Source organism: Homalodisca vitripennis, chromosome 4 (genome assembly GCF_021130785.1).
Source record: "Homalodisca vitripennis isolate AUS2020 chromosome 4, UT_GWSS_2.1, whole genome shotgun sequence".
Taxonomy (NCBI): Eukaryota; Metazoa; Arthropoda; class Insecta; order Hemiptera; family Cicadellidae; genus Homalodisca; species Homalodisca vitripennis.
Genome location: NC_060210.1, coordinates 66,121,244 through 66,193,332, shown reverse-complemented (window position 1 = coordinate 66,193,332; position 72,089 = coordinate 66,121,244). Strand labels below are relative to the sequence as shown.

The 72,089-nt window shown below is 33.1% G+C and overlaps 2 protein-coding genes across 2 annotated transcripts; both read left to right on the top strand.

Moving 5' to 3' along the window:
- Window positions 1-28,438: 28,438 nt before the first annotated feature.
- On the top strand, window positions 28,439-51,308 carry LOC124361050 (adhesive plaque matrix protein-like). Its single transcript, XM_046815087.1, has 2 exons — window positions 28,439-28,508; window positions 50,374-51,308. Exons 1-2 carry the CDS (start codon window positions 28,439-28,441, stop codon window positions 51,306-51,308), a joined length of 1,005 nt encoding a protein of 334 aa, XP_046671043.1.
- Window positions 51,309-54,379: 3,071 nt separating this feature from the next.
- Window positions 54,380-63,754, top strand: LOC124359433 (dopamine receptor 1-like). Its single transcript, XM_046812173.1, has 4 exons — window positions 54,380-54,586; window positions 61,471-61,565; window positions 61,707-62,016; window positions 62,814-63,754. The coding sequence occupies exons 2-4, from the start codon at window positions 61,535-61,537 to the stop codon at window positions 63,475-63,477; spliced, it is 1,005 nt and encodes a 334-aa protein (XP_046668129.1). The 5' UTR covers window positions 54,380-54,586; window positions 61,471-61,534; the 3' UTR covers window positions 63,478-63,754.
- Window positions 63,755-72,089: the final 8,335 nt, after the last annotated feature.

Genomic DNA, 72,089 nt, shown 5'->3' with positions numbered 1-72,089 from the left:
GCGGAACTTAGTTTTGAGGAGGCTCCATGAATGTAATGTGCTTTCTAGTACCAGTGTGTTAAACCTACTGGGAGAAGCTCCTTTAGGGATTTAACACATCGGTACTAAAAAACATCTTAGCAGTATTGTAGGATTTCGCAATTCTGTCTTGAGAATGATCCATACAAAGTCCAAGAGCATTACTATCATGTAAAAGATAAGTTTCAAAGTTTTGGGTATCTCTATATAAACAAGGATTACCAAGAGGAAATGATACCGACGTACAGGGGGTACCATAAATGCCATATTTTTATAAATAAAAATGAATCTCACAAAGTGTTGCTAAAAGTTGATCTCAAGAACGGCTGGACCAATTTGACTAGTTCTTTTTGTAAAATATGAGTTGAAATCCGAGGAATGTGAGAAGGATAAGAAAATTTACTTTACATTTTGGAATTCGAAAAAATTGTAGTATTTATGTTTTATTGCAAAAATGTAACTGAAATTAAACCGCTGCTGACTTTCATGTGAAGTTCGGCAAATATGCTGATACATCTGTTTACATTTAAATTTAATAAAAAGTTAATTGTACAGTGCTTGATCAGTAGAGTAATGCAGATATCAAATACAAAGTTAATATCTACTACCCTTTACACAAGAATGCACCAGTAAAGAATTTTAAACATCTAATGCACTGTAAATATTATTTGAAGCCGGTTATAAAACCAACGTTAATGAACAAAGCTGTAAATGTGTTCACGCACGGTACTCCATACAGGTAGGCTTCCTTGACATTGTGTTTTCGTTTTAACAGTGGCTTTAGCAAAAATTGAAAAATTAAAAGTAACATGCTTCAACGATCCATTTATTCCTAGACAACAGCAAAAAATTAACATGACTTTACAAGGCAAAACCTTATAAACAATTATTTTGGAAAGGTGCATGAACTTAATAACAATTTCCTTTTCTACTGCAAGTAGATAGAAATGACGAGGTGAAGGGTAAAGGGTAAGGATCCCTTTGGCCATAGTAGGCTTCTCAGTGCTACTTATTTATGAACATTTTCTTCATCGAGAAACTAGTGACATGACAAGGATAAAAGTAAACTCTTTTTAATTGAAGTAGGTATCGAAGACCTATGTATTTGTGTTTTTGATCGGAGCAACATACAAATTTAAAGTAAAATTAGTTCGAAATAAAAATGCTCCTACAAGTGGAAAACCTAATATAAGGGTCAGGTAGAGGAATTTATCGCTTAAAATATTGTTATTATTATTATCCAATTTTATCTATTAGGTGTATTTCTTGAACACTGCTGATTGGTAACACTTTTTCAGGACTTTGGAATGTCTCCTAAGTAGCTTATCCACGATTCAAGTAAAGTTGCTCATTATCAGTAAAGTTTTAGTTCTTGTGCAATCTACCTGAATGCTTCCAGTTTGTCTGCTGTTGACGCACGCGCACTCATGCGACCGTTTTGCTTTAAGGCAGATTCTAACACTCCGGTGAACACACTTAGAGCTTATTTTGTGATCTAAGCAGGGCATTTAGTGTGGTCGATTACCAAATTCTGCTTAGCAAGCTTGAAAAATATGAAAGGTATTACATTGAATTGGTCTTCTTCTTATTTATTATTTAATTTGTCAAGTTCAATTTAACAATTCTCTATAGTCAAGACAGGAGTACCTCAGGGCTCAGAGTTGGGACCTCTTTCATTCCTTCTTTATGTAAATGATTTTCCTGATTTGCTTACCAAACGAACATAACAAGCTTCTCTTATTATATCCTTTTGTCAGATAATACATGTCTGTCCATTATGTTCTGGGTTCTGACCGACTAATCAATGAATCTTATTAATTCATTAGCTGCAAATAAACTTCATATCAATCTGGGAAAAACCCCAACTCATGCCATTTCATTCACAAATCATACAAAACCTTCCACACCATTTTCTTCTGCCCAATCACTCTTTAAATAGTACCCTTCTTCTAAGTTCTGGGGTGTCCACTTATAGTAAAGCCTTAAATGGTGCTCCTTACATAAATTACCTTTGTAAGCTGCATTCGCCCATTTTTGCCCTCAGGTGCCTATCTTCATTTGCCTCCAGGGTGGTGGGTTGTTTTAAGTCACAAAAAAACCTTATCAATTCAGCCTCTCTTTTTTACTTTGCTGCAAAATTATTTAATTATCTTCCTCAGTCCACTACAAATCATAACAGGTTGAAATCATTTATGCTTATTTAAAGGACGACTTGTATAGTGTGTACCTGGAGGAACTTTTTATAGTCAACAGGTGACCCTCAATGAGATCCTGTATGGTGCAGCAGGTCCAATCGCTTTCTTAAGTTGCTTATTGTTGTTATTTTTTTCTCGCTTTTTCTAAATGTGTTGTATGATATATGTGATTATACTATTTTAGGTAAGGTTAATAGTCTTAAGTTTGTTATTGATAATCGTATTAATCTAATTTAATGAGTTAATTGAATTAACGTACAAAAGAAATTAATATTTGGCTGGGAAGAATCAATCACTTACTGAATTTAAAATTACACAATCTTTTTACAAACAATAGACTTATAGCCCTAAGCACATCTTTTACGTCAACAAAAAATTCTAAACTAAATGTTCTTAGAAAGATAATTCTGTTTATCTTGACGATCTTATATCGTGGGTTTGACCATGAAATGTTGCTACACCTATGTGCTACATAGAAAGTAGGTGCAAACCTTTGTATTGTTTTAATCGAGGAGACTCCGTGGATTTTACGTATGATATGTATACACTAGCAACGTTTCAGACTCTCTATTTAATAAAGATTACCCCACAGATGCTAAGGGAATTTCATTTTTTTATATCATATTTCTGAGTGGTAGTCCTCTGAAAAGGTTTTAACATGACGTGGAATAACGAGATTAAATGAGTTGCAATAATAGGGTTTTCTTCAATGGTCATTGCTTGGCGCTAAGATGATAGGGTAAATTTTGATATTCATAATTAGTTTATCTGTAAATATCATATGCGATTTTTATGGAGAGTATTGAGCGCAATGGAGCATTGAGATGTGAGATTTCTCTCACTTGCTACTATTTAACACAATAATAATATGAAATGTATAATTGTCATATTAACTAAGATATCTGGATTACATTATATTGTAATGTATCTATAATATCTGTAATTACACGTGATTGTCAACACACTACAACATTTATGCCTTTGGTTGGATTAATTAATTGTTTTCATAAATTGAAACTTTAAAATAACACATATACTACACTAATTGTAGAAACTTCAAGAAGTAATCAGATACTTAATCATACTTTACTAAAATATTTTCCTAATAAATTGTCCCTAGCTACATTATTTTTAACAAATAAGGAAAATGTGAACTATATAGTGGAATTGCCGAATTTCAGGGATGTTTAAGCAAAATTCAACTGTTTTGGCACATAAACTTTCCAGCACGCCATTGCCCAAGTCAGGACCAACAGAGAGAATTGATAGTCTCCATTTCGCACTCTCTTTATCTCCGCTCACACTCTACACCATTTCTCTCTTGGTTCGTACTTTCTATAAACGTACGTATTTAGGGTCTCATGGAATAAGGGAGAGGGAGCGTCTTTATGTAATGTCGAATCCAGACTACTATGTCTACGTGTATATAAGATGTTTATAAAATAGATTTCTTGTCACTTTGGAGAATTTACAATTTTTTTTTGTATGGCTAATTTAAATTTGCTATGAAACGGTAAATAATTATTCATAGTAAATACAATTTTATACTGAAGCATAGTATTTTGTAAGGTGATTGCTATTTTATAGACTTTAAATAACGTACTCAAACTCACTTTCAACACTACAATAAAAGTTACATTATGTTGCATACGAAAGCAACTTAATTTAATTGATTAATGAAGAGTTCAATATCTCGTCCACGCTGCGCTGCATGTCCATAGCTCATAACTACACGTTAGTGTTTTTTATGTACATGTATAATATATTCTATTTTAGACCATTCTTTGTGTTTTTATATCCCCTTTTTATGTAGCACCTGAAATACAAAATGAAAACACAATAGCAACCAGGTAAGTTATAGCGTTTTAATAAAATATCAGAATCCATACCAATAAAATTGGTAGTAAATAAGTAACATATGGCATCCAATCACTAGCGCAACTGTTGGGATGTGGTTTCGAAACAAGGTACAATATTTTTGTTTACCTTAAATTAATGGTTCCTACTCGCCCACACGAACATATTAACTGACAGGAGTATTCTAGATAAAATGGACCTACGATATGTTTGGTTCTACGTTGTTTGAAAAAGGCGGAATATTAGTGAGGATTATGTCGAAGTATTACAATCATTAACGGGTTTTACTAAGCTTAACCATACATATTATCATGGAGGTTAATGTATGGATATTAAGTTAGTATTTATTAGATTGAGCATTCAATGAATCTCCACAAAATCTCAAGAACGGTGATATAATATTATCAAACTGAAAGCTATGTATGTATAAATGAAATTTCATGAGAAATTTACATTCTTTAGGCCAAATCGTTCTCCAGATACTCTGCTGAGATTTAGACTTTGCTAACGTCCAGCCAAATTCCATAGGAGGACATTCACCATCGTCAAACTTGATCTTTCCTATTTAGCAAATCCCGTTTAGTTCTATTTTTAGATATTCTGCGCAAAACACAGTCATTCTGACACACAGACAGGCGTACATGAGATGAATTGTGCTAGCCTTCTTTGTGAAATTAAAATATACCAAATTGCTATGCTGTAGGTCTAGAGACATCGTACAGACAGGCCTAAGTGATAGGCTTCGGCAATGCACTAGTATACACGCTGATGTTGCTAGTTACCTAGAACTCCACAACTTAGTCAGAACCAAACATTAGAAACACTATAAGAAATGTTTATGCGAAATATTATCTGATATATCCTGTGAATGACAGCAATTTAGTAGTAGTGCTGGACAAAGTTTTAGGAGAGCCTAAACTAAGTAGAATAATGTTAATCGTATACATAAAACAACGATCACGAGAACATTTTTATATTAAATGAAGGCTACTACATTAAAGCACACCTCATTTTTCAGCCTCTAAAGTTTCAACCATGTATGACTTCTAGTACAATATGCAACTACATTTTAGTACTGATAGATAAAACAGGTTTCCAAACTAAAGGGAGGCCTATCGTTAAATATATAGACCATACACAGTTTATATAAAAAAAATTAAAATAACTATGAAAATTGAAAAACTGTAGTAAAATGCACACTAATATAGTTGGACATTGACACTCTGAGCCAGTTATTATTGCTTTAACTGTTATACCAGAATTTTTAGCCTTAACATTCACATAATTGTTATATTACATACAAAGATTCGCTCCCACTAAATTCTATCACGTACTGCAATAATACGTGATTAGAGGAACAACTGATGTAATGTCAATTACTAACGGACAACTGTAGCAAATTGGTCACAAAGGACCCGGATATTGCCAATGGAGTCTGTATATTCGATGTTACTAGAGAGATAATATGGAACGAATTACAAAGTTTTTTCTCGCATGAAGATAACTGGAATTGTCATTTTCTGTTAAAAAATTTGTTAAATATTATGATTTTTGTAAATAATAAAAAGTTATTATTTAGGCAGTTTTAACACGAATTAAATCCTTAATTCTAGTAAAATATCTTAGTACATCACAGAAATGAGTAGAATACTACTTATAATGTAAATTAAAATTACAATTTCATTATACTTCAGTGAGTACATTCAAGTGACTAAAAGAGTATATACCTGTACTTATTACAGGTTGTGTTAGGATGGATAACTTCCAAAACTCCACTAACTTAGTTACTTAGTGAATGAAGGAGAGTGGCTGACGAATACATAAATTTAGTGGCTGGCTACTATTATATATTGTGCCGTCAAGGATATATAAAATACAAAACCTTGTTTCCTGATAAGAGAATGGCAAGGGTCAGGAGTGTATATAATATAATGGATACCGATAGTGACATTGTGGGTAAATAAAATTCAAAACCCTTTACTTTCGTTTTCTGAGTAATTGATGAGTGATTGATTGTCATCAGGAGTGTATATTATTTAATGGACAATATCTGTTACAAATTTATTTAATGGGCATGTTAAATGAATTTTATGGTAAAATATGTTACTATTTGTGGGTAAAGTAATATATACATACCTCCACTAACCTATGGTTTAAAGGTTTTTATTGGCGACGGATGATTTAAAAGGATGGTAGGATTTCGGACATGAGTCATCGTTATACAAAAAGTAGAACACTACAGTTTCGAAGACTGGAATCTATCCTCTTCCTCAGATGTAAACATGTCTTAAGACGTTAAAAAACAAAAAGATTCGGGAATGAACTGCCGCCCAAAAAATGATTAAGTAATACCTGCCTAGGTATCATCACCAAGTCAAAACTGGTCATTGCTTCAGCTTCGTTTGTTATGATGTGACATGTTTGTGATCTTAGTGCAGGTAAATTGCTTGGTTCATTCTCTTCAGTCTGAACTTCATACTGCTCGTCAGGAATCACTTAATAATTATTATAACTTTGGGTAGCAGCCCATTGACGTGTTTGTGATCTTAGTGCAGGTAAATTGCTTGGTTCATTCTCTTCAGTCTGAACTTCATACTGCTCGTCAGGAATCACTTAATAATTATTATAACTTTGGGTAGCAGCCCATTGACGTGTTTGTGATCTTAGTGCAGGTAAATTGCTTGGTTCATTCTCTTCAGTCTGAACTTCATACTGCTCGTCAGTAATCACTTAATAATTATTATAACTTTGGGTAGCAGCCCATTGACGTGTTTGTGATCTTAGTGCAGGTAAATTGCTTGGTTCATTCTCTTCAGTCTGAACTTCATACTGCTCGTCAGGAATCACTTAATAATTATTATAACTTTGGGTAGCAGCCCATTGCTGCGTTTCTTTAGCCTTTTAATGTCTCTGAAATTGAAATCCTTGAAACATAACTTTATAATTTTTTTGTAACATGTAATAACCGCAAATGTCCAAAACTCCATTACTTCTTTGTCCATTAACGAATCATTACACCACCTTCGTTACCTGATGAGTAAACACAGTGACCAGGATTGTTAAACTAACATATGTTACAAGTTGTCTTGGAAGGGCTCTGTACAAAAGTTTACCTCCATCTTAAATTATCAGTGAATGAGCTTGTACAGGGGTGTACATAAATTTAATGGACCTCTAAGTAAGGAAGGTGTATCACACTAAACTCCAGCACCTCTGTACCAGTTCAGTTATTTTGGTGACAAGGATGGTACATTAGTGTAATGGACAACATCTATTTTGGGATGTTCTTAAGATTAACAAGTAACCAATAACTGTAATTTCGTTAAAATTATATGTTTATATTATTACGATAATTAGTATATAATAGTCGCAGGACAGTTAACTATTCACTGTCTGAAGTACTAAAATATAAATCTTCACAACGGTTGGTATTTTTATAACATTCGAAACTAAATCAAACTAAATCTTGTAATTCATTCTTTTATATACGTAACATTTATAAATTTCTTAAAACATTCGTATGCCCAATGAAAAATATATTTTTTGTTTTATTTTGTATGGAAGGATGACATTTTTTCCAACCCTCCTGTTGTTTTTAAAGACATTAGGCATACCTATTTTTTTCATTTGCCACGTTTCAGTGATACAAAAACCATGGTTAACACTATGTATCGTGATCTTCAATCTGATTTCTTCTTAACACATAACACTACAATCTAGATACAAATAAATAATACATACCAGAGCGTAGTGCATTATTCGTTAATCTCAACAAGCATGTTGGTGTCAACTCTATGTACATTTATTCTAAAACATAAACTTAATAAAAACAAAATACACATAGGTCACAATAGTTATGCACTTACCGACTAACCAAATATAATTGACCAGAGGCCAATAGTAAATGGCAGAAATAAAATTTTGGCAGAAAGGGAGGACACGGAAGTAGGCCTTTTTTATTATTGGTTCATTCTAATGAACCTCTTAAAACCACACCGTGACTCCGCATCAAATTATTACAAATCTCTGAAATTTTTGATTTAGGTTTCCTTGTTATTTTTTTAGGCTTTACATCCACAGTGGCCTAATTTTTATTGGATGTTAACTGATCTGCTGGTCTGCAAAAAAAATGTATGGAGCCTCTATTAATTTCCTTTTAAACAAGTGAGTTTCCCGATGTTCTATGTTGGCTTCATCCCTATTCCTTCCATGGTCTTTAGACTCTCAATGGTGTACAATCTTCGAATTTTCTGTTAGCCACTTTTTTCTGTATTCTTTGTGTTCCTTTATCCTTTCGTTTAATGGTCGTTTTATCTCACCTGTGTATTCCTTATTGCAACTTCGCCATCCAGACATACAGAGAAGATTTTTTTACATCCCCTCGTTTGAATGATCAGAGATATGATATCGTGAGACGATAAGCTGATAACGATACTGAATGATAGGCTTCAATGACGCTAAACCAAATTCTATGCTTCGATATGCACAATCACAGAAATCACTCTTATATATGTAGTAAGACATTTTATGTAAAATTTATCGTCTACATATGAAATTCTTCTCGAGATATTGTTCCACAAGACATTCATATTTTCTTCACTGAGTTAAATTTCGTAGCAGTGATAAAATAATAAATGTTTCAGTGAGCTATAGAGAGTATGACAACGTAAATGTGTGCTAAAATCAAATTATTTCACAAACCTGTAAGATCGATTATTTTCACTTTATGTTCTTTCTTTCAACTCAATGAATAAAAATGGCACATGTTAAAAAACCATATGATTATAATATTTTTCTTTATAAATTCATTTATTCTGTTATTTTCTCGTTGCCATCACAGTTAACCATAAGACCAATTTAAAAATATTCGCTAACGATCGGCCTCGTGCTGTATATATAGAAATGAAACGGAATGCTAACTTTATTTATAGGTTGTTTTGTTTTATATATCATGCGGACGGACAGGCAGAAGGAAATTACATTTATCCAGCCCCTCGAGTGAGTCTTCGCCAACGCTCAACAAATAAATCATTCTAGCCTCAAAGGTAATATTTTTGTATTTTTTAACTCCAACGAAGCCAAATCAATCAATTACTATCAATAATCAATAACCAAAACAATATCCCTCGAGAGGACGTCACTATTGCTGTTGATTAACAACGTTCATTGAGGTATTTAGTCGACTGGAAAATACACAATGGAGTCACTTTGGAATGCAGTACCGATCTGTCATCTGTATAACTTCTCCTATACCTCCAGATCTTGGTAAGATAATGACAGTTTGTTATAAATGTACCTCGTGGTTTCGAGCTCTTCGTGATATTACATCAATTATATGTGGGTTCAGTACGTTAATATTCCTAATCCATTATCCAACATAATGTCAACTTGTTGGGGATTTCAAAACTACATGAACAATTATAATTTGCTTCTGTTTAGAAACATATTTAAACGTAGTCTGCATAAACTAACACAAAACTATGGTTAATTAATGATAATTTTTCGTTTTTTATTATAATTCTTCTATTAATTTATTCTAGTTAAAGGTCTCTATAAAATGTAATTTTAAATATGGTACATGAAGATTCATGCAAAATTTTAATTCAACGTGGGAGAAATTTATATCATAAGTGCCCTTGAAATTTGAAAATATAAATTTAACTTTCTCAATGGCTTTAGCCGAAGCCCGATTTCTAGCGTATCAGGAAGTTCCTGATTTTTCTATTAGTAAATTTGGAGTCACTTGGCTGAGCATTAGTGAGCATTGGTCTTTTAAATAACCATAATATCAACAAGAAAATATCTGAATAAATAAATGTTTAAATAAACTGAGTGCAATCATATGGCAATTTAAAATGCGGCATAGTGACACATGTGCCTAACTATAAGAATGGAATGATATATAAACTTGAAATTTCGGATGCAACCTCAGATAGGCAAGTTTCGCGGCACGTGGTGACATTATGCAGAATAGCGAGCGTTTAAATATATTAAAGAATCTAGGAAGTATGCGGTTAGTTTATTAATCCATCTGATCCTCATGGAATGTGGTTACTCCATCTGTGGAAAACTCTGCTCTGTAATTATGAAACAAATTAAGAACAGATTGGTTACACTGAATTATATATACTTTTGAATAAAATTTTTCCTAGAATAACGAGAAATAATCATTTTATCGCTATTATTAAATAAGTTCAAAGTGTGACATGACTTTGTGGACACACTGTGCATGTACAATGGATTCATACAGTTACTCTCCAATGTTTATATTGGAATATCTGACTAGCTAAAGTACACAATGTTAATACTTAGTTCCATGTGAGTATGTTGGGTCAGGATAATTGTTGCCAATTATGATATCATATTGATTATACTTGATGCAGATAAATATAGATTGCTGAGGCTAAAATTGTTAAATAGGGATACCTTAATATCTAAAGTACAAAACGTTTATACTTAGTCCCATGTTAGTATGGTTAATAGTAGCATTAAAATTTATATTCTAAAGAAACTGATTAATGGTTTTTTTGTTATTTGGTTATTTTTAAGAAATGTTTACTTCTTAATTAGTTACAGAATTCGTAAATGAATAGATATATAACAGTAAATAATACTGAGATCTAAAATTACTTATTCGATTTGTCTAACTATTACTATTTTCATACCGCTACGATTTTTATACACTTTCCTTATTTGTATACAGTTATAAACACTGCAAAAATTTTACTTTTTTAATTTAAGTTTATATTTTAGTTTTGTTTGTTCACAATGAATTTAGCTGTACATCGGTGAAATATTTTTAACATTTTAAAAAATAATGAATTCCAAATTAATTTAATTTATTTCTGTATTGCACTACCCTTCAAACACTACAGTTTTATAACATTATAAACGTATAGTAAATTAAATTAAAGTTTCTATCTGCACTCACTTAAAGGTACAGAGTAGAAAGTAAAGGTAAAGGAGAAAGACAATACCGCATTACAACCGTATAGTTTACTTGTGTGTATTAAAGTATTAAATCGCAGTTGCTTCCATTAACAAATGTGTCAAGTAATTGATGTCAATTTAATACGTTTACAATAATAGAAAATCCTTGACACGCATTTATTACTGTTCCAGACACATTCTGTGGTTTAAGGAAACTCATTGTTGTGTTTAATTAAGTTATCGCTTGCCATCATGTGCAGGATAATAATTATAATGAATATATAGGTTGACCCTCAGAGCATAATGTAGCCAACCAATAATGAGCTCAACACAATGCAGGTAGTTGCTAGATAGTTGATTTATAGGAAGGCTTAATTAGTGCTCTAAGCTGCTAGTGGTGTTTGTATTGGATACAACAATAACTAGAACTATACACTTTTATGTCCGCGCACACGCGCGTGTTTGTATGAATGGTGGTGGCACATTAAATTATCATAATGGCGTTATTGAAACAATAGTGACATGTTATTAAGCAACACTTTAATGGAATGTAATTTGTAAAACATTTTCTGGATAGTTCCGATTTGTAAATTATAGTCACGATATGATTTCTGCAAAATCTGCAAAACTGCAACTATATACTCTTCCAAGCCTTTACATTTTAGAGACAACTTATTTACTTTATTTTGTATGTTTAAATGTACCATGATAAGTGATCGAGACATATATGCGCACGAAACAAGAAACAGAAATATTTACCGAATTGACAGACACAGGACTGTGATTTACGAACACTTACCTTCACAGACAGGAATTCGTTTTGTCGACAAGTTGCCGGAATCAATTAAAAATGCCTCGACGCCCAAGGTGTTAAAAGCGCGATTGAAACGCTTTTTAGCGTTTTATAGTGCTGACGAGTTTATAGCATACGACTGGATGCCTGCACAATCAATATACAGACAACCGGCACTGTAAGTGGAAAATTGGAAAGAATGAATGTGGTGTGAGTGAGTATTGTAAGTTTGACTGTAGTTTTAATGTGGTGTGGGCGTTTTAAAAATTATCAAATTCCATATAGTACTTTTACAATTGCTATACATTTTGTTATGTTCTAGTAAAATAAAACTTTTGATTTGATTTAATTAAGAAACTATTTTTTGTATTGTCACAATTTTATTTCTTATATAATTTTCAATACTTTATATGAATAAATATTGTCTTACTTCTAACTATGAATCGTATAATCTTATCTAAGTAAGTATATATCAAAGTGAACACTTAGTTAAATATACATAAATTGAGTCGCGTAACTAAGGAAGGGGGTTTAAGAGTGGTAGAATCCTCTCTCAAAAGCCCTAATAAAACAAGACGAAACTACATATGAAAGTAATCCATCTTATTTTATATACTCAGCTATATGTTTTATTTTTAATTAGGCCAACTAATTTAAATTTAGATTTAGTCAGGCTTATTCCATTCTCCTGGTGAGGTGTATTCATCAATCAGACTCAACCCCCAAACCCAAAGCCAAGTCCTCGCAGTGCAACTGGCACAAATAATATATATCTTGATATTACGAGACGAGCGCTAGCAGTGAATCTCGTGGCCACTGAGAGATGAAAGTAGCGATCTGTGAATTTATATCCACACTATAGAAAATTGTATACTCTGAAGTCTCCATCTTTGTATGTTACAAAGGATGTTCGAGGATTAGCATCAACCTTCATCGAATGTAAACATGGAATCACCAATCGACGCGACGTCCAAATACAGTAAGTCAGTTTCGAGATTAGTATAGTTGACCAACATCAAACAGTACATAGATTTTATTAGTTATGTAAAAAACCATAGATGTTTTATGTGCTTGACCATGTATAGTTGAAAACAACCAACGATCCTAAACCGTCTGATAAAGGACCTTAACAGGTAAGCATTCTTATATGATTCGGACTAAAGATTAAGATAACTATAATTGGTATCAAACACATCAAATAAATATCGTTAAGAGGATTAATTACATTAAATACATATTATAAACAGAAGATACAAATTCATAAACGTTGGGAGTATATGGACTTTTTGAATTAATCGTTTGTTTTTTTTTTTTTTATTAATAACTAATTGGGTGTATTATAGATACAAGTTTATCAAGCTATTAATTAATTATATACGTGAAATGAGAAAATATACTTTTACGATTTTTCCTTGGAAGGAAAATATGGTTTATTTCACAAAGCATTAATTTTATTTAGTAGCGTCTCATAGGTGAGATGTTGGGTAAAAATATATCAGTGAGATGTTTATAAAATAATAATAATAAGGCGTCTACTGATTTTAGAAATTTCCTGAACGTATCATACTTCTCAGTAAGACTATGCCACAAGAACTTATTTACTTTCAATATATAAATATTATTAAAAAAGTATTATACTGCAGCTAAGAAATTATTTTAAAATATAGATGAAAATTTTTATGTTGGGAAACTTGACTTGAGAATTTTTCTTTTCTCTAAACACTCTGACAGCCTCTATGTTTCCATTTATCGGATTATTTGTCAATACAAACTAACAACTACCACTTGATCAAATTCTCATTAAACTCTCCATGTATATGTAACTATTTAATAACTATTGGAGTTATCTTTTAGTTGCAGTTTTATAATTTATAAGCCCTTAGAAACACAATAATCTTAAAAATATTTTTGTCATAGCGTTTATCATTAACGAGTTATAACAAGTTTCATGTCAAATTTAAGTACAAAATGTGTAACTACTACAGTAAAGCCCAAGGAGACAAGTCGATTGTACTAAGTTTCATTATGAAGGTTTAGCTTTAAAATTACTCCCTCATTTAATGTTATTCATTATATTTTTAAATGTTTTTAAATTTTATCGCATTTACATTTATTAATATATTTTTTCAATAACAATGCGTTTTTTATTATAAAAGCGTATTTTTTGCAAAGAGTCCCCTTACAATTATAAATTAATGTAAACTCATTCTAGTTCATTTTATTTTCGGTAACGCTGTGCATTTAAAATTCTACCGTGAGGCTAGGAAAGCTCGTTGTTTTTTGTAAAGCTGTTCTTAGTAAAACTTCCAAATGAAGAGTTATTAAATAGTATTATGTAATTCAGGTATGTATAAAATAAAAGTTTCAAAAGTTTGATTTAAAATTCTAGATAAAGTACTACCGATAGGCTAGCAAAGCTCGTGGTTTTTTTTATAAAGCTAGTCTTAGTAAAACTTCAAAATGAAGAGTTATTAAATGTTATTAGGTAATTCAGGTATTTATAAATAAAATTTTTAAAAGTTTTTTTTATAAAATTCCAGGTAATATGTGTATTAAATTATATTTAAACAAATTTTATCGGAAGGACGCTTAAGGTTTTAATCTCTAAAACTTAGGCATCGAAGTTAGAACTTAACGGATAATACCAAATCATAAAATATAATCATCGTAAAAGACAAAGGATCAAAGCATATTCTATCTGAAATAAAGCAAGATAAAAGCTGAAAGGAAGAGTGCAGAGTCAACACAGAAAAATACGGTGTTAAAAAGATACGTACCAATTAATCACTCAGAACCGAGACAAACGTCACAGGAAGTTCTGTCTTTAACTCATGTTTTCAGCAGGCGGGACGTAGAAACAAAACAGAATCTTTCCTGAAAGAATTTAAGATAAAGCCTGAAAATAAGAATGCAGTGTCAACACAGATAAAGACTGTATTGAATGGATACATCTCACTTCCTCACCCCGAACAGAGAAAAACATCACAGATTCTGCTTTTAACTGATATGTTTGCAGCAAGCGAAAGGTTTAACAGATATGTTTTTAGAAAGCCGCACGTAATAACAAAGTAGAATCTTTCCTGAAACATTGTAAGATAAAAGCTCAAAGGAAGAGTGCAGTGTCAACACAGATAAAGACGGTGTTAAATGGATACATGCCACTTCCTCACTCCAAATACAGACAAACATCACAGGAATTTCTGCCTTTAACAGATATGTTTTTATAAAGCCGCACGCAATAAAAAAGTAGAATCTTTCCTGAAAAATTGAAAGATAAAGGCTAAAAGGAAGAGTGCAGTGTCAACACAGATAAAGACGGTGTTAAATGAATACATGCCACTTCCTCACTCCGAACAGAGGCAAAGCTCACAGGAAGTTCTACCTTTAACAGATATGTTTTTAGAAAGCCGCACGCAATAAAAATGTAGAATCTTTCCTGAAACATTGTAAGATAAAGGCTAAAAGGAAGAGTGCAGTGTCAACACAGATAAAGACGGTGTTAAATGGATACATGCCACTTCCTCACTCCGAACAGAGGCAAAGCTCACAGGAAGTTCTACCTTTAACAGATATGTTTTTAGAAAGCCGCACGTAATAACAAAGTAGAATCTTTCCTGAAACATTGTAAGATAATAGCTAAAAGGAAGAATGCAGTGTCAACACAGATAAAGACGGTGTTAAATGAATACATGCCACTTCCTCACTCCGAACAGAGACAAAGCTCACAGGAAGTTCTGCCTTTAACAGATATGTTTTTAGAAAGCCGCACGTAATAAAAAAGTAGAATCTTTCCTGAAACATTGTAAGATAATAGCTAAAAGGAAGAATGCAGTGTCAACACAGATAAAGACGGTGTTAAATGGATACATGCCACTTCCTCACTCCGAACAGAGACAAACATCACAGGAAGTTCTGCCTTTAACAGATATGTTTTTATAAAGCCACACGCAATAAAAAAGTATAATCTTTCCTGAAACATTGTAAGATAAAGGCTAAAAGGAAGAGTGCAGTGTCAACACAGATAAAGACGGTGTTAAATGGATACATGACACTTCCTCACTCCAAACACAGACTGAAACTATTCAATTTTAGTAAAATTGAATTTAAATCACTTTATTTTTTTAACTTTCATGTGCAGTGTTACTAAAATAATATAAAGTTCTTGAAACGAACTTCTTTCACTCAAAATTGTCCAATTCGATATTTCTACTAAAAATTGGAAATTTGATATTTTTACAATTACAATATTTATTAAGTGGTATGTATGTGAATCGATATAAACTAACTTTATCCAATTCCAAACAAAAATTAAGCGTTGCAATTTATTAAATTTTAATTAGTATTTAACAGGTAATAGACAAAGTACTTAGTGATATAAGCTGCGTAAAACTGCTGCATTTAACGAACCGAATTTTAGAAATAGCGTACATGTATCAAGTGTATGCCAGTACGTGTAGATTTAAGACTGAAAATGTAAAATTGCATTTACGCCACATCACCTACAATATCCAGTAGTTACTTACATCTTCTCCCAACAGTTACTGAAATAGCACCGCTCGGAGAGGCAATAATGTTCTGCTCATATGGTTTGTTAAGGGAATCCATTTACTGGTGCAGGAACACGGCCGGATATTTAGTCAAGTTTCTGTGAGATAGGCGAAGAAATCATTTGATTTCTAGACCAAACCGTCTGCAATTTTGTTGCAGCAATATAAGTCGATTCCTGCAAATCGTAATTGCAAGTTAATCCACTAACGCCTTATATGCTTAACCTCATAAGCACTTTGTTAATAACTAATTTGTACTTGAGGATTCGGATACACTTGATTTATTTATATAAATGTTTAATATCTTTTATAGATCGATAAGCGACATTTATTTTCCAATTATTACAGTAGCGTTTGGTATATATAAATAATTATGTTTAAAAAAAACCATAAATGTATATTTTCTTGTATTTTAATCATAATAACATACAATTTAGAGTTTGTAGCGCATACATAACGGTATCTGTTAAATTCTATGTGTGTGTGCGCGCGCGCAACAATATTAAGATATTATATCAATAATTTGTTCTTTCTGTTTTCTTTGTTTGTTACATTATGTTACTTGACACTTTAATTTTATAAATCACCGATTGATGAAAGATACTTTAGTAACAATTATATTTAATAGTGTTTTAAGGCAACCAGAAGTTTGTACTGCTGCTGAAATATGGTGTCGTACAAGCGTGTATAACCACACAAAGTGAGCAAACTTCTCCTCAAAGGACCACCAAGCTTCGTTAATCTCTTGAGCTAGAGCTACTCAGCTACAGTTCACTTTATTTAACCAAGTACTGTTGATTCATTGTGTGTTTGCCTTCAAAATCTCCTGCTTTAGTTTGTAAATGTCACAGAACTGAGATATTCATATTTTACTAACGTATTCAACTATTAACCTGCTTTGTTTAATCGTTTACTTGCTGTAGTTAGAACAATATTTCGGCTTTAAACTGTGATTGTATTTTTTATTTGGTACAAACAAAATACTATCCACTTACAATTTTGTTTTAATTTATCACCGAAGCATTTTTTGCGTGACTATAAATTGTATTCATATAAAAATGATTACATTTAAGTGGAATAAGGTTCCCTAATATATTTTTAAAGTTATATATACAGCGGGTTCCAGCATCAACTTGTTTTCAACAGATTTAGTGCCAATTATCAGGGACGTAGGCATTTCCAGAGCAATCTTAGATTCCAACTAAAGAAATACTCTAATCTTTTCTTACGTATGCCTCCTAAAACAGGTTCTAACTATGACTCAGTATTAAGTAATTTTGTGACTGTAATATGTCCTAAATATGTTTTTCACTATAAGAGTGCTGTTGTAATACTTCAAAATGCTCGAGCTTTGTTAGGATATAGAATTACAAATCTATAAATAAACATTAAAAATAATTCTTACAAAACGGAGGATCACGAGATGGCTTACAGGAAAAAGCTGAGAGATAAAACGATTCCAGTTTTTGTGCATGTTTCATCAGTCACAGCTTGCGATAAGAATTTAGAGGAAACCTGTCAGAACACTTATGTCATTTATATGTGTTGTTTATCCTGACAGGTTTTCTGTTTCTTAGCTACCTTAAATATCCGTCTTCATGTGATTCACATTATAATGCTGTTGGCATAATAGTAACGTATATTGTGTAAAATACTTCCATAAACTAAATATAGAAGAAAAACACTTACATAAGTCTTTTCAGAAGGAAACTAATATGCATTGAGACAAAAATTTCCTATTACACTAGTTTAAAGCTACTTTAAAAGCGAATTTTTCATATGCAAACTATTATAAATGGTTTCCATCTTATCTGTGACACTTTTAAATCTCAAAAGATTTAGTTTTCATTAACCATCAAAAATATAAATTAAAATTGGTTAATTTTATACTATTTTCCAATATGGTACCCAACTATAACATTTCTTATTGGACACTATAACTTTTGTCGTGACAACGTCTTAAATTAGGTTGCGGCTCGGAGTCACTCATGAAAAAGTGTAACGCCCGGTAACGTTACGATGCCCGTCCAGTGGGTCCGCCGCACGGGATCCGCACGGGATAAAGCAGATAACTGTGGGTCCGCCGCACGGGATAAAGCAGATAACTATGTTTATTCGTGAAAATGTGGAGTGCTTAGATTCGTCATTTACAACAACTACAACAATAAAGGTAAATAATTGTACACTGATATTTCATTATCGTAAACTATGATTGATTGATTAATTGTTAGATTGACACAAAAGTTGAGAAACTGAGTTTATAGGTTATGTCATACTATTAACAAATGTTGATAGTGTTAAGTAAATTATTAGTTTAAATCACTCTGCAATCAATCGTAATTCAGTCGATTGAGAAGAAACAGCGCGTATTGCTAGTCAAACATTTAAAATAACAAATTATAACCTCTAACCTGTCATAACAGTGCGACCAAACAAACGAACTAAACCGACCAATCACCACGCGCGAAGTTAGAATTTAACTGTGTTTAGCAAGAATTTCAAATTCCAATTTTAGTAAATGTTTTATTCAACTTTACCATTTACAATAACAAATTTTAATTAATTTCAAATTATGTACAATGTTTTAGTAAACAAAATATATTTCTATAGTTAAAATTTGTGCAATTCTTATTTTCATTCAATTCCTTGTTCCTATTGTGCAATTTAATAATATTCATATCAATAAATATTCTACCGAGAAAAAGACGTTGTCACGTAAAATCTTCGCCCGTAAAACCGACTTTACAGGCAACCATAATGTTTTTATTTAAAGATTTTTTAATTGTTTCATTCTTGATTTTATTACATTGACCATTTAAAAGAAATAATGGTCCAATGACTTTTACACAAAAACATAAAGTGCATCACAGTAAAAGGGGTTTTACATGCAAAAATAAAACGTGGAATGGTGTTGTTGTTAAGTGAACTATGAGTACTGTAGCTTTTGCTACATAGGAAAATTATAATTTAATCACTAAATATTTATGGGAGAAAGTATATATATATATATATATATATATATATATATATATATATATATATATATATATATATATAAAACAATATTTTATAATTTAAGTAGTTTTGTCAAAATATAGGTAAAACTAATAAAATATTTCCTCAAGAAAGTGCCCGTGGATATAGGAATGGTAGAGTAACAAAACGGTTTTTCTGGAAGTCGACTTTCATGACGGGATTGCAATAATGCATGTTCAGTTAACAATTAATTTTTCCAGCCTTATGAGTAGATAGGCGGAGGCCAATTAAGGGCGTAGATAAGCTAGTTGGTTAGGGGTGGGGTTGGCATAAAAACATCTGACACGCGCATCTCAGTGTTTTTGAGTGTTATTTACAGATTTAATTGTTTGTTATTTTTCGGTCTTAATTTCTTCTACAATTCTGTGCGAAATTTTGCATCAGCAACTCTTTTATAGTCGAATTAAGATTGTCATATGTGAAATTTGTTGTCAACTAATGTTACCTGTCTTTTACATGGATTATTGTATTATTGTGATAAAAGGGGAATTAAAAAGATTGGGAAATCACTAAATAATGAAGAGTTTTCAAGAGAGTTCATGTTGTTGCAAGTATTGCTCAAGTAAAGTTTTCAATTTTAATATTGATGTTTAGGCCTACCATATAATTAACCTGAACAAGAATTGTAGAATCGTGCAAGAAACAACAAAATGGAAGTCACATTTTTTAACTACGACAAAAATATATGTACCAGTAACAAATTCTGAACCAATTTTAAGATTACACGCGTGTTGTGAAATATACAGGGTCTTATTAAAGTATCTATTACGTCTTGATAATTTATACAGTTCGATTTTAAAATGAAACTGGATACACCAAACATGGTATAAGATATAGAAAAACAATCACTCAATGGACAAACTTAAGTATCAAACGACTGATAATTGTGCTGTATGATTAAAAAATCGTTTTGTTCAATCAGCGACCTTCTCAGAGGGTTTGCTTGTGAAGAGTCGGTGAAAATTTAGGAGTTTCATTATGGGGCCGAATACAATTTTATTCTAAAGGACTCATATTGACATATGTAACATTATTTAAAAATAAAATCAATTATGTTCATTTTCAATTTAATTGCAACTTATTGTAAGTATAACTAAGTGTAAAAGAATTGGCTTAATTATATGTATTCCAATTTCCTTTGAGTAATCCAGCTCGTAATATTGTTGGCCCCCAACATGCCCCGGGACCACATGTTACCTGTTAGATCACTGCTGTTCGTTCCAACTGACGAGATTATTATCAACAAAATCAGGCGGCTTTCACCGTAATTGTGCGCCATTATATGGAATGTGACCAGATACATCATGAATCATTGTTGGCCACCAAAATACCTCGGGACCACATGTTACCTGTCAGATCACTGCTGTTCGTTCCAACTGACGAGATTATTATCAACAAAATCAGGCGGCTTTCACCGTAATTGTGCGCCATTATATGGAATGTGACCAGATACATCATGAATCATTGTTGGCCACCAAAATACCTCGGGACCACATGTTACCTGTCAGATCACTTCTGTTCGTTCCAACTGACGAGATTATTATCAACAAAATCAGGCGGCTTTCACCGTAATTGTGCGCCATTATATGGAATGTGACCAGATACATCATGAATCATTGTTGGCCACCAAAATACCTCGGGACCACATGTTACCTGTCAGATCGCTCGGTCCAACTGACGACACTATTATCAACAAAATCGGGCGCCTTTCACTGTAATTGTGCGCCATTATCTGGAAGTGACCAGATACATCACGAAACATTGTTGGCCACCAACATGTCCCGGGACCCCATGTTACCTGTCAGATCGCTGTTGGTCGGTCCAACTGACGAGATTATTATCAACAAAATCAGGCGGTTTTCATCGTATTTGTGCGCCATTGTCTGGAATGTGACCAGATACATCATGAAACATTGTTGGCCACCAAAATACCTCGGGAACACGTGTTACCTGTCATATCGGTGTTGATTGGCCCACTGACGAGATTATTATTAACAAAATCAGGCGGTTTTCACCGTAATTGTGTCCCATTGTCTGAAATATGACCAGATACATCACGAAACATTGTTGGCCACCAAAATACCACGGGACCACATGTTACCTGTCATATTGTTGTTGGAGTCGGGCGCTACCGTAGAGTATAAATTATTACACGCTATCACACGAGTTTGCCCAAGAGATTACATTACTCGACCCCAGGATTCTTCAGTTGCCAGAAACTCCTAAGTCGGGATGTTTCCAAAGCTTTCAGACTGCAAAAACTCACAAATGTTGGTATTTTATAGATGACAGAAATTTAAAGGATTAAAAACCTCCATAGAACAGAAGGTGATCTTGTTACCTAAAAATTGGAAGAACTCAGAATAGACGTTTGGTGCTTATTGATTTTTAATTAACTCTTCAAGTCACTATGTGGAATCATATGGATGAGCCAACAACAGGTTCTAAGGCCAGGTTGTTTAGTTTCCTGAAATTTTTAAGTGTTTCAATGGAAAATAAGATTTTTTTTACCGTGAGAACTAAGTTCGGTGAGCAAATAGTTTAAATCAAACTAAAACACTATAGAGTCCTAAATATAATTACAGCCTTAGACTTTTACAAACATTTAAATCGTTAGCTCAAAGTCTGTTAAACGCATAAAAGTGACATTTTAGTATATTTTCAGGGAATCATAGTTATTTAATCTAAATTACATTAAATATTAAACTTCATTAAATTCAGATGATACCAATCATGGACATGGATCAAATTTTACAATTTTTGTTCTGAATCTGATCAAAATAAACCTAGTTATCTTATTCATAAAAGAAAATGTACTTTGGTGAAAAATAAAAGCGATAACGCACTACCCGGACATTGTCCGGGCGTTACACATTGTCATAGCTCGGGCCGGGGACTCTATAGTTATTTCATTTATAATATGAATAAAAATATGTAATTGAATGTAAAAATATAAACCAAAATATTTTTAAAAAAATTGTACTCAATCAAGGAACACCTCTCCGTGATCCGGTACTGTATAACTAATAAATTTTATAATATTGGTCTTAACCATTGCATATGGTTTTTTATAATATATATTGTAAAAACTGTTTAAACTTTACAAAATACTGTAGTTGGACGAACACTTAAATAATCCAGCAGTAAGTGAGGTGTGAATGCTATCAAATTTACCACATAGTTCGATCACCATGTGGCATGACTTATTTATGTATATGAGATCCGTATGCACACACACACACGGTTCACGGGGAGACAGCGGAACGCATTTTTCTATTTATTCATTTAGTCTTAAGTAACCGAAAGGCAAACAATGTTTAGAAATAATAAATGTCCCTCAAATTAAATTTTAAGTTTTCTTAGCGTTATATTTGTAATTATTTCTAACAAAAATATTTAAGTGTTTATTGAATTCCCAATACTTATTTGGTAGAAAATCTAGTATGAATATCAGCATACCAAAATAAACATTTTTAATTTTAAACTTTTAGTGACCACATCAAATTGGTTGTGGTTAATTAAATAACAAGATCGCTATCCAATTTAAAAAAATTTAAATCCGAGTTATCTAAGTTATCACTTAATTTCTGTAAGTGGATTGGTTATTGACACTTATCATTGCCAAATACTCATTACAATCATTAAGCTAAAACGTGAAGTCCTTTTCTCTCTATACACCATTCCATTCTTTACGTAGAATCTGTAATATCTCTGATTGTAAGAGTACTCCTTCCGTTGGAAAAGCAAATTGGATAAAAACAATAATTTAGTTTGCATACTTCAGTGATTTGTGCGTTGTGAAGCTTAATTATTTAAATTCATAGAATAACTAACATTTTTAAACATTCAGCTATATCGGTATTAACATGTAGGAAACAAATTCAGTTTGTCCAAAGTCCAGATGTATGTGAGGTACAGCTACCCGTTATGATATGTCTTGTGATATATTCTCTTGTTATATAATCCCTCTTACTCTTTCTCTCTCTCTCTCAATCCACATTCACTGCAAACTGATAGCGTCATCAGTTGCATGCTCTTGTAATACTTATTTTGCGTTTTGTATGTTATCGTTAATAAAACTTAAATGATATAAAACATACCTTACTCCACATTATGGTAAAGGTAGATGTGCACGTGCGACTGTAACCTTTAAGTATCGAATTTAAATCACGTTGAATTTAGAATTTGTATTCGTACAAATGTTTTACTATGTTCACAACCTAATGAATTATATACTATATATATTTTCCGAAATTAAATTAAATAGATATTCTCAAAGCATATAAGCGATCTTCCTTTCAATTGCGAATACCATATTGTGTACTTCTGAAACCCCATTATTAGGAACCGTTCAAGAATTTAGAGAGACTAAACGCTTTTGCTCTACACAGATTTTTAATTGCCGACTTGAATTAAAAATATGTATAAATAATTTAAAAAAAAAAACTAAAATAGTATTGTGTCAGCGTACAAAAGTTAAATAAATGTAATTATGTTCGTAATTTGATTAGTTGACGATTAACTCGTAAACAACGTTGTGTATTTTAAAGTGAAGGAGGGTGATCAGCAAATAACAACTCATTGTTATTTGTCGTAGCGCTACTAAATTGAACAAACAATGTTATAATAAACATATGCAATGTTCTACTACTACTAAATTTTTAAGAAAATCTTCTTTTAAAGGTATTAAAGTTTGAAAATGTTCTATGCCCGCTATTTTGAAACTTCTAATGACATGATTTGTTGATAAAAGTACAGTATTGCATTAATAGTTTTGTAAACTTTTAATTCAATTCCTTTATTATAATTAAATTTTTGTTCGGAAACAGGCAGATCCTAAGGCAAGCGGTAAATTAAACTATACAAAAACATACTTTAGATAAAACTTATAATTTATTTCGACCTGAAAAATCATCTGAGGGCACTTCATAAAGCGATTCTTCCAAGAATAAAAGTATAAAAAATTACTGGTAAAATGTTTAATATAATGTACTATTGAAACATCACTAAGCAGTATTTAATATGTATATTAATAAAAATAAAAAGTGTTACAAAAGGATTATCTCCCTTCTGGATGCTTCTGTTTAACATGTTAATACTGTTTGATAAAAACAGCACCTAGTTTTCACAGAAGCTGTAAAATAAAACCGTTGTTTTAAAAAGAATTATTAATAATTTAAGATCAAAAAATATCTTATCGCTCGTAATAATAATTCATATAAACAATTATTATTTTTATAACGGTATAAACGCTTTGAGCCAAATATCATTATTAAATATAGTAAAACAGGATACGTTTGTAATAATAATTTAGATTTGTTTTTAAAAACGTTATTCATATATGTAACTCAGGCTTTTATAAATTGACCTGTAATACATATTAGCGATGATGAATTAAGGCTTTTTGACTCAATCCCCCACTATAAAACGTATGGTGTAAACTTTGCAACATATAATCGAATCAATCGCAAAAGAAGTTTTTCGTCCATCTTGGTTTTCACAGAGAAGTTTTATTACGTTACGCTGAATTTAAAGTATTTATCAGTACTCAAAATCTTTTATATTTTCTGTTAAAATATGTTTTATAATGTATCTGATTAGGTTAAAACACTACATTTTGGTGTAGCAGAATAATGTCAATAAACCTTTCACGGTGTAACTTTATTTAATCATCAGATATCAAGTAACTAAGGATTTTGACTTGGGATATTTATATAATACACTGTGTACTCCCATTGTTATCTATCGATAGAATATATTGTCTGACAGTACCTCTTGATTATCATAGTGACTTTGGCACCAGTCATCGCTTCTAATGTCTAATTATAGAATTTTATCTCATATTGGACTAATGCGTTGCTTTGTTAATGGCACATTACGGAACATTCTTTAATGCTAAAAAATTGTACACATCATCTCGTAACCCCGATTTAGCACCATTGTAGCTTTATTGAAGAGTAAGACACAAACGAAGTTAGGATTTTTTTACTATTCCCCCTAATACTCAAAATAGAATAAAAGCTTGCATTATTATAATTTTTTACTTTATTACGCTTTTGAGTCGAACGTATTTATGTATACATAAATGTAAATTTCGCCCCAAAGATTTTACTGAAAAAACTATATTTTTAAATTAAGAATACCTCAACGCTCACACGATTCCATATATCCAAGTTCATTTAAAAAATTGCTTCAACCTAAGAGGAATCGATTAGAACAAAATTTGGGAACTAATTTGAAATTGAAGGTATGTTTAAATTACAAACTAGCTCATTTTAAAAACTAGGCAACCAAACAATCTAAATATAGAATCATTTATATTCTTTCATATTTATTTCTTAGTCGAAACTTACTAATATTCTCATAACAGCTGATGGAAAATTTGTTTTGCTATCTTGAAATATAAACAGTCCTCCTCCGTAGACTAATGGTTATAGTTTCGGCTCTCTAACTGAGAGATCACGGGTTCAAATCCCGGGGAGGTCCAATCATGTAATGATATAATGAAAAATAAATAATAAAAACCAGTGCACTTCGAAGACAGCATAGCTGACGCTGAGGCTTAGATGAGATTTAAAAAATAAGAAATATAAACATGTTTACTGATGATTTTTCTCGTGCGTATTGAATTTACATGTAACTGTACTATAAGCTTTTACATAGGCCTCTGTATCTTATTTATCAGGATAATAAAACAAACTCAAATTTGTCGTCGGAAGTATGATTATAAATAATTCGAACCAGATGTTATCCTATAAGAACAAAACTTAAAATACCAGCCACTAGTAATATTAATATTGTTCACTTAAGCTAGTATGTATGTATAGAATTATATCTTAGAATAATATTTTTAATTATTTAATAATTTAACAAGTGTTTTATATTTTGTACCAATTTCAAACTACAACTACAAAATATAAAATAATGTGGAACAGCAAAATACACTTGAATAATATTCTAAGTATTCAATAACTTATTAGTTATTTCATTAATCCAAGCTATTTTTATAAGTTCGAATATTATTAGCAAGTTTGATTTCTTCTTTTTGATTGAACCATAAAAAAATATTTCATTTAAAGCGGAGGACATATTTTTATTGATCTGAAATCGTACTTACATATAGTATTTTACCATCCTTAGAAGCAGAAGAACAATTTTCTCAAAACGTACCTTGTCTCACAATCCAGTGTTAATAACCATATTTCGATTCTAAAGATACCATCTTCAAAGAGTAAAAATTCATAGATCGCCAGTAACTTTGTCAATAATACTTGAAAAAGAAATAAAGAAAAATGGAATTGAACTGACGCTGACGTATAGAACCAGAAATATATTTTTTTAAATTTATAAACCCGAGGTCCCATCTGGAATAAGTTAAATGTTCACATTGTCCGTTCTCCTATGTAGTTTAAAATGTAACCTAAAGTGGTGAAAACACTATGATTCAATTGAGATGCAAATATAGTTTTAACATTATATTTTTACATTATGATTATTTTATTAAAAGTTTTTGTATCTGTGAATAGTAACATTTTAACTCATAGTAAACATATCACATAATTTAGTATCAAGATGATTGTCGTAACATAAATGCAGATTTGTATCACAACATGCAACGGTTGTAGGAAGAAAATAAAATAATTAAAGAGAAAGAGATAACCCAGAGAATGAGATGAGTCAGGTGTGGAGGAGCCTAAATGCGGAGAAGATCCAAGTTATTAAAGGATTGGACAAATGAGAGATGTTGTGAGCCAAATTGTAGACACTTATAAGCCGGAGATATGAGTTGGATTGAGAGGAGATTAAAGAAAGAGAAGAGCTGCAGTAGATTAAACTGTTCATATCTTGTAATTATTTGCTGACATAAACTTTAAGTTAATTTTGGATATTACTAATTGCAAGATTACAGCAATTATAAGCTAAAACGTGCCTTTTCGTACAATAAAGTATTAGAAATCGCTTACGTGTTTCGATATAAAGATACCATTACCAGAGTATAAGAAAACACAATAAATACATTGATGTTAGTTGCGTCAAACATATTACACAGCTATATAAACCAATCAATCCAAATCAAATGTTCGTCAAAACGACAACTCAGAAATGCCAGACGTGTTTGTGGATGATGTCCTTTTCGAGGAAACGAATTCCACAAAATTTTTGGGAATGTACATTGATAGTAGTCTGACAAGAAATGATCATGTCGACCTCATCTGTGCTAGAGTTGCCTCAGGCATTTATGCCTTGCGGCACCTAGCAAAGTTTTATTCTCCCGAAGTGTTAAAATTTGCCTACTTTGGCCTGATTCATCCACACTTAGCGTATGGAGTGAGACTTTGGGGTGGATGTGCCAAAAACAAAATGGATCGTGTTTTCAGGTTCCAAAAGAGAGTAGTCAGAATCATTCAAAAATTGAAATTCAGAGAGTCGTGTAGGAAATCTTTTGGGGAGCTTGGATTATTGACTTTGCCTTGCCTTTACATCTATGAGGTGATCGTGTACTGCGTATCAAAATGTCAATTGATTCGCGGTAGAAACGTTCACCAATACGAAGCTAGAGGCAGGGACAACTTAAGAACTCAGCAACACAGGCTGACGCTATCTCAACACCTCCCACTTCATGTTGGTGTCAAATTAATCAATAAGCTCCCTGACGGAATAAAAATTTCAACAACCAAAATCAATTCAAAGCTCGTCTTAAACGCCTATTGGTGTCAAAGGCGTTTTACTCTGTCAAGGGATGAGTCGCTGGGATAATTAAAACGATTATATGACTGAAATTGTTGGGTCTGAAGTCACACACACACACACACACACACACACACACACACACACACACACACACACACACACACACACACACACACACACACACACACACACGCGCACACACACACACACACACACGCGCACACACACACACACACACACACACACACAAAATCTCCATCTACTTTACAGATAGGACACTACTCGACGGACGAAGGAGGCAAGCGCTACAAAGTATCAGCATGAGTGCCGCAGAGATCTGTAATTGGAATTTTGTGAATTCATAGTGTATGATGGAGTTCTACGACTTAAACTGTGTGAGACCATTTGGCTTTCCAGATGACTTCGCAGTGGCAGCCGAAGGTAAGCAACTAGAAGACATTGAGTTTGCTGCTAACGAAATCATAAGGACAGAGAGTGGCTGACTTCTAAACAATTTGAATAGCCGAAAACACACACACACACAGAGTCACAAACAAACACACACGACACAAATGGACAAAAACTTGTAGCCCACCTGGTCCTCACATTTCATTCTATTGTTTGTGCAACTTCATTCTATTTAAGGAAGATTATAGTGCGACCTGACCGGTGGTTTCTAAGTGAGCACATTGGTTTAGGCTTCGTTCTTAAATAATTTGTAAATTTCATATTCCTTCAATTTTTTTTTAATTTTTGTCCTTTTTGGTGGATCCTTGTTTATTTTTCATTATGTTGTTTATTGTATCCTTTTATCAAAAGCCTGAGCTTTCTACTCAGCTTGTGAAAGTTTTAAATCTTCAACAGGCAAGTCCAATGAAGATTGTTTTATTTATTATTTATTTTACATAGTATAATTTTTTTTCTAATGTTAATTAACAGGAAGTAAAAATGTTTTTCGACGCAAAACTACAATACGTTTTATACGCGGCAGTTTTTCTAAGGCCTTCTATAGTCTTGTTTCTGACTGTGGGAAAAATAGGCGTAAATTGAAGTGCTGTGCTATTGGATAAGAGAGTGGCAATAGCGCGTTTTCGTTTACGGAATAATTATGTTTTAGGAATAAACCTATTAGTGATTTTTGTCAGTTTCTAATTGACAAAGGGCCTTCAAATTTAGGATTTTGATGAGATGGGTTTCAATTACGCCTTAGCAATAAAACAATGTAATTAAAAAATATTAGACTCGACATTAATTAGAGTGTCTGGCCAGGAGCAGTATTGGTCACGGTAACAGTTACAGCAATTAACTCCCACTCTCCTCAAATAGACCTGAGTCAACCCTTGTGGGATGTCATCTCGTCTGATTCAATCAACTCCACACCTAAAGTGCGTATTGCTATTGACTTAAACGGTCTCAAAACCCGTATTAAGCGAGGTCTGATATATTTTTGTCCATTAGGGCCGATGGCATTGCCTTTAAGACAGTCGACAAAGGGCTTACCCAATAAATAACAGTATCACCCAGTTCTTCGCGGTAATTTTTATTCTTAATTGAGGCTCCCACTCCACTCATATACCGTGCAGATCCTTCGATATAGTAATAACAGACAGTAAGAGGTTTTTATTACCTTCCTAAACATCCAGAATCTAGCGCAAAGGTTGCTCTTTACGACTGAGTTCAGTGACGCGTTTTCCCGCCTTTTTCTTTACTGCGCAAATTGGTATATTTACGCATCAAAGTTATTGTACTTTTTATTGGCTTAATCCTACTACTCGAAGATCTAGCTATAAAAATGTCATTTCATAAATGATATTTATAAATGAAAAAGAAAAATAAGAGGGGAAGGTCAATGCTAAATTTCAGGGTAAAACTTCATTTCTAAATAGACAAAAATGAGTTCTATGATGGTGCATGTCTAATTATTATAGAATTGAACTGAGCGTCATTGAAGGTTATCTATCACTCAGCAGAATGACATGACATATATTTTCCGTATAATGCCTGTATGTGTGGTGGTCCGCAGGTAATTTTGAAAGTTAATATTTGTTGTAAAGCCTTAATTTTTTAATTTGTGTTCTATTTCAACCGGTTTGCTATGTCACGTGGTTTCGTTAACTTGTGTAGTTGGAATTTTAGAAACAAAACAATTGAGTACGGCTCTCGCGCGCACACTGAGTTATATTTTAACTCAAAAACTGTTTTCTTTTAGGGCTTCACACATTTATTTTGTTAATCTAAGAATACTCTACTGCATAAATGACACGAAACCTACTAACCACAGTCTGAAATAAATCCACACTCAGGTGGGCTACTGATGGAAGGCAAATCTAATAAAAGTAATTTTCGATTCGTTAATAAAATCCGGACTAACTTTTTAAATTATATTAGTTATTATTATTACAAACCAGCTAAGTAATGTCTTTTCCGTTCCGTGTTTATTCTATGAGTTTTCAATTCACTTGATACAAACACTTTCTAGAGTTTTAATGAGAGCAACTTAAGGACTTGAATAGGTTACTTTGCTAGTATGTCAACTTTGTAAAGGGTACAAATCTCGTCAAATTTCAGCCAAGTTAGACAGGTTTCAGACTAGTTGCGGACAAGTCAACTTCCTATAAGTTGAGCCTTAAATACAAACTGGCAGCTTTCACCATTAAAATACTTCGAACTTATTGCAAAGTGCATGAAGTTAATTTATCTGATTAGTTACCAAGATCGCATTCAATTAGATTATGTACAAACATTGGATTTTTAAGAATTACTTATAAATTAAATAATTGTTGGTATACCTATAACTACCTAGGTTATAGGTTGGTACCTATAACTAGTAGGAAACAATATTAGATCTGGTCTTATAGGGTTATGCCAATTTACTTGTTTTTCATACATTACACCATTGATTGGACCGGTATCCTATTGCTAACTGTTTTTTTAATCAGCACTTCCAAGATATTTTTATGAACTCAATCAATTGTTTTAAAGTCTGTTTTCATGGAATTTTATATAGTACAGAATGAAATATCTAACTGATTATAAGTATATTACTACATATGTTCAAGTGATTATGACCGTTACAAAGAAAGAGACATGTCGTTTATTACCTACCACAACTGGTTGAGTACAGCAGCTTGTATGGTGGAGAGAATTGGGATCGTTGGTTTTTTTTCGTTCTGCTAGGACAAGAAGCTTATAAATTGCATTTAGTCCTATAAGGAACTTAGCGCTGCTTTTACAGTGACAGGATATTTAGGATGGGTAAGGTTAAGAGTAGAGGCCGCCTTCTATCGAGATCCATGAGGAAGAATTAGGGCACTAAAACTCAGTCATGTCTCCCCGGAAGAAGGGGAGGCCAGCTCTGAACCAGCCTCACCAATCAAAGTAGGCGAGTGTGGTTCACCCTAGTTGAGGCTAGCAAGAACCTCTGAGGTTAGGGAACAAACCCCACCAACTCCAACAGTCATTTCCTGCAGTAGACTAGACCTATCGAATTGCCCATGAACCTCAGAATCTCGACATTTACGGATAGTAATGTACCGCTCCTGGACATCCATAAGGTTGCCCAGATTAAATTGACACATCGGTTATTGCTGTGCCCAGTGGTATGTGCAACTGGAAGGTATAAACCAGCCAGAAGTGATCACTGCTGGGTGTATCGTTGGTACTTACCATAACTGGCAAATCATTAACTAACAACGTTGAAACTTGTTAATAAGTTTCAATTCCCATAACAACTATTTTATGCAACTTCTGCAACTCAGCAACAATTCTATAGAAAAGTCGCAAAATCATAGAAACCTGTTGATTTCCTATTAAATGTTCATGAAAATAAGGGTCTTATGTGTTTGAAATAAATCATAAGCAGTAGGATCCATCAATGTATATACCAAATTTGTGGAGACTTGCGGTTATCCATAACCTCAATGTGTCTTCATTGTTGATCGTTCGGTAATACACAAGATGTGGAATATTTATGCCAAACACGGGTGATATTCTTACAATTTTAAGCCAGTCGGTTTATTTGTTGATTCTTCCATAGACCCTCTTCCTCTTGCGATCCAATTAAATTTTTTTTTTAATTACTTTTACACTAAAAAGTCCCCAGGCAGTTTTGTTGACCCCACTTATCTTCTTTTGCCCTCTTGCTTCCAAACGTGTTTTTGTTACTGTTATTGTTATCATTAAATCTGGATACGCGATAGAATATCCTCATTGTATTTGGGCAGCATTGATCAAATTATAAGAGTGCTGGCGCAGTAACTTGATGTAAGGGAAGGCGGGGCGGAACGGGGTAGCGGGGCGTGACGGGGTACCCCCTCTATCCTGCTTGCATTGTGCTGTAACCTAGCGGAGATTGGCGAATCTACGTCAACAGTCTTCTTCAAACCTAGTTAGACCGGTTTCCGCCATTTTAGTTGTCGTCTTTGTGTTGATTCAGTGACTTCGTAAGTTTTCTCTGTTTTCTTGCAATAATCACCACTTTTTTGTTAAGGGTAAGTGTTTGCTGTTAATTGTCACCAAATATTGCATGGTAACTTTAGGTTCTATAGCCTTTTAAGTTTATTTTACAGTACTAAGCTTGTTGAATAAATACTCCCTACTCGCATAAAAACCTTATAACCTAAAAATGTGATCCTGGGGCGGAATGGGGCTCACATCATTTTTAAATGGGGTTTTCGGATGCTACATATATATTTTTTTCTTACAGATGGTGCGAAATTATTTCAAAAAGCCCAACAGACAAGAATGGTCAATTGATTCAATGAATATGGCCATTCAGGCTGTTTTAAATAAAGAAATGGGTTATTACAAGGCATCAAAACAGTTTAATGTGCCTCAAACCACATTAGAAAGACATGTTCGAAAGAAAGTGGAGGATCCAAACTATGAAATAAACAAAATGGGAGGAAGTAAATTTCAATGTGTTTTTTCTAGAGAGCATGAGGAAGAATTGGTCGACTATTTGTTAGGCATGGAGAGTAGGCTTTTCGGCCTCACTATGAAGGACTTACGTTCTTAAGCCTTCCAGTTAGCTGATCGTAATAATTTGGCTCATAAGTTCAACAGTGATAATAACGTAGCTGGTAAAGACTGGGTAAAAGGCTTTTTATCCAGACACCCCACTTTGACCATTCGAGAGCCTGAAGCCACTTCGGGAGCAAGAGCTATGGGCTTTAATAAAGTAGCTGTAGATCAGTTTTTACACTGCTAGAGGCCAGCATTGACAAACACAAGTTTGAAGGTGAAAGAATATACAACTGCGATGAAACAGGGATCACGATTAACCCCAAAAGCCACTCTAAAATTATAGCATTAAGGGGGAAACGCCAAGTAGGAACTCTTACTTCCAGTGAGCGCGGCGAAACTGTGACACCTCTAGTGTGCATGTCTGCTGGAGGGGCTTACATGCCTCCAATGTTAATTTTTCCCAGAAAAAGAAAACAAAAAGAATTTGAACTAGGCCTTCCGCCTGGAGGATGGGCAGAGGTATCTGATAGTGGTTGGATAACTTCAGAATTGTTTTTAGCCTGGCTTCAAAAGTTTATAGCATTTTCTAAGGCAAGCAAACAAAGGCCAGTGTTACTTATTTTGGATGGGCAATCAACCCACACCAAAAGCCTAGAAGTAATTGATTTAGCTAGGGAAAACGGAGTTGTTCTCTTATGCTTGCCTCCCCATACCTCCGGCTTCTGCCGCTTGATCTGACATTTTTCAAACCCCTGAGTGTTTATTACGGGGACGAGCTCCGTAAATAGTTACGTTGCAATCCTGGAAAAGTTGTGACGCTTTGGCAGATATCCAGCATTTTTGGGTCTGCTTTTGTTCAAGCGGCCACAATGTCAACCGCTTTAAAAGGCTTTGAAAAAAAACCGGAATATGGCAACCAAACAAAAATATATTTAGTGAAGCAGACTTCCTGCCTGCGGACACAACAGATGTGAGAGAACAACCTATCACTACCGGTACACAAAAGAAAGAAACACAGCCCACCGAGCCTTTTATTTCTTCCCAGAATACTGAAGATTTGAATCTTGACCTCATTACTGAAGCAGCATCATCAGACCCACACATTGATCCAATACCGGATTGCTCCTGGATGTCAGATGCTGTGGCAGGGGAAAGATCATCTTTTCAAGTAGCATCTCCAGAAAATGTGCTACCGTTTCCTAAGAGCAATTCAATGAAAAGGTCAAACCGTAAAAAAGGAAAAACTGCTATTATTACAGAATCCCCTTACAAAAACGAGCTTCAAGCCGAGAAACAGAAACGGGAGGAAAAATTCAAAGCAAAAGCAGAAAGAGCAAGAATGAAATTATTCAAAGAAGAAAAAATAAAGAGAAAAAGGACAAAGCACAGAAAAAACAAAAGAAAAGGAAACTCCATGAAAATAGACATGAAAGTAAAGGTAAAAAATTGAAGAAGAAAATACAACCAGAGACTGATGACTCAAGCGATGATAAAGATGATGCCCAATGTTTGTATTGTGGGTACTTTTATTCCAAGTCAAATGAGGGATGGATAAGCTGTGTACGATGTAAGAACTGGGCACATAACTCTTGTGCTAATGTAGACAGTGAAGATGACGAAGTAGTTCTCATTTGCAAAGATTGTCACTCTGACTAGTTTCAGTAGGCCCAGGCTAAATTTCCAACACCGTTCCGCCCCACCCATAGGGCGGAACGGGGAAGTTTGTATTAATTTTGTTATTATATTTTATTATTAATATTTTTTATATAATACATCATGTAAAAAGCCAGTGTTATAACCAATAAACATATAATTATATATTTCGGTTGATTTTTTTATTCCTTCAACTTTTTGAATTAGATTAGATTTAACATTAAGTGCCCCGTTCCGCCCCGCCTTCCCCCACTGCTTCTGTTTTAGACCATAGACCATAACTGTACGAATAATATTTTATATAAGTCATACTTTAACTAGAAAATTAGTTCATAACATCACTCTTCAGTCAGTGCTACCAGAAAAATTATAGCATAATAATTCTAATAACATCTAACGATTATTTTATAATATTCTGTTCTATTTTATCCAAACTGTGACACACTTGTGTATTAGATAATTAGAATTTTTCATAAACTGAATGATATAGTTATAGTGGGAAATGTTTATTCGTTGTTAATATTATTATATCTTACTATTTGTCATCTATACTTTCATTCATTTCATTCATTACTAATACCTAAATATTAATAAAGAATATTCATTTTTAAGTGTTCTTCTAATAATAATTGAATGATATAGTTATAGTGGGAAAGGTTTGTTCGTTGTTAATATTATTATATCTTAATATTTGTCATTGGTATTTTATTTTCATCCATACCTGTATCTGAAATATCTGAATACTTATAAGAAATATTCATTTTAAATGTTTTCCTAATGATCTCTACTTATTAAAAACTTTGATTTACTCTCCGACAAAGATATTATTTTCTAGTTTGCATGTGCCAAGGACTACCATGTCAAATTACAGCTTTATTGGGTTTTAGGTTCGGAACCCATTGTCGAAGCCGGTGTAATATCGACATCTGAACATGATAGGTGACACGCTCCCAACTTTAATATTGTGGTACTTAGTACCGCACCATACATCATAGCAGAAGTTTGTCACAAAAGAATGTCGCAGCATTGTATTAAATATCTACTTACAAATACTGACAAAAGAAGGTAAATATGTTTTTTTTTATTGATCGCAGATTCAATCTAAGATGGTTATCTTAAAAAATTATTTTGAAGGGACATATATTAACGCCAAATTAAAAAAAACGTTTAAGGACTAATATGTTAACATATACTTTTGAAATTGTCATAATACTAAGTTGTGAAATTAATTATTGTACAGTATGTTTGATAAGTTTATAATAAGACTTCTTTTCCTATATATAATTTAATCTTTATATAATTTAAATAAACATTGAATCGGAAAAAGTACTTGCTCCGCCGGGACTGGAACCCGGATCTCTCAATTGCCGGGTGAATGTGCTTCCATTACACCACAGAGCCTTCACTTTTTACGATTCAATTATTTTGTATTTGGCCGTTTCTTTCACATATGTGTTTAAATAACCAAACTAACCAATGATCGGAAGACCAAATACCTGTCAAATGACTTCTATTTACATTCATTAAATTTGTATAAGTGGCAACAGACTACTTTAATTTCAATAAACATTGAATCGCAAAAAGTACTTGCTCCGCCGGTACTCGAACCCGGATCTCTCACTTGCCGGGCGAATGTGATACCATTACACCACATAGCCCTCACTTTTTACGATTCAATTATTTTTTATTTTATATATCGTATATGAATACCCGTAAACATTTATTTTAATTTATGTAGTTAACTTAGGTATATTTTGTTTAATTTAACTAAGAGTACACCATGCCATATGTCGTGTAACAGACTTAGCTAAAGTTATTTGGAAATGTTTAAGTCTACATCTCATTTAATTGTCAAAATGTTCTACAGACATACACGCTATCCAAGGGACATAAAGTTATTCTACACTATAACGTTTGTGTATGAAAGGATGGTTATTAATTTATTAACGTTTGTCTAGATAGGTTTTATGTGTTTATTATATACCACAACTTACTGGTGTTTTAATTTAAATTGTCTGATATCACAGCATGTTACACATTCTAAGTTCAAGTAATTTGTGTACGCATACAGAGCAATTGGTTATTGTAAACGTAAAGTAAAGGTGTCTTATTTTACCAGGCGAAGTTAGGACTAAGAAACCCTCTCTAACACTTAACCTGGGGACCAACGGCTTAAAGGTGACTTCCGAACCACCACCACCAATAGCTGGGCTTTGGATCGCTTAGCGGTCATCCACCAAAGAAGCAGCCACACTCAACGTTGATTGATCTGGTTATCTTGCGATAACCGTTGTACCCGCTACACTGCGCCACTGCCAATGTTAGACAGAATTTTAAATCATTCAGTTTAGATATTGAGTTTTGCTCCAGTGCACCGTCCTTTTAGTGCAGCGCCTGAAATCTGACGCTGCTACAGACTTGACTTCTGGAATGTCACGTCCATTTGAAAAGATAAAAAAAATTCGGCAACGAAGAAGCTCAAAACGAACTCTTCCTTTTGTTTCACATCAGATACACCTAGACAATACAATATAGTATAATCTAGGTGAGAGGTATGCTATGGTGTTGATTCAATGTGAATGTTGAGGTCACCTTACTCTTGGCGTAGCGCCTAGACTCTGGCGCTGCCACAGACGAACTCTCCCCTTTGTTTCACATCAGATACACCTAGACAATACAATATAGTATAATCTAGGTGAGAGGTATGCTATGGTGTTGATTCAATGTGAATGTTGAGGTCACCTTATTCTTGGCGTAGCGCCTAGACTCTGGCGCTGCCACAGACGAACTCTCCCCTTTTGTTTCACATCAGATACACCTAGACAATACAATATAGTATAATCTAGGTGAGAGGTATGCTATGGTGTTGATTCAATGTGAATGTTGAGGTCACCTTATTCTTGGCGTAGCGCCTAGACTCTGGCGCTGCCACAGACGAACTCTTCCTTTTGTTTCACATCAGATACACCTAGACAATACAATATAGTATAATCTAGGTGAGAGGTATGCTATGGTGTTGATTCAATGTGAATGTTGAGGTCACCTTATTCTTGGCGTAGCGCCTAGACTCTGGCGCTGCCACAGACGAACTCTCCCCTTTGTTTCACATCAGATACACCTAGACAATACAATATAGTATAATCTAGGTGAGAGGTATGCTATGGTGTTGATTCAATGTGAATGTTGAGGTCACCTTATTCTTGGCGTAGCGCCTAGACTCTGGCGCTGCCACAGACTTAATTACGTTATCTGTAGAAAACTCGGTTGCTTCACCATGCTTTGGGATCATGTCGAAAACATCGTAGTACTCTTAACTGAGCACCTGATGAGAATACACTGTGTCGCATCAAATAGAAATTTGTTGTTAGGCTTTTTAAAACCAAAGCGGTTTCATTTAGATATTAGTTATTTACATTATGTATTACATTTCTTCTCCCTATGTTGTGTTAATCAGTCTGAAGGTTTCAGGGCACAAAAAATTCTTAAATAATAAAAAAATTGGAAAGGCAGTCGCGGAACTGGCCGACAGAGATGACTACTTCTTATAACGGGCTGTGAGTATATTCTTTAAAAAGTACGTTTCTTAATTATTAAATTTTTATTTTTTGTATTTAAAAATAACATCAGATACTACATTCTTTAACGTAAAACTTTTTTTATTTTATATTAATAATATGCATAATTGTGTAGTGTTTTTTTTTCATTTCATATAGTACAATGATAACTGATTTCTTAATATTTATAAATATATCAGCTTTAGCGTCAACAGATGCGACTAGTACATCTTGGTGCCTAGAAGTCCTACACGCAACTTCCTACCATCTTTGCTGCTGATGTTGCCGGCCCACTGAACGACGGACGGCTTACTCTACTACGTTTACTGTAATTTATTAACTAGTAACTGCTATTGATTGCTCATAATTTTGTTAGTTATTTATTATTATTGGCTTTGGCTTTAATGTAGTTTACTATAAGCTTTTACTCGTATTTATTATTATATTTTAAAATGTGTCTTAAGAATGCCTAGATCTCTCGAAGTTTACAAAGTTAATGATGGCTTAATTCTTATCGATGGTGATATAATTGATTTAGTATCTGCACTTTAGTGATTTAACAGCGGCAACATTAGGTGAAGGCACAATTAATAAATTAGTTCCACATGTCACTTTACTAATGAATAAGTTAAATGATTTGTCCAAAGCTACCAATGCACTGACACGAGCTGTCATCTGTTGAACATCGGTACATGGACTTGAATAGTAGCTTCAAGTGCAAATACGTTCAGTGTTGTGAGCTGTAGGACCGCTACGAAGCCGATATTAGTAGGCTTTGCAGAGTCTGACTAGTGTTCCAGCCTTCTCCCCTAGTGACCAGGACAAAGTGGTTACTGCTGCTCCGCCCGGTCTGAGTCCTGTGCCTGGGATCCTTTTGGATAACCCACGGCGACTCCTTAACCTTCTCAGGTCTCGGGAAACTGATTAGCATTGGTTACCTCAAGGGTGGACACATCAACATCAGATCTCTGAACACAGGGACTGATGATATAACTTCACTTAATTACTTTGATTTTGATGTGTTTTTATGTCTGAGACGTGGCTTATTCCTGGTATCCCACAGATAATTTTAAAATACCGAAACCCTGAGAGACGGGGAGAAGTGCAGATGGGTGGAGAAATGACCTTAAGTACATTAGAGAGGGTATGTATTTTGATGAATACATATTTAGGGAGAGTGAGGACCCTGGTATTGAGTAGCTCTGTGTTATCTTCAGGGTGATGGGGCTTAAGCTGAGTTTTCGTGTAGTTTATAGTCCTCTCTGTGTAAAATACATCTGGCTTTGGCTTTGTTTCACTCTGGTTTTATTAGCTTTGCGATTGAAGACAATTCAGTTATGGTTTTGGGACATACAAATGTCTATTTACCCTCAAAAATCGTCCAAATGTGCGATCTATCTACATCGAATCTTGACAAAATCATACTCAATATAGCTGACAACAGAGACTACAAGAGTTACAGATATCTCTACTGCCTTTTATTATATAGAGATTACTCAATTTCAATACTGATAGAGCTGTTAACATTATTTTGATATTGATTGAGAAATGACAACGCAAGTCCAAGAGGTTTGAGAGTTTCATTGAGAGTTTCACCACAACTACGCCATAGAGGACTTTTATATCAAATCCCATTGGTTTGCAAAATAATCACAAAGAAGAAAGCCCCTTTGAGAAACGAAAGTAGAGTGAAACATAAAATTAAATTTCAAAGAAAATACTGGAAAACTAGGGTCTTTATTGTTTGGGAGTATAAGAAAAAGGTGTGGAGGACAAATAAATATTTTAAAATTAAAATCTGGCTTCTAATAAAGACCTCAAAGATTTTTGGAACTGCTTGGAGCAGTACGATATAGTTAATGACAAAACTAATGATATTTTACCGTACCATTTGAATGTAAATTACATCAATAAATACTTTGTTGAAATGCCATAACAAAACTAAACAAGCCGCTATACTTTCTTTCAAAGATACAGAAAGAAACCATTCAATACATAAGTTTTGTTTTTCAGCTGCAACAAAAGAGGATGTAAAATCATCAATAAGTAACATAACGTCTATAGTAGTAGGCAATGATGAAATATCAATTCAAATGATAAATGCCGCGAATCCGTATACCTTTGGGACTGTAACACATCTCATCAATGAATCTCTTCCCATCAGAGTATTTCCCTAGGTTGGAAAATTAATATCGTTCGCCCTTTTAGACGGTAACTGCCCCGAAAAATATCCATGAATTAATACCTATTTCGTTATTTCCTGCAACTTTAAAAATGTTATAAAAAATCGTCATTCTCACAATTTTTGAATAAAGAGAACATTTAGCCAAAAATACAACCAGGTTTACGAGAAGGCCACAGCACTTTTACTGCCCTGGTAAATCTATTCAGTAAGCTATTAGATGCAAAATATAAAGTTCTGTAAACTAGTACTGTTAAACTTCTTCCAACCATTTGTCTCTATTGATTATTTAATACTGGTGCTAAGATGCACTTCTATAGATGTAATGAAAATTCAATCGAATACGTGAGATCGCATCAAGAGGACTGAACAAAAATCTTAAGACTAGGGAGTGTTCAACGTGTGCACTGATTTCATAATCGGAAGCGAGGGTTTGGCTGTGTGTGACAAGGATAAGACCCTTGTTCGTCGTCTTATATCTAAAGTTAGGGATTTTGTAATATCTAGTTGTAACTGACTAATGTTTCCCCACCCCACCCCCCACCCCCACCAATTACATTTAGACTATTTATAGATCAAATAGAATAAGTCAAACATAAAATAAGTTCCTAGAATTAAAAGTGACTTGAGGTGCTCTGTAAAGCAGTTTACCATACAGAGACGTTCCAAATAAAAAGAATATTTTTATTTATTTTTTAATAACTCCACCTATTGATATTTACATACAGATTTCTTCCCTTTAATTTGGATTATGCTTTACACTACATACGACTTAAGAAGTTATAGGTATGACACAAAATTTAAATTGCTCAATTCTAAAGATACTGCCATGTGGAATCAATAGTCAATGATTGTTAAATAATAATTGGTTAAGACTATAAAATCATGACCCAGTTGAATAATACGCCTTAGTTTGTGCTTTCTCTTTCTTTGAGAAAAAGAGGTTGACTCTAATTCAAGTTCTTGTGTAAAGTCCAATAATTACATTTACTACTACAATTTCAGGGATATAGAAATAAATCATTGAGAATGACTTATTTTATACTCTATTTTATGCCCACTATTTATTAATTAATCTTAAACACTAATTATTTACCCACTTAATACAGGTTAAGTTTAAAGTATAAGTAACAAGTATTATTTGAAGTGGTAAAACATTTTTTAATTATGCTTTGTAAGTATATTATTAGGTTTATAATTATCGTTCATTCTTCTTTCAATTAATATTCCAGTTTACGATTTTTATGGGCTTGGATTTTTTTAATTACAGAATTGGCTAAAGTATGGTTAACGGAGGAGAGATATAATTTCTTTCAGGGTGGCTTTGTAAGTATACTGTTAGACTTAAAATTATCATAGCATTCCACTTTAAACTAGTCTACCATTTTATGGTATTAGGGCTTTTATTTATGAGAATAATTAAAGAAATTGGTTGAGTAGATGTCAGGCGAAAATATAATTTCTTGCAGGGTGACCAACCTCAAAAATCGAAATTTAGAACTCCCGGAATCTGGAATGCGTGTTCACAGAAAGTGTGGACATAATCAGTGACTTTTCCATTTTCCATTATTTCCATTCCATTCTCGTATTTATGGTGACATTTCCTATACCATTGTCATGTTATGTTCTCAAAAGTATATTAAAACAAAGGCAAATTCATGCACACTTTATTTATTCTACTCAACTCTAACTAATTGTTTCTGAAAAAGAGACGAAATGAGACTAAGGTGCACTTGCTCCAAAAGGTGGATGGATAACTTATGAACCAAACTGTATAATCAAGCACACAATCGGCGGCTAAACATGAAGTTTAAAAGCCAGTTACTCGTAGATGCGGGAAACTTCATCCACCTTGGATAACCTTGAGTGGTTCAGACGTCCATTAGGAGACCGCAGGGTTACTCTATGTCCTAAACTATCCTGATATAAATTAGGTTTGTTTAAGACGATAATATATGATCATGATTTCCTTGAAATACGATATGTGTATGTTAAATATTGTGTCGTTTAACGCGCGACGTAACAAATTATTTTGTGTTAGTTGAAAACGTAAGAGTAATTGTAAAATTTCCATTCTTGTTATTGTTTGCGTAATTACATTGGTGATTACAATAATTAATAAACCTTAGCATTTCAAGGCTAACAATAATAACTTATTATAACACTCTGAAGTAAAAGAATAAACGCTATTTTTTTAACAACGCCCAATAAAAAAGTTTCCTAGTAAAGTCTGAGTAAAATATTTTTAACCGGGTCACAAATCTTGACTCCAAGGATTCTGATGACCAAGTAAGTTGATTAGCATGAAATTTTGATACCGCGAGCCCATCTAAAACAACCTTATATTAGTTAGCTTTAAACTAAGCCATTAATCAATAAAATAAAGAATGCTTAACCAGAAGAGTAATAACGTGTATCTTCACTGCCAAGTTTTATTTAAAAAATCACAAAAGTACGTTCTAAATTGTTTGTTATGATTTACTGTGCAATACAACCAAATGTATAACTATGTTAAGTTCTTACCGTAACAGCTATTATAATACGCAATATTAATATCTGCGGACAGAGTTCACAGAATTTCATCTCCGTGGCTGAAACAGGCCAATTTTTATGTCATTCAGTCTTTAACTCAGTATAAAAAACCGATCGTTTTCATTTAAGATTGTTTTATCGTAGTATATACTATAACGTAGACGACTTTAAGCGTTATAGTTTATGAAATTTAACCCTATTAGTTACACAACTCAACATTAGGCTAAACTAATATGTTTATGGCTGGTTCTCGCGATGAAAAACATAAACACGTCTTCTTCTCAAATGGACTAGTAGCTGTAACGTTGACATTTAGTGTGCATGCCGTTCTCTATTATCATGAGCAATATTGTAACAGGTAGATTTGACATATTACGTAGCAGTATAACGAACAGATCAAGTAACTACAGCGCGGATTCGCTGAAATGATCAAATCTTCCATATCAGCGAACGCATACTAAAACATTGTGCTATAGGTATGGAAATGAATGTTGCGTACACTTAATCTGAAAGGCATTCTTCATACAACGTCAAAAGGAAGGTTTCTTTGTAATGACCAACCTACACAAAACACACACAGTTAGAAGTATTCCGAGAAGTGTTATTCCCTCCTAGCTGTGCATGTAAGCTCAGTCAGCAACAGTAAATTAACAACCATTACAGTTGTAATAAAACTGCAGAGTTTATTGTAGCGGGAATGTGAGTCCCGTGTACGCCTGGGTTTATTACTCTTGCAGTGTACGCCACGAGGGCTTAAATATCATTAATAAATCCCGTAGATTAGCACTAACATCCCTAGTAAAAAGTAGACGAGAAAGAATTTTAAAAGATATGGGAATAAAAACCTCACTTGGCGTTTGTCTTTGGCTTCATTTTTCAGACATTCAACTCTATATTGAATTATAGTATTGGTTCAGTTGGAGTACTGATTTTATTTCTGTATAAACATACTGAATTTGCGTTAGAAAACCTAATCCATGATTATTCTATAGGAAATGCTACCCTTTTGGGGTTACGAACACCAAGATTGATAAAAACATTATCAACTTCAAATTCATATTATATAATAATAATAATACTCTTTATTGCATTAACAATAGTTACAATTGCATTGCATGTGTCATAAAATGGAATTTAAGTTGAAACTTAAATTGAAACTTTAAAATAAAACCATCATGCAAAATATAAAGTTCAGTAAACTAGTACTGTTAAACTTCTTACAACCATTTGTCTCTATTGATTATTCAATACTGGTGCTAAGATGCACTTCTATAGATGTAATGAAAATTCAATCGAATACGTGAGATCGCATCAGAAGGACTGAACATAGATCTCAAGACTAGGGAGTGTTCAACGTGTGCACTGATTTCATAATCGGAAGCGAGGGTTTGGCTATGTGTGACTAGGATAAGACCCTTGTTCGTCGTCTTATATCTAAAGTTAGGGATTTTGTAATATCTAGTTGTAACTGACTAATGTTTCCCCCCCCCCACCCTCCAATTACATTTAGACTTTTTCTAGATCAAATAGAATAAGTCAAACATAAAATAAGTTCCTAGAATTAAAAGTGACTTGAGGTGCTCTGTAAAGCAGTTTACCATACAGAGACGTTCCAAATAATAAGAATGTTTTTATTGATTTTTTAATAAATCTACCTATTGATATTTACATACAGATTTCTTCCCTTTAATTTGGATTATGCTTTACACTACATACGACTTAAGAAGTTATAGGTATGACACAAAATTTAAATTGCTCAATTCTAAAGATACTGCCATGTGGAATCAATAGTCAATGATTGTTAAATAATAATTGGTTAAGACTATAAAATCATGACCCAGTTGAATAATACGCCTTAGTTTGTGCTTTCTCTTTCTTAAAGAAAAAGAGGTTGACTCTAATTCAAGTTCTTGTGTACATTCAAGTCCAATAATTACATTTACTACTACAATTTCAGGGATATAGAAATAAATCATTGAGAATGACTTATGTTATACTCTATTTTATGTCCAATATTTATTAATTAATCTTAAACACTAATTATTTAATTAGTAAGTAACAAGTATTAATTGAAGTGGTAAAACATTTTTTAATTATGCTTTGTAAGTATATTATTAGGTTTATAATTATCGTTCATTCTTCTTTCAATTAATATTCCAGTTTACGATTTTTATGGGCTTGGATTTTTTTAATTACAGAATTGGCTAAAGTATGGTTAACGGAGGAGAGATATAATTTCTTTCAGGGTGGCTTTGTAAGTATACTGTTAGACGTAAAATTATCATAGCATTCCACTTCCAACTATTTTACCATTTTATGATATTAGGGCTTTTACTTATGAGAATAATTAAAGAAATTGGTTGAGTAGATGTCAGGCGAAAATATAATTTCTTGCAGGGTGACCAACCTCAAAAATCGAAATTTAGAACTCCCGGAATCTGGAATGCGTGTTCACAGAAAGTGTGGACATAATCAGTGACTTTTCCATTTTCCATTATTTCCATTCCATTCTCGTATTTATGGTGACATTTCCTATACCATTGCCATGTTATGTTCTCAAAAGTATATTAAAACAAAGTCAAATTCATGCACACTTTATTTATTCTACACAACTCGAACTAATTGTTTCTGAAAAAGAGACGAAATGAGACTAAGGTGCACTTGCTCCAAAAGGTGGATGGATAACTTATGAACCAAACTTATGAATCAAGCACACAATCGGCGGCTAAACATGAAGTTTAAAAGCCAGTTACTCGTAGATGCGGGAAACTTCATCCACCTTGGATAACCTTGAGTGGTTCAGACGTCCATTAGGAGACCGCAGGGTTACTCTATGTCCTAAACTATCCTGATATAAATTAGGTTTGTTTAAGACGATAATATATGATCATGATTTCCTTGAAATACGATATGTGTATGTTAAATATTGTGTCGTTTAACGCGCGACGTAACAAATTATTTTGTGTTAGTTGAAAACGTAAGAGTAATTGTAAAATTTCCATTCTTGTTATTGTTTGCGTAATTACATTGGTGATTGCAATAATTAATAAACCTTAGCATTTCAAGGCTTACAATAATAACTTATTATAACACTCTGAAGTAAAAGAATAAACGCTATTTTTTTAACAACGCCCAATAAAAAAGTTTCCTAGTAAAGTCTGAGTAAAATATTTTTAACCGGGTCACAAATCTTGACTCCAAGGATTCTGATGACCAAGTAAGTTGATTAGCATGAAATTTTGATACCGCGAGCCCATCTAAAACAACCTTATATTAGTTAGCTTTAAACTAAGCCATTAATCAATAAAATAAAGAATGCTTAACCAGAAGAGTAATAACGTGTATCTTCACTGCCAAGTTTTATTTAAAAAATCACAAAAGTACGTTCTAAATTGTTTGTTATGATTTACTGTGCAATACAACCAAATGTATAACTATGTTAAGTTCTTACCGTAACAGCTATTATAATACGCAATATTAATATCTGCGGACAGAGTTCACAGAATTTCATCTCCGTGGCTGAAACAGGCCAATTTTTCTGTCATTCAGTCTTTAACTCAGTATAAAAAACCGATCGTTTTCATTTAAGATTGTTTTATCGTAGTATATACTATAACGTAGACGACTTTAAGCGTTATAGTTTATGAAATTTAACCCTATTAGTTACACAACTCAACATTAGGCTAAACTAATATGTTTATGGCTGGTTCTCGCGATGAAAAACATAAACACGTCTTCTTCTCAAATGGACTAGTAGCTGTAACGTTGACATTTAGTGTGCATGCCGTTCTCTATTATCATGAGCAATATTGTAACAGGTAGATTTGACATATTACGTAGCAGTATAACGAACAGATCAAGTAACTACAGCGCGGATTCGCTGAAATGATCAAATCTTCCATATCAGCGAACGCATACTAAAACATTGTGCTATAGGTATGGAAATGAATGTTGCGTACACACTTAATCTGAAAGGCATTCTTCATACAACGTCAAAAGGAAGGTTTCTTTGTAATGACCAACCTACACAAAACACACACAGTTAGAAGTATCGGTGAAGTGTTATTCACTCCTAGCTGTGCATGTAAGCTCAGTCAGCAACAGTAAATTAACAACCATTACAGTTGTAATAAAACTGCAGAGTGTATTGTAGCGGGAATGTGAGTCCCGTGTACGCCTGGGTTTATTACTCTTGCAGTGTACGCCACGAGGGCTTAAATATCATTAATAAATCCCGTAGATTAGCACTAACATCCCTAGTAAAAAGTAGACGAGAAAGAATTTTAAAAGATATGGGAATAAAAACCTCACTTGGCGTTTGTCTTTGGCTTCATTTTTCAGACATTCAACTCTATATTGAATTATAGTATTGGTTCAGTTGGAGTACTGATTTTATTTCTGTATAAACATACTGAATTTGCGTTAGAAAACCTAATCCATGATTATTCTATAGGAAATGCTACCCTTTTGGGGTTACGAACACCAAGATTGATAAAAACATTATCAACTTCAAATTCATATTATATAATAATAATAATAATACTCTTTATTGCATTAACAATAGTTACAATTGCATTGCATGTGTCATAAAATGGAATTTAAGTTGAAACTTAAATTGAAACTTTAAAATAAAACCATCATGCATTATTAGGCATATTTTTCATAAACACAGTATGTCATAAAGCACACAGCATGTCATAAAGATGTCATTCGGTCTTTATTTATCTATATCAGAACCGGTTTATGTGTTAATACTCTTGGATAACTTCATTAATTTCTAATGTTGTCATCCCAGCGGCCCATTATGAACTCATCAACAGAGTAAAATGCATTTGACATCAGGAAGTGTTTTAGTCGAGCTTTAAATTGATTGGAATCGTTTAAATGTTTAATACCCTCAGGGAGCCTGTTGATTAGCCTGACACCAACTTGGGACGGTAAGCTTCCATAAGCCGTCGTTCTGTGCTGATCGAGTCGGAAGTTGTCCCTGCCTCTAGTCCCGTACTGGTGGACATCCCTGCCCCGTTCCAACTCACATTTGAGTCGACAGTACAGGATATAGCGCACATTATACATATAAACCCCAAGTTCTAAGACAATCAAACTCTGTTATTATACCGTACAAGCAACGTGTAATAGTATGTCATAATACAATCGGTAGAGAAAATACAGAAATAATGACTTCGGATATTTTTTTGACGGGGTGATATTGTGAGTGCAGGTATGAGTGTGACAGTGTTGTTAGCCAGATTGACAGTAGTGTTGGTATGATGAAAGGGGGTCAGTATATATGTAAAAAGGCATTCATGTGCATGCTGCTGAGCACAGACTTAAATCACGCCAATCGCCATTTATCTATGGCTGTCATATGTACGTCACTTTATTGTTTTTCTCTCTATTCAATCAGTAAACCTCCTATTTTAACGTTAAATTTAATGAGGAGTACTACCTGAAGATAGATTCTTTGAATTTTTAATATGCTTAGTACAATTAAAAAACTATAAAGGTATTAAAACGGGGATATACTCTTCTTACTCAAATTAAAAATTACAAGATTATTCCTTATTAATATACGATTTATTTCTTTACAATAATAAAAAATCCAAACTAAAAAAGACAGTCGCAGCTTGCAAAATTTTTAACTATTAACAAAACATTGATTCGTTCTCTCGCATAGAGAACATGTTTGAAGTGGAAGTTTGCCCATGTGAGAACATTTCCGTATATTGTTACAGCCAATGTATTTTAATAATTGTTATTATTATAAATTATTTATTTTGATTGTAAGTAATAATGCTCTGTGGATATAAATATTGATTTTGATTTAGTTTTGAGTATTGACTGCATGTTTTACAAAGGCGTTCGAGAAACAGTATTGTAAATTCAACTATTTCTCGAGGAAAGTATTTTCTGTTGCTTGAAGTGGGGCAATTAAAATTATTGTTTATTATTTTGGAAGAATAAAAAGTTGCTTTTTTCAGAAGGAGAATGAAAAAGAATTCGTTTATTACTTATTAACCACTGGTTTTTATCAAACATTATTATTTCGGCAATATTGTTGACAAAAAATACTGAAATTACTGAACTAAATAAACAGACGTATTTGCATTGATCAAAGAATAAATAGATTAGTGGAAATTTCATTTGAACAGTCAGATTTTACATACAAAGGTGACTTTTAAGAAGTAAATTATATCTACCTGAGGCTTCAGTATAATAAGCGGCTTCCAACACAATTTAATTAAAATCTAATTATGATTATAGAATCATTAATATTCATGACCATCTAAAAATACTGAAAAGAAAATGTCGAACCAGATTATGTAATAGGTATTTCAAATAACAATACAGTTTTGCTGGTTTAAAATCAATATATTAACGATGGATAAAAAATATTTATTTTAACTATTTTCAAGGATAAATATCTCTGACTCCTTGTGAAACAAAGAACACACGTACATCGTCTTTCTACTTGTCGCCATTAGTCAAATACCAGACACAATTTTACTTTGAATTAATTTGGAGCAATATTAAAATCTTATTATAGTAAAGCTATACTTGTATATGTAAAATAAATGTATTTTCGAAAGGTTTTATTAAATAACTAAAGTTTATTTAAACTATGAGCAGCGTATTACTTATGATTACTTTAGACAATCTTAAATGGTATTTCTGCTGGTACTGAATGCTGTAAAACTGCATGTATTAATTAAAAAGTCATAGTTTGTTTCATTCCAACTAAAATAGTACACGATTTTCAATATATTCATAATACAGAATGTCAAATGTTCAAAAAAGTCTTCTCAAGTGCGCATACGTCGTTATTGTTCTAACTTTTCTTAAAGCGAAACGCTATTTGATTTCTACCTTTATTTCTAGTTTTCATCTCCTTACTACATCTGGACACTTCGGATTTAAAGGAACAAAGTTATTATCTCGATTGTGTCGGTGGCCGTTATTATACTGCAGACCTATCTGAAGAGATAGAACATTTCCTACCATATAAACATAATATATTCATAAGTCCATGATTGCTTACTAATACATTGATATTTATTGTACACACAATTAATATGAATTGTTGAGAAACAAAACTGCAAGTTTTGTTTGAGATAAACTTAAAACGTATTTTTGCTTACGAGGCAAATCTTCCTTCCCCCTCTACCAAAGACAATGGTCTCCGCATCGATAACCAAACTTACCTTACAAATAACATCTACTTTTTTCTTCCCTTAAAAGAAAATGACTTTTTTCTCTCCCTAACATACTTGACTCCTACGGAAGGATATGGACCTACGAAGGTATGTTTTACACCTCGTTCTTAAACAACGAAAATAAATCAATTTTGTTTTCTATTTGAAAGGTATAGTAAGTAGTACGTGAAGTATACACATTATTAATGATACAAATACAAAACTAGATAAACCTGTCATTTTCAAGGCTTTTACATCCTACTCACTTACCTACTACATCCTACTCACCTACCTACTACATCCTACTCACCTACCTACTACATCCTACTCACCTACCTACTACGTCCTGCTCACCTACCTACTACTACATCCTACTCACCTACCTATTACATCCTGCTCACCTACCTACTACATCCTACTCACCTACCTACTACATCCTGCTCACCTACCTACTGCATCCTGCTCACCTACCTACTACATCCTGCTCACCTACCTACTACATCCTACTCACCTACCTACTACATCCTACTCACCTACCTACTACATCCTACTCACCTACCTACTACATCTCCTACCTACTCACCTACCTACTACATCCTACTCACCTACCTACTACATCCTACTCACCTACCTACTACATCCTACTCACCTACCTACTACATCCTACTCACCTACCTACTACATCCTGCTCACCTACCTACTACAACCTACTCACCTACCTACTACATCCTGCTCACCTACCTACTACATCCTACTCACCTACCTACTACATCCTACTCACCTACCTACTACATCCTACTCACCTACCTACTACATCCTGCTCACCTACCTACTACATCCTGCTCACCTACCTACTACATCCTGCTCACCTACCTACTACAACCTACTCACCTACCTACTACATCCTGCTCACCTACCTACTACAACCTACTCACCTACCTACTACATCCTGCTCACCTACCTACTACATCCTACTCACCTACCTACTACATCCTACTCACCTACCTACTACATCCTACTCACCTACCTACTACATCCTACTCACCTACCTACTACATCCTACTCACCTACCTACTACATCCTACTCACCTACCTACTACATCCTACTCACCTACCTACTACATCCTACTCACCTACCTACTACATCCTACGATACATCTAAAAGCTTCCTGTGTAGAACTGTTCTGGACTAATATATTTGATTTAAATAATGACACTAACATAATACGATGTGAGGTTTAGTAGTGTACTAGTAGTATATAACATGATGCAGGCTAACCAATTTTCGACACTGACATTACACTCTATTTGTCAGTCCATGTATAAACTCAAAAAATTGTACTCTGTTTATTCACAAATTGATTTATTCTGCTATTTTCTCATCACCCATAGGATCAATCATCAAAATATTCGCTAACGCTTAGTGAAATCTCATGGAATGGTATTTACAGTCATCGAAATCAATGTTGCTCGTATAGAAATTAAGCTGCATGCAAGTCTATGTGTAATTTTGTTTTTTATATATCGTGTGGACATACAGACAAATAGATAAACCGGCAGGCAGGCGGACATATAAAAATAAGAAATTTGTCTAGTCTCTTTCTTTAAAGCTCAGCTAATTATTTTATTATTTCATCCGTGTCCGTAGAACATTATTTAACCAATACTGATAACGCAATACAGTACTTGAGAACAAGTTTCATGCAAACTTGCATAGTTTAGTTCGTTTTCGAGATATCATGATAGAAAGGTAACCAGATATGAAATTTATACAGCCTCTCGGAGTAATAGGCTTCGCTAACGCTTAGCCAATAATCATACCTCTTTAGTGTTGAGTACAACGTGCAATATTGAGATGGGCAATGTAAACTACAGTATATGTGGTCTATTCATATATAATCGCAACTGAACACAGATACAACAATAAAGATGTTCCCAAAATGCATATGTCCTCAGTGTTAAAAATACTCACGATGGGTAGAATATATTTACCCTGTCATCTTATAATTTGTGATCAAAAAATATATTTATATTCATTAAGAGGATAGAACGTATATTATTAAATTTTTGACACTAAATTAATTTACCAGTTTGTCATATAATTGTAATTTTATATATCAATCCTCTGTTACATAAATATGCATACAAGTACAATATTATACTAATGATGTTCTTATACATTTCCGTTTATGTTTTATAAACTTTATCCTTGCGGTGGTTTATTTAGACGTTTTAGAGTTGCAACGAAATAGCAAATTGAAATATAGCTCGGAGAGGAATGGGGCTGTTTCCACAATAACAAGCAATGTTTCCCCAGACTACGGCAGCAGCAATCTCGCTGTAGATGTGCCTCCATGCCGCCCAAACAACGTTGTTATTGCTGCCGCGAATATTTGTGCATCTTTCTAAAGAAACTGCTTAGATCGGAGACTACGTTCAGACTTACACACAATACATATTTTTAACTCTCATGATGTATTTGAGCAGAAAACACTTGTTTTTGTTATTTTAGACAGATTTATTTGTAAAAACTTATACATGTTTATCGTATTTTTATCCTAGTCTATCTAATACAAAATTTGCTATTTTATGAAGAACGCTCCTTATGCTTGGCTGTCGGAACATAATTAGACAACAACGAATATCTTTCACATTAGCAACCTTTTCGACGTGAGTAATCTAAGGTGGATAAACAATTAATGTACATAAACAATTATCAAAACTGTCAACTGTTTGTAATAGAACAAAGATTAAATTAAACAGTTTGAAAATCAAACAATCACATAACTTGACATATCGACATTAAAAATACCTTACAAAACTTTTTTGAAGTTAGGAAATACATTAAGGACGCGTTTTGATTTGAGCATTTATTTATTTCGATAGAAAGTGCAGTTGTAGCTTATACAATAATTCAGTATTATAACTTTTGTATGAATGATTTTTCATTCTATATAAAAGTATAAAAGAATGATCTTAGATTCACTGACGTAATCCTGGTTGTAATGTAAGACACACTACAATACACTGATATTGTATTGGAGCAACGTATTGTGTCTGGTAATACAAATGTTTTGACACTTGTTGACTTACATAAGGACAGTGTTCTATCATTCAATAAATACATATGTAACACCGACAAGTTATTGGTTATTGCTCAAGAAAATCATTCTTTTTGGGAAATCTCTAACAAGTGTTTAGTTTACAGTACCCAATGTTTAAAGTATATTTTCATGTAGCTTATTAAAAATTTACTACTTTTAATCGTACGAACAGTTAAGAAATCTAATCTATAGATGCTTCTGGGCTTGATCGATTAGATATATACTTATTCACAACAATCATCACACAATTACTGCATGGTAATCGTTTTATCATAACCACATGCTTTCCAATGTCTACGACGCTTCGTATCCTGATTCTCCCCGTATAGTATAGTAGTTCTGAGAAAACTAGTCTTAAATATCTTTTAGGGTTCCGCTGTGCATCAATTTATATTCCAATTCAATTATAATTCCAGGAATTTCTGTGAGAAATCTCAAGCTCTTAGAAAACCTTGCCTATTGGCCTCTTGGAATCTCTTTAGTCTCTGCAGCTGTAAAGGTCCTCCTACCACTATAATCATTTGGTATTTTAAAATAAGTGGTCCATGGGTTCATTCTTCAGGATAATAAACGGTCTCTGAGCTCTACAGCACCCTGCCTAAGTTTTTAAATATCTTCTTAAAGCATTTATATCATTAGCGATCTGGGTTTCAAGAGCTCCCAGTTCAGACCAAATGCAAGCTTTTAAACCTCTCGTATTTTTTAGAGTTTTGGAGCCTTCAAATTTCAAAAATATTCTAAAATGTGAGAACACATGAACCATTGCACATTCCGGCTTATGGTACCTGTCAGCCCGTTAGAATGTCCGTTCTTAGCAGTTTCCGACCTGTATCTCTAGATCCCACATATAAATATCTCACAAGTCTCTGGAAACTCTAAGCTTATTATAACTTCTGGCGTCTGGCAGATTCTGGTAACATACTCATTTCTACGTATAAAACTATAGTTTCGTTATTTTCTGACAGCATTTTTCACACTACCAACATTCTGATAACAAGAAAGAATAAATTGACAGTGACACATATTACAGTACGTGCGGTCTTGTGTAGAAGATCGGACGCCTCCTCCCCTCCCATCGCACTCCCCACCTACAATAAAACACTGTTTCAAATTAGAGTCTCTCGCTGAATTAATCAACGCAGTCAGTGAGCTGTGTCTTGCTCTGTGTGAGATTGGTGGACCGCGACTCTCAGTGTGTCTACGCTCTAGTTAACGCTTGTTATCATTCACTTCCTCTTATCAGTGACTTGTCAGTAACTGCCGAAATGTGCGAGGTCAATGTCTATGTGTGTTGTGCTAGTCGCATGTCCGCCACTACCATCATGTTTGTGATGAGGTAGGTTAAATAGAATTACTAGTAATTACAAGCGTTTTATATAAACAATATCCCTTAATATTTGCATAATCAACATCCTAAGTACTGGAAAATCAGGCTCATCGTTCTACCAATAAAGACTGCAAATATAGCAGTTATATTTTTTAGGACTATTCTTAGATGTAAAATTAAATTTTAAATAAACTACAGTACTCGATTTTTATTGTTACTACTATAATTAATCGATTTTCTCGAGTCAGTTTTATTTTAATCATACTATTTAATTAATATTTTGAGTTTAATTTTTAGAATTTTTATCGTCACTGTTAACTGTCGATACTATTGACGTCCTAAAAAATGTTTATGTTGACAAACACACTCCATTTCAAATAGGTAAATATAAAGCAGCTGTTTAAAAGAGAACATTTTAAAACTATTTGTTACACAATGTAGGAGCACGCAGACCACACATCGCATAACAGGATTCTCTTAAGTTTTAGGCCATTTTTCGAGGCATCAGCTCATTATTTTTGAGATGTGTGTGTGTGTATGCGGAGACATACATACAGTGAGTGATACATATAGAAATTTTAACAGTTACTCTGCAGACAGACGAGATATTTTTCCAGGCTACTGAGCGAGCACAAATGACGCTTAGCCAAATACCATGAATGCCATGAATACCATGAATTCATCAACACCGAACTCATTCTTGTCCACAGTTATTATAGAGTTGTATGCAAATATGTAAATTACAATCATTAAATATTTTTTATATTTAGAAGATAGTTATTATTTGTTTACTAATGATTTACTGTTTGCTATGTTTTTTACATGTATAAACAGTCAAGTTTAGAAATTTATATTTTTCAGGTAGATTGTTTAATTTTGTTAACTGTACCAAAACATCCCCTCTGCAATCTTAATTGATTGATCTCTTAATTAGATTATACATCTGTTAGGTGTAACCAATATTCACATTTATTATATATTCTATGTTTATTGTAATGGTATGCTGCATGTGTTATAAATGTTTAAGAATGGAAAGACATGTTATTCCAGTTTCGGCCTTATTCTAATCACCCTGTAGGAGCCTGTACGAGGACGTTACGGAGCTAAATTATCTGAGGAAAACTGGTACACATAATATGAATTTAACGATAAAATGGCTTAATTTAAATCCAAAATTAGATGTAGGCTGTTTGTTTTGTGTTTGTTGTTGTGAATATCTTGCCTGTTTAGGCAAGATATTCGCTTCGCTCAAACTCTATTGTTCGTAAAAGCTCGTATAAATAATATTCATTTCATAGGTGTGCAAATAAACAATTTTAAATAATGTTTATTCTTTCTTATAGGGTTTTAAACATTCAAGTCAAGTTGTTGTCGGAACCTAAATTTTAAATTTAGTTCAATAAGCAAAATACTTATATCTTTAGTGTGAAATTTTATACCTAAATGTTTATTCAAAGACACTATGCAATAATGCGATTTTTACTTTTATAGCATTTAAACAGTAACACGCAATTATAATTTTTTCAAATGAGAAGAATCTGAAAATTAGCAAATTATGTTAGGATGGATTTGGCGGCATGAGAAAGTCCGCTTGATACAACCGAACAGAAAGTAGACTGTTCTAAAACATAAGTTGATTACGTAGTATTATACGTATTGTTTGGTTTAGGCGAATATTTCCATTGGTTTCAGTTACAAACCTTCATTTAATTGTTTAAAAACGCTAAATTAGTAAATCTTAATTGTTATTTAAGCCACTCACAGTTTACAACTTGTATTCAAACCCGTGACTGCTATTTTTTATATATATATATTATGGTATCAAGACAGTTTATTATTCCTATGGAGACCTTTTGCATTGTATTGCAAAACACATTATTAAAAGCTAAATTTATATTTTTAAGCAGTAAACTTAAACTAACAATCCAAAGCGTGTTTCAATATATAAAGTATACACAGGATAATCTATGGATAATTGAACTTTTTTATATGTTTTACTGAATTGAAACTGTTATTGTAATGAGAAATTGCGAATATGCTCTGGTAATGATAATTCTTTATCTATTCAAAAACCAAATTTGTTGTGATCGGGGCAGTAGAATTCACAACCTTGCCAAACTGCATTAAAGTTGTGATATTTTAATAAATTTATTGTTTACATAGAATTCCAAATAATCTTTGCATGGACAGTTCAGGACTTTTAAAATGAGCACTGGATATTCACAACGTTCTCAAAATATCGCTGTTATCAACGTTTCGACAGATAAACACGTGGTTACTACTACCGCCAAACAATTTATGCAGATTGGTGTTATGCTAATACGTTGCATGGGGTCATGGTCGGTGGTTTAGCTTATCTTGTAAGGGTTGAGTTGGTTAGTTATGCTAAAGAGTTTAAGGTTTGTAATTCTCAGTTAATTCTTTGACCTAACGTATTCTATTATATCCCTACTGTACGTACAAACATGTTGGAGTCCTGACATTACTGTAACAGAAAAGCCAATATTAATTCTGATATTTACCTTTTGATGTATTTACATTCTATTATCCATTCAAATCATCCATCATTGAAAAAATCTTTAAACAAAGAATTATGAGAGAGTTGTCTATTTATTTTCAATGCATCACGTTGAAAATAAAACATATTGTGTTATAATATATTGTTTAGTTTATTAACTTCAACACACTATATAACATAGTTCAATTCGTTTAAACTCCTTCAAATATATAAGGAGACATTTTTAAGTGAAATTTTTGTATTATTTGAAACTTAATTTTTAACAAATCTTCTTATTTGTAAAGTATAATTTAGAATGCCAACTTATATATTCAAGTACTTTAACTTAAAGTATTTAGGATTCAAGCTGGTTATACTACTTTAATGTTTGAAATACTAATGTGAGACTTTTTCATAAATTAAAACGCCCACTGCTCAAGTTAGAAACAACCCTTTGAAGTCGGATATGCGGTGTCTTAAGCCGTTTAAAAATACCTTTATCTTTAAAATCTCTCCGCCAAAAGCATACATTAAAAATTGTCGACCAACTTCTGGGTGGGTCGACGCGACGTCCTAGCGTTCAAAATTTGTAAAAATGCCATAGATAACTTATAAAAAATTATTTAAAGCAAAGTGATAATTTGCACCAGTTTGATTTCAAAATTTAGTAGCTATAACAATCTTGTTATTAATTTTATTAACATCCCTTTTATCAGCTTAACACAGCTGCCAAGTTTTGAGTTATTGGTAATAAACTATTTTAGAATGCGATTTAAAAAAAGGAAACACAGACATACAGGCTCAAAACAAAGCTAGATAGGACATATTCATCCTTCGCTTGTTTTTATGCTTTTTATAATTTTTTTCAAGTTCTGCCAACCTGTTACGAAACACCTTTTATCATTGATTAATATTTAATTACTGGTAAATAAACTGAATATATAGCCAATTCCGATACTAGGACACTGTACATTTTACCAATAAGTGAACCGTTCTTACTAATAACGCTACATTTTCAGCTTGTGACGTAAAACGTGTCCAATAGTCCAAAATTAGACCAATACAAGCCATTACTCTAGCTGCCTATAAGCTTTAGAGAACTGCTTATATTTAAATTGTGTTAAGAACAAATCCATGTTGAAACTGGTACATCAGTTGTTGCACTGGTGAAACAAGTGAACAACAATCAGTACTAATTGTATAAAATTGACTCTCACGCTTGATGAAGTCGCTTAATGACGCAACTCTGCCAACTCGGGACATTAAACTTCTCTTGGTTACTCATATTGATAAGCGAATTGCTATCTGGAACGAGAATACCAAGTCTAATCTCCTAAATACGTGATCATTGAACTAGTTACGAGTTTGCTGCCTCTTGTTTAATTGGGATGCGGTCAATGTGTAATGACAACATGCGAACATTTAGGTCTACGAACATCACGAACATTACGAACATTATACGAACATTACGAATCACGAACATTATAGGCTGTCGCATCATATTCAAAATGCGTGATCATTGAACCAGTTATAATTTGTTAAGTGTACGGCTGTCGCGTCATATCCTAATTGCGTGATCAATGAACCAGTTATAAGTTTGCTGCCTCTTGTTTAATTGGGATGCAGTCGATGTACAATGACATAATGCAGTCATTTATCTGCACGCCTGTCGCGGTATATCCTCCATGTCTATATTAGTTTTAACCTTTTTCACAGCCTGCTTAATTTCACGTTTGTTGACCTTAGTCTTTACTGACTGTTTGATTCCAATTTCATTATTCATATCATGGTTGTGTTCCTTTTTGTGTGCCTTTCACAAATAAACAAAATGTGTATCAGGAGCAATTTCAAATCAGGTGCATTACATAATCCGAAATTTACCTACTTCATTACATATTATTTTTTTTATTTCTATATTTTAGGTAACAATTGGAGTGAGTAATAGTTTAAAGTATTCAAATAATGTAAAAGGTTCTATTATTTGTAGCACGTTTTTTCAATGTTTTAGTAATTTTCAACACAACTTGTTCATCCGGTAGGTTACAATATTTTTGTTTGCATCATTATTAGTTTTATTAGAGCATAACTTTTAAGGTAAAAGCTAAATGAGTGTTATAGTTCAAAAACTGTTATTACTAACATTAGTAACAACATTATTGTTCACGTGTAACGCAATTTATACACCAAAAGAGAAAAAACGTTAAGAAACATTTCAAAATCACGTACACAAAATTTATAAATTAAATACCTCGTTATATGTTATGAGTTTTAATTATTTAAGAAAATTACTGTTATTTATTATTCTTGTCCTCTATCCAACCTCCCAAATATCTGTTTTAATTAAGTTTGCTATCATTTGCAAACATGTGCGGTCAAAGTTAATTCAAAAGTATCGTAATTTTAAAAATAGTATATTTTATTTTTGTTAATTTATTTTTATTTTTACGATATTGTATTAAGTGCAATGTCCACTAGCTGCATACGAATATATTGTATTACTTGATTGTTAATTTATGCTCTTCAAGTAATACTTGGACTGAATAATATCAACAGAAAATAAAGCAGTATCGCCTCATGTGAACTACGATCTTCAGTATTATAAATCCCTGTCATGCGAGCAGCCACTTATAACTCTGAGACAAGTTAGTACTAAATGCAGGGTTGGACAGTCGTTGTCTGGTCTGGAAAACCATCCATCAGCCAGTTACAGTCAAGTGTTATTTGATTGAATAATTCTGCCATTTAGCGCGCTTTGAACATCCTCTTACCAGCCTAACACGGTTATTCGGTTTAATCTAATTTATTTGGTGGATCGTTTTACATTATCTGTAGTTGACTCTATTAATCTAAACAATAATTTTCATTTTACACTTATGGGAAATTCAAAAATGTACAATAAACCTGGTGCTGAACACCTGATTCACGATAAAACTTTCCATTTAGTATAACGGTTACAAATAACAAACGTAATGAATGGCAAATACTATTCTCTCCTGATGTTACTGACACGTTTAAGCAGTCTACTAGTGTTCTTATAGTTAAAATGTAATTAGGAGTAAAGTAATTTAAAAAGGCTGAGTCTCTGAATCACGCAACAGATTGCAGGACGTGACAAATTACAAAGAACAACTCATATTACAACCAGACTAGAGCCATTACGTATCATAACATTGGCTTTTAGAATGTCTTATTGTACAAAATAATTTGCAAAATGCATCATAACATTAAATTGTTGTTTAATCCTTTGAGCCTTTCTAGTAAGTAAAATGTGGTGTTAAAATAAACAATAATACTTTGTTTGTCATCTCTTTAAAATCATTACATGTTTCTATGTGCGACTCGCTTTCAAGTTCTTTTTATACAAGCATACAAGGTTTTATAATTGTGTATGGAGTAAATACATGCACAGTAATCTAACTCAACCAGTTAATTATACGAACGATCTTGTCACACTGTAACGCTGATGTTAACTCTACAGTTAATTCCAAATTGATAACTATTTTTAGAACACAATATATTTTACAATTTGTCGCTGAAATTGTACATAAAATGTATCATTTAATTGATGGTATTGTAAAGAAAATTATACAACTGGCTGAGCATTACTAAAGCATGTCTCTGAAGGAAGCTGGAAAATTTTCTCTTCTATCTGTGTGTCTGTCTGTCCGCATATAATCTCGAGTATGAACTGGCAACTTACATATAGAATTTAATTGTGCATGCAGCTAAATTTCTATATAAGCAACATCAGTACAATGATTGTGCATATCACTCCGTGGGTTTCGGGTGAGTTTTATCAAACATTTTTACTTTGATTTTTTGGGTAACCTTGACGGCCACCGTTAAAACCTTTATTAATAGACAAACTAGGTAAAACTATATGATTTTAACATGTGATACAGCAACACACGTAATGAGATTACTTTTTTACTGGTTAAAAATATATTCGTTTCGTCCTGTTACGTTCTACGATTTCGGTTTATTTGCAACTTACATAAGAGTTCAATGACTGCCCCATGTCTCTCCATGGGATTTGGCTGAACGTTAGCAAAACCTATGATGATATCTCGATAACGAATTGAGTTTTACCAATTGAAATGTTACATATATCTCTATAAGGGCTGGCAACATTCTGCTTGAGACTATCTGTAGCATGACTGTCTCAATTAATTATCTCGAGAATTGAGCTGTGGATTTGAAGTTTTGCATGCTACTTCAGTGAAGCCTGTTACAGGACGCGTGGGCTGGCGTGATCCTGCTTCATATAGCGTAGCAATTATTACGTTTAAAAACTTATGAGTCGTTACAAAGTAAAAGATAAAAACTATTTTGGAACGTAGAATAATATTTTGAATAAAAATCTGAGCATAATTTGTAATACGTATTATGTTCACAGATGACATCCTATTCAATCTTCGTAGATCGAGCAAGGATACTCTTTAAGATGAGTTCAGGACAAGATGCTAACTACAGTCTCACAAATATGCATTGGTATATATTATGCAATACTGATTATTTCGTTATAAAGTTAGTTTACTGTTTAAACACTTTAACTAATCTACTTATTAATTTCAACAAAACTTATTGACATTATCAATATCTGTTTAGTAAACCTATCAACCGGCTTTGCAGGTACAATCGTCTGTCTCCTGATATCCGCGTCTGTGGCGGGTAACACGCTAGTCTGTCTAGCCATCTACAAGAACTCCAAGCTACGGCGGGTCGAGAACCTCTTCCTCGCCTCTCTGGCAGTCTCTGACCTCCTGGTGGCTGTGCTCGTCATGACCTTCGCCGGGGTCAACGACGTCCTCGGCTACTGGGTGTTTGGTCCGACCCTCTGCAGTGTCTGGATCTGCGTGGACATCATGTGTTCCACCGCCTCTATCCTCAACCTGTGCGCTATCTCTCTGGAGCGGTATCTCCACATCAAGGACCCCTTCCAGTAAGTTACCATACATTTTACTGACCAAAATTACTAAGCCTATTATCTAGTAATGTATATACTACTAATACTACAGGCTTGCCTTTAGAGGTATATTATATTTCCCAAAATATAAAAAAAAAGATGAATTATTTTAGAGCTGGGGGAGAGTATTTTAAGTATGTTAGTTAACCAAAACGTGTTTTTTTATTTTTTATTTTAATTTTAGTACATTCTAGGAAAACAGTTAAGTTAAACTTTTAGATTATATTGATGTCTATGTAAATATTAATATTTTAATTCTGTGAGCTTCAATTATCTTAGTGTAAATCTTATAGCATATTTTTTCTGGTCGACACCCTGGCAGGTCAAGGACTTTATTGTATACATATCTGTTATTGTTTATTATGTATTAACTATGTTTTATTTTTGGGAAATAAATATTTTCTTTCTTTCTTTCTTTCTTTCTTTCTTTATATCAACACCACAAAAAATCCTTTCGGTACACTCTCATTAGTGCTAATAAATAATTTAACTTACTGCCATAGTTTAATTAGATTAATTTATAAACCCTGACCTCAACCACATTGTTATTTTAACCTGAAATATTTCTCAAACTCAAAACCCATGTGGCGCTTTAACTCCGTCAAGTTGTTAAAAATTGTGGAGCAACCTACAACTAATGACAACCAAAGGAGCAACGTGAAGATGCCAATATTTTAATTTTTGATAGGGTTCCAATAACATGGTCACAACCATTGTCTAATCAACGTTAGTGTGAGTATTTTTGCAAACTACAAATTATTATGACTTTTCAGATATACCGTGATGGTTACCAAGAAGACTGTGGTGAGTTCCATCGGAGCACTGTGGATTGTATCTGCAGTCATTTCTGTGTTCCCAGTCTCCATGGGGATTCATCACTCCTCAATTCCAAAAAATCCATCATCATCCTGTTCGTGTGTCATGGACCTTTCACCTGTCTACGCCGTCGTCTCATCTATCCTGAGCTTTTGCCTGCCCTGCGTGGTCATGGTCTCCATCTATAGCCGACTCTACCTCACATCCCGACGCCACTACAAGACCATCGCCCTGGTCTGCCACCCTGGTGATCACAAGGCCCCTCTCACAATCGGCGTCCTAATGGGCATATTCCTCGTGTGTTGGCTCCCCTTCTTCTGCGCCAACATCCTCGTCGCGTTCTGCAAAACCTGTGTCTCTCCTGGAACCTTCAAGGTGTTCACTTGGCTAGGCTATTCAAACTCAATGTTCAATCCCATTGTGTACACAGTGTTGAACACTGATTTCAGAGATTTTTTAATAGTACTGTTGTTGAGAAATCGTTCATCACAACAAAAAGTGAATTGTGCAAGGATTCGGACCTTGAACTTTTCTTTTTCAAATCGTGCTATGGTGGATGACAAATCTTGTGGTACAGTGCTTGACGATAAATTGACTAATGAAGTTCACTTCTGCTTTTAACTAAAAGTGTACGCTATATAAACCTTAAATATTATTATATTACGATAGTGAAATGTTTCTTAGATTAACTAAAATTAATAATGCAACAAATTATCTTGAGTGTCTTTCTATTTTTGGAAATACCATAGCTCAACGATTATGTTTCAAATCATACCTATTGTAAATATCATTCGTTTCATCGATAATGTATGTTCATAAAGTAGTGAAATGTATAATGTGATGTAAATACTAATGAGGTTATAAACTGAGATGAGAAATAAATGAAACATTTATCTAGTTGCGTTGGACGAATAATTAATTTGAAACTTTATACTTAATTAATTTTAAGTAATACTTCTAACTTTATAAAGTATGAGCACTTTCAGTTATATTTATAGAATTTAAAGTGCTAAGTTTATAATAGTTTTATTTCAATGTTTACTATTTTTTATAAATTACCTTTGACGAAATAATTTAATTATAGTACAGAGAATAAGTAAAAGGCAGCCCCAGTGGAGATACAGTGTAAAGACGTGCTTGCCTCAAAGGAAAGGTTATTAATTAAAGTGAACTTGTTGCCACAATTAAGAGAGCTCTAACGGATATTTCAGAGTCGTGTAGCCATTAGTTATTACACAAATTTCAAACTTCTATGTAGTATTATATGCCTAATATCTGTAATAAACCTCGAGCATCACATAATTTAAATGGTCAGGACATTGTAAACCGTACTACTTAAAGTCATTAAACCTTATTGGCAATATATGTAATTGGTAGACCTATTGTTTCTAGCTACGGGAGTCCAACAGAAAGAATTTCAGCTTATTTGATGATCAACTCCAACCGTTTGTAAAATCATTTCCGTCCTATATAACAAATTCAACTCACTTCATTGAACAAATTACTACTGTTAAACAACCAATTCCAGAAAATGCTATTCTAGTAACTGTAAATGTAAATGCTCTATACACGAACATACCATATAAAGAGGGTCTGAAGACCGTAGAGTGTTCTAGACAGTAGTAAATATACTGTTGTTCCATCGTCTACCTTTTTTATTAATTTAATTCGATTCGTCCTTACAATGAACAATTTGAAACTTAAAAAAAAATATTATCTACAAATTTCTGGTACAGCTATGAGCACCAGAATGGCTCCCTCATATAGCAACCTATTCATAGGTGAATTTGAGGACAAATTTTTAGTCTCACAAAATCTTCAACCACTGAAATGGGTGGGTACGTTTCATCTATGACATATTTGTCATATAGCATCATGGGATGGAATCTTTTAAAAACATAATAGCACTCTCTTTTAATATTTATATGGAACTATTCTGATGTAATGATCAGTTATTTTTATTTAGAAATGTTTCGAATCAGGCTACATAAATGTGCATGTTAAAACAACAAACACAATGAACTAGTAAATATTTCAAGTTGCCATCCAATTTTTATAGAAAAATCTACCCCAAAAAGTTTATATATAAATAAACTGTATATATAAACTATATAGGTATATATAAATATAAAATATATATGGGTATGCTGTAATTTAATGTTAAAATTAGGTCATGCTTATCGTTAGATTGCAATTTAGAATTTCCATAACTACATTTTGCTGTTAATACCTGGAGTTGCACTTTTCTAACTAAGGGAAATAGATTTCCAGCCGTTTTACTACAACTTCAGGACTTTTTATATTAATATTTTTGTTTTTGAAGTCACGATAACGCAAGTAGGACAATGCGTGGCGTGAACACATTATCACTAAGGTGTGGACAATCAAAGCACCGCTGTAAGAGATGGTTCAACTGAATCAAAGTTATGAATTTTTGCTCTGAGTCATGCACGTAGAGTGTGGTAGAAACTGACAAGAGCCGCTCGTTATTTGTGATTGATGAGGTTTGTTCGCAAAGTCTATCCCAAGGGAAATTCTACTATTCTGTCATTCTACGATCTACCCTGCAGACGCCGAGTTCAAGCTACACCTGTTAGAGAGTAGATTACAAGGCATATATCTATTTTTTAAACTCGTAACGTTTATGCTACTGTGTGGTTAGATTTGACGTAGTGTACTACTAATTCTACTTATAATTTAGGTGCGAAAATTCATGAAAATGCGTTTTTTGTTAGAATGGTTGACGCAACATTATCTTTAGAACAACTAAAAATTATTTTATATTAAATTCAAGTGGCCAATAAACCACTTTAAGTTTTCGAGTCTTCAAAGACTTTTCAGAATACCTTTCAACCGTACTTTCTAAATGTACTTTTCATTTGTTCTAAAATAAAAACCACTAAACATAGCAAAACGTGTTTAAATTCGTTCAATAATTTCGCAGTAAATTTCCTCAAATATTTCATACCGGAGAAGAATTCAAAAGTCATGTCATGTGTTTTAAGGTAGAACCATCACTTTAGCCACGTTGTGACCCTGCCTGACGCCATTAAGAAACTTCTAAAAATAGCTTATAATAAAAATGTATTAGCTTTTCAGTATTAGTATGTAAATTCCACAATTATATTAAAATTCATCCCTAATTTACATACAACGCCGTTGATTACATTAAAAATTATTAAAATTAAGTCTGAAAGCAAGGTTTTTAGCTGTCTTAGGTACCTTTTGTGACTATGAATCTTCTGTTGGAAGTATACAAAAATTATTTTTACTGTGAGTAAAACAGGACAAACAAGGGAGTTTTTGTAATCTCTTACATATGTTTATTTTTAATAAAAGTCTAGAAATATTATATGCTTTTAAGTTACCCATTTAAGGAACACTTTTTTCTGGAAATTGATAGTCTCTTGAAGCAAAAACTGGATCAGTCATAAAAATCGATTTATTTTCTTCCTTGCATAAAAAATGCATATTTGTAAAACTTTTTGAAAGGTATGTTGGGCGGCTGTCACGTGGTTAGGGGGAACAATGAACCAAAAACTTATAGTCTTTTCCGGCCAATTTTATGGGAGGGGTTTCTCTCACGCTCAGTCTTTATTTGTTGTAGTCTATATTACATTATATACTTAAAATATTAATATATCCCTTTAAAAAATTTGAAATATACTTAACCTTTATAAATAAACTGAGGTAAATAGAATAAGCTGAATCTCCAGAAGGAACAGACCTGAGATCAGGTAAAATAGTGGGAAGAATTTGTTTGAAAGGACATGACATAGTATCATATATCTCAAAGAATCACGCGCAATATAAAACAGCCGTTCTCAACTCGTATTCTGAAAGTGGATATTCTTTCACTTTTCTAAGAAGGTAAATGCAAAAAGGCGTACCTTGAATACATATAAACAATTCATAAATTTGTAATTGAAGTTTAATTATTTATAAGTAAAGGAACTAAACATTAATGTCCCAAATATTTCAATATTGAAGTTCCTTAAAAACAACGAAGGTAGTAAGAATCGATCTTATTAACATAATCAAGAAAGGACGTGCAAAGCAAATTTAATGAATCACTACATTATCGATGCTAGAGGTATTTAAGAAAACTCCTTTGACGCTTACAAAATAGGTTTGAATATTTAAACATTGACTTAACGAACATCCTACAGCTCGTTTATTTTGCTTGTTACATTTTAATCCTCCAGTTCCTTTTGTATACGAACCAATTTTATAAAATAATACATTTAGGTAACTACCACAGCAGTACGTTAGATATCCATCGTAAGCCTTACGTGGACCCTTCTGAGTCTAAGTTTGGGGTAATTTCTAGAAGCTCAGGACCTATATTACGTATTAAATATTTTATAGCAACAAATTTTCTGATTCTGATCTGATACTAGGATAGTTTGAGAGTTAGTGAACTCTCTTGAAACCCCGGTTAGGTATGTTTGTATCTAATCCAATCCGAACTTTGGCTATTTTACTACTGTTAAAGCAGTCCCACCCATATGGGTGGGTGTTTCCTTTTATGGGTATTTCCAAACTCTACGAGCTACCGACTGGTGTAAGCTCCTGATCCCTATAAGCTTTTTTAACTTTTCAAAGTTTACAAAAGCCTCAAGAAAAGCTCGGCTTTTAAAAGCTTCAAACCTGAGGAAGCTCCAACCTTGCGGAAGCTACTAAACTTTCGGCCCTTGGAGACTCCTGCATTTTGAATACCCTAAGATCTTAAAACCCTCAACCTCAGTAAGTTTTTGATGTCTAAAAGGTTTCGGTATCTTCAATTTTTCGATCTCTGGAAATTTTAATCTATTGGAGCCATTGCGTCTTTCAGAAGCTTTCTGCGTACGGGACGTTCTAAATCCTTAGCTTTTATGTGCTCTGGTAATCGTGTTAAAAACGTTTGATCCTAGAACAATTTGCATTGCTGTTAATTACTCCACGTGTTTGCCATCCAATTCTTGAGAGGTATACGATAACATTGAAGCAATACATGTGGGTACGAGTAACTAGTTAGAACCAACCTAAGCCCATTCTTAGAAACAAATGCTACGATAAGAACTATTTATATCTTACACATTTCAAACTGAGAAGTTTTATTTGAAAGTAATATTTTATGCCATTAACCATTAAAAAGTCCTCATACCACATTACGTTTCTATAATAAACACTAATCTTCATTTTGATACTTCGACATATTAAATTTCCTTTCTTGCTGTGTTGAAAAGAATATGTAAAGTTAAATTTTAGGACAAGAGAAAACTGGATTTAGGTTAACTAAATCTATTCAGTGACTAAACATTCTTATCCCGTAGCAGCTCAAACAGTAAAGTGAGAAATGAATAGTCTGTGTGATGACTAGATACCACTGTGTCCATACGGCTACACTAGGCCATTGTGGGTTAAAGAACTTATATACCACTATTAATCACCATTACATTTACATTTAAAGTTAAACATATTAATAATATAACTTTTTAGAATTGTTTTTGCTTGGTCAACACTGTATTGAATCTGGACTTTATCGTTAATAAGAATCTAAAAAGAGTTACAAATTAAATTATATAAAATAGTTGATAGCTCACATTAACAAAACCAAGAAAAACTTTGAAACATATTGACAATTCGATTTTACTCTCATCTCTATGTATAAAAATATTAAAATTTTATTTTTTGATATTTTACATTCGTAACCATATTTCCATGCTGTTTGTCATATGTTATTTAAATCTTTATTATTTATTTTAAACCATGGAAGTATTTAATTGTGGATTCGCCTGAAGATAGTATCGTTGATTTCGCAAGGGCTCCCACAAAATACAATTTTACATTGATTATACAATAAATTTACTTATTTATAATTAGTAATCTGGCGTATCGGACATGCACCAAAGTTTGATATCTGAGCAGGATCGGGCTAAGTTACTTGATGGTAAGATCACCTCAAACTTCCGATCTAAACTAGTTAACAAAGTTTGCTTGTGTGGACCGGCCATGGCAGATATCCGCCTTACTCGGGATTATAACACTTTCGGAAAGTTACTTATGAACCCAATGTAGTATTATGTTTAATATTTCAAATATCCCGACGACCAAAAGATGATGCTACGAAATTACCTTCACATTATAAATTGACCTTGTTAGACAATTTAAAGACTTGGTTGGAATCTTTCTTGAATCGGCATTGAAATAATTGCTTTATATAATTGATCATTTAAGGTTGAATGGGGTAAGTATTACATTAGTCAAACGGGTATACATTTAAATTCAGATACAAGTATATCAATTATCTGAAATTAAAAAACAAAACTAGTTTTATATCATTTATACCAAGGGCAGATTACTAAAATAAAAATACGTTTGAAAAACTTAAGAAAGGTCCTCAAATGTAGTATATACTATGCAAATTGATAAAAAAACCACATACTGACATAAATTCCAAAATTCAAATGTCAACGTAAATTCTATTAGAATAACCGGACTTGAATGCTTAACGTAGGCTTAGTCCGAACTATGGCAATAAATACAGCAAAAATGTATCAAGGCTACTTTCATTTACTAGAAGGTATTTTTAACATGATACATTTAAAATACAAGATGATCTCATTTCCTTTCTTGCCCATTTTATTTATGTGTAAAGATTAACAGACATTCTACCCAGCACCTAATGACAAGTCTTTTAACCATGGTATTAATTTGTTTCTGACTTCTATCTAATCTTTGAGTTACTATTCTTTTTTTTGTATTTAGTGATGTTCTCTAAATATATTTGAAAGCCAAAATTATAAATATGTTAACAGGTCGCTTTCTTTTATTCTTATGTTGAACCCTACTGCAAAGTTTTATAGTAAAATGATTTATATTTAGGCATAATTTATAATTTGACTATTTCGCAACGTAAACAAAAATTTAAAGGTTTGTTTATTTATACAAACTTTTATGTTTACTCTTTTTTATGTTTTAAGGTCTTAAAAGATGGTGGCCGTTCCAGATAGAAGAAAATGTATGGTTATGTATTAGTTATAAGGCATTGTGAAGCATCTTGTATATTTCAAAATGGCAGCCATGCAAAGCTTTCCAAAGTATAGTTACAAGTAAATATATTTAAAATTATAATTTTTAATTTATCGTAAATTAAACAATTCCAAGTATATAGAAACCACCTATATGTTTAACAATTTTAATCTATTGAGGCTAAGTTGATAGGTACTTTCTAAATTTGTTAAATTGTTACTAACTTTACATAGCATCATTTACATGCCAAAAATGTATAGTGTTGTTCAAATTAACTATATCAAATTTTCACATTTAAAACTGTCAACCAGACATATGAAATCTACCTTTCTTCCAAGTATATTTCTCCGAAATCATTAGACTAAAAATAATATTAATTCCATTTTAGAACAAAAATAGTATAATACGTGTATAATTGTGTATAAACATATTTATGAGGACATTAAACTTCGGGTTTATCTTTCATGTTTCTGGAATAAGTCTTGAAGTTCCTACACACGCAAATATTATATAACGTCAGTAAATAAGGTAAAAAGTCCGAAAGTCACCATTTTCATAAAAAAAGTCGGTTTTCCGTGTGGTTTCCGACATTGTGGTTGGCTTATCGTTTGGCTGACGCTGCTTTAACTTTTATTTCCGTATTTGACAGTTTTTTTTCAAGTGTTTTAGTTCAACATATTAACTAAGAAAATATTATCGTTTGATATGTTAAATCTTTCGATACCGTCTTAACTGGGCCCCTGCCAATTCTGGCATGTCTAAAGACCTACTTCTTTTTTAGGATAGATTTCCTTATTGATTTGACGATAAAGTAGTTTGTGTTGTTGCACAATTAAAATTTATCTCGGCTCCTGAACTAGTCAAAGTAGATTCTAAACAAACAAGATTACTATTGAAATCTATATACAACAAGATATGAGTACGCCATACCACGTGTCGCGTGGCAGGCTAGCTTAGATTGCTTGCGTAATTTGAAACCTATATTTCATTACACTCTCGAGATGTCCTGCGTACAGACAGACAGTGAGTAGTGCCTGATATAACACTAGGCCTTGGCAAGAGGTGTCACACGTATGCTATAGAATTTAAATATTGCTGTCGTCCGAGTGGGGATAGTCAGGTTCTGCTACTCGTTAATTCCAATGCAATTCTTAACTAAAGATTATCGCAAGAAAACTTCCCATATAAAAGATAAAAATCGTTAAAATCTAAAGGTCTCAAAATATCCAATGAATCAGAATATCAGTCTACTCAGTGGCGCCTGTCTCGGTAAATTATTAAAACCTGTTCTATTAAATCTATCCTAAAATATAATGTTTTAAGTAGTGGTTTACAAATTTACTTGCCAAAAATGATCTAAAGAGCTCATTGCGTGACCAATGCCGATTGTTTTAAACCACCTGGTCAAATTAAATATTTAGATGGTAAATTAATAAAACATTTTTCATTTAATTCTAATTCCTAGTTATTAATTTTTAAAATTGCAGTTTGGTAAAAGTGCCAAAACCTTATCCTTTTTGTGGTTGTCGACATAAAAAGAATAATTTTTGTGTCATCGCATAAGCCTAAACGCAAAAATAAACATTCTAAATTATATGACTCTCGTTATTGTTTCTCTACTGGGTGGTTTGTAGTAAACTTTCAAACTCTATACTTTATACGTATATCTACACTTTTTGTTTCGAGAATAGCTATTCAAGGTCATTAAAATACATAATTTATTGTCGAGAATAATATATTTGTATGTTATGTTTTTAGTTTGTAATGGTTTTGATTTCAGTGGTATAAGGTAATAAAAACATGGTCATTATCCATCTAATCAAAAGATACGGAAGGAAGTTTTTAGTTCACTTTACACAATTAAATCTGTTTTTGAGTTATAAATCCGTAACTAACTCATCAGCAAGTCCAAAATATGTTGTGTGTGTGTGTGTGTGTGTGTGTGTGTGTGTGTGTGTGTGTGTGTGTGTGTGTGTGTGTGTGTGTGCGTGTGTGCGTGCGTGCGTGCGTGCGTGCGCGCGCGCGCCAAACCTTCCACTGTTATCAAATAAATTATAACTCATTGTGTTTTTCTCCAAAGAATTTACGTTAATGGTAACACTACCACTTTTAATACAACCCAAGGATACAATTCAAGCAGTTTTTTTTGTTTACAGCTAATTTATCAAACCAAAAGTTTTGTTTTAGTTTGCCTCTAAAAGTATGAGTCACTTGCCCAC

What these genes read in the sequence shown, in the direction of transcription:
- LOC124361050 (XM_046815087.1), top strand. Translation starts at nt 28,439, where the DNA reads ATGGAGTTCTACGACTTAAACTGTGTGAGACCATTTGGCTTTCCAGAT. An exon ending in CTTCGCAGTGGCAGCCGAAG is followed by an intron (nt 28,509 to 50,373) that starts GTAAGCAACTAG and finishes ATACAAAACTAG; the next exon opens with ATAAACCTGTCATTTTCAAG.
- LOC124359433 (XM_046812173.1), top strand. Translation starts at nt 61,535, where the DNA reads ATGCTAACTACAGTCTCACAAATATGCATTG. An exon ending in AGTCTCACAAATATGCATTG is followed by an intron (nt 61,566 to 61,706) that starts GTATATATTATG and finishes CCGGCTTTGCAG; the next exon opens with GTACAATCGTCTGTCTCCTG. An exon ending in CACATCAAGGACCCCTTCCA is followed by an intron (nt 62,017 to 62,813) that starts GTAAGTTACCAT and finishes ATGACTTTTCAG; the next exon opens with ATATACCGTGATGGTTACCA.